The sequence below is a fragment of the Triticum aestivum genome, chromosome 6D, assembly GCF_018294505.1.
Source record: "Triticum aestivum cultivar Chinese Spring chromosome 6D, IWGSC CS RefSeq v2.1, whole genome shotgun sequence".
Lineage (NCBI taxonomy): Eukaryota > Viridiplantae > Streptophyta > Magnoliopsida > Poales > Poaceae > Triticum > Triticum aestivum.
Genome location: NC_057811.1, coordinates 419,552,578 through 419,624,666, shown reverse-complemented (window position 1 = coordinate 419,624,666; position 72,089 = coordinate 419,552,578). Strand labels below are relative to the sequence as shown.

Sequence of the window (72,089 nt, the reverse complement as noted above, 5' to 3'; positions counted from 1 at the left end):
GCGCCGGCAGCCAAAGACGACGAGGCCGTCTCTTTCCGCGAGCAGTGATAGTTTTTCTTTATGTTGTTGTTTTTATGGATCTTTTGCTGTGTAAAAACATATATTTGTTATGCAAGTCGCCTGACTTGGGTTAGTCTACCATTTCAGGCGGTTGGATGAATATCCTACGTCTCCTAACCCTTCTTTCCTTCTTCCTCACCTCTTCTTCTTCCCCAACAGACCACCGCACGGGCCGTACGGATACTCCCCAACATGCGGTTGGATAAACATACTCTATGAACGAAAATTATGTGTCAGCGATAGGATGGCTGAGTTTGGTTTGTTCACCTGCGATAACACATGTCAGTGAGGGTGCGTTCCCTTGGTTGGGTTTGCGGCGTGCAGGAGCGACTGTGTGAGGGTGCGGTGTGACCGCGGCGTGCAGGAGCGACCGTGTGAGGGTGCGGTGCGACCGCGGCGTGCAGGAGCGACCGTGTGAGGGTGCGGTGCGACCGCGACAGCCGTGCGCAAGTGTACCTCCTTCTCATTTTGAAAACTTTAGGCAAGCTTGGCAAAAATGTGTGGCGAAGTTTGGCAATGCAAGGCCTAGACCCAAACAGGATAAGTACGTACGTACTAGGAGTACTAGTGTTAAAAAAGAAAGGCGGGGTTTTCCTTCGCGGAATTTAATCGATCCAAATCCTCGTTTCACGTGTCAATTAATGCGTATTTTTTTCTCCAAAGACCAAAGAGCTAACCATCTCACTCCTCATCGCTTGATTAATGTAGCGCCATGCAAACCAACCTTCTCACTTCCGCATGCATGCAGGGGATATTAATGTCCTTGGTTGCTAACCCCATCAATTTTGCCTCGATTAGTGTTAGTGGCCCTTTGCAAATTGTAATTTTGATATACTGGCCTTGTGTACAAAAAAATGGAGGTAGTAACTATATTTGACTTCCTTCCCCATTGCGGTGACGTCGACGATATCTTTTTTTTGGTGGTTTGGCGAAGTGCGTTCGACGGAGAACACCATTGAGGGAGACCACGGTAAGTCGTTCGCAAGTGCCGCCTGCAAGCCGAGACAACCGCCTTATTTGCATCCAGGAAGTCCTTTACTAGTACTACTAGGAGTACTAGTGCGGTGAGATGGTTTCTCGAAGAAGACGATGGAGAAGCGGAGTCAGCGAAGAGTGAAATGATGGTTGCTTCGTCCGTGCTTTTGTGATTTGACGCCTCACTGCTTTGTGATTTGTGATAGAAGGGACATGGGAGTAGACTCTGTGCTCTATACTGTACTACATGCGTCCAAGCATGGGAGAAAGAGGAGAGACGTTGCATTTTTCTATTCCTTCAATCAATCAATCAGGGAGCTTCGGTTCCATCTTTTTGGCTTTGGCAACACCGTCCACAATGGTTCCCACGATGCCAAAAGCTATTTTCACATTTGGCTACACATTGTGGATGCCCTTAACCGTACCACTTGGTTTTGCTCCTGTGTGCTATCTATACAAATCTCAATTATATTGATCTAAAAAATTATAGAATCAAGATTAGTAAAAAGGAGGTGATTTTGCCGCCCGGATGGCGGGGGAGGTTTCTTATTTGAGCAATGCTACATCCACGTAATGGTTTACGTAAAGTTACAAACTGATGTGATGTGGGACTATTTGATTGGATTAAAGGAGAGGATTAGGCCCACCCCACCTGAAAATCAGGGGGGCATATATAGATTAGATGGAAAGTATATGTAGCAGCTACGTAGCCCTTTGTAAGTCTAGGATTAGGCTTCTTATTTTCGGAGGACGTTGTCCTGGCGGTTTGCTAACATGCAATCCCATGTGTCAGTGCTTTACCAAGCCGATCCGCGTCCCACATGAGGCAGAACAACGGCAGAAGCAACACGTGAATAAGTTGAAGAAGATGAGGGAGAAGCGGATTCAGCAACGAGTGAAATGATGTGATGGTTGCTTCGTCCCTCCAACTTAACTGCGGGAAAGGTGCAGCTTTGTGATTTGACGCCTCATTGCTCATTACTACGCCAGCGCCATGACTGGGGTGCTTCACCCCGGCTGCTCTGCACTGTATTCCGGTATGGCACGTGGACCCGGTAGCTTGATGTCCCACATGTCGACGAAAGGGACTAGAAGATTTATGAAAGCGAGCGCTCTACTCTTACGATGGAGGAGTAGACGACACGACGACCCAGTGAACTGTCACTTGTAGTACTGTATAGTACTATAGTTTTGCTGTTTCGCACGATCCATCGATACAAACCCGATTAAACAGGAAAGGGCGGGATTTTTCCCGCGCGGTAGATGATACTGGCCATACATTTCAAAGGCAATTTTAATGTATGCAAACTGAATAATTATAAGTAACAATATGATATCTAGTAAAACTAAAAACACATATGATTTATTGTGTTAGAGTGTAGTAGTAGTGCTGTATTGCATAGTTGTTAGATGTAACATGCGAGAACGTGTAGAGATGTAGTTTTGGAGGGCCTACAGAGAGAAAAGCGTAATATGGTCACCGAACTTCAGAATAAGCTGATTACGGTCACTATATACGTTTTGCGGTGATTATACGGTCACTTGCTCACAGTTCAGCATCGGATTGCACTCTGTTGACCGGCCAAATAGTCTGCGTGGCGCCATGTTGACTAGTTAAATTGACCACGTTCCTTGTGGGTCCCACCTGTCAGTTCGCATAGGCAAAAGGTCAGATAAACACAAATTTACGCAGGCGTGACAAGGCTCCAACCCGTGCGCGGGAATCACCTGGTTGTGTATGTGTCTGTCAGGGCCTGATGTGTGCGCATGCACGTGTAGGTTGAGCACTTGAGCGTGAGAGTGTGTGTTGGTCGTGTGGTGTACTGGTGTGTGCATGCATGCGTGTGTGTGTGCGTGTGAGTGTTGCGTGCGTGCGTGTGAGTGTTGCGTGCGTGCGTGGCTGCGTGTGTACGTGTGAGTGTTGCGTGCGTGCGTGGGTGCATGTGTTTGTGTGAGTGTTGCGTGGATGCAGTTCGTGTGCATGCGTGCGTGTGTGTATAATCACCACACCAGCTCCTGTGTGTTAAAACAGACGGCTCAGCATACCAATACAAGGCCACCTTGTCCGCTGTGCCCGCGGTCATGACTTCGAACCACCGTCCAAATATTTTTTTGTCGTTTGTTTTCATTCTTACTAGCAAGATGCCCGTGCGTTGCACGTAACATCAAGATGCATTTGTATGACTTGTTTATCTTGTGAGAGAAAAGGATGAACGAGGGAAGGCCTTATTTGCAAATGTGGAGAGGTGTGTGGGTACCTTTTTGCAAAATTGCCATAGTTTCTTTCCTATCCGTCAGATATAAATCGGACGGCCTATATTGCAGGATGGCAGGCACACCATCATCACCAACTCTGTTTTTTATAAGAGTGTATTTTATGTATTTTATAAGAGTGTAGATGTAGAGTAGATACAAGTCGACAGGTGGGCACGATGGTAGTGAGATAATGTGATGCAACACTAGAGGTGCCACGTGGAGCGTTTAACTGGTCAACTAGTCATGTCATGAGCAAATACAGAGTTGTACGGTGAGCCCGTGACTGTATAATAACCACTAAACGTAAATGGTGACCATAATGAGTGGATTCTGAAGTCCAATGTACGTATCGTGCTTTCGCTTCAAATACAATGATCGTCATTGCATATATCGCGAGAGAAAGATGAAACATGCGTGAATTTTCTGGGGGCTTACTTTTAGAGGACCTGGAGATAGTTTTGTGTGCATACGTGAAAGGGGCGTACAGGGGGGTATGCGATGGAGAGAGAGATGCTCTTCGTTTCTCTTTATTATGACTAACTTTGTATATAGTATAAAAATATACAAATTCACAGTGCGGAATAAATATCATTGTGGGCACCATGCAATGCAAATTAGCGTTCGTACTCCTCCATATAACTTTGTAATGTTGTATATATGTAGAAACTCTAAAATAATTTTTTGGCCACACTTTATTCAAAAGGAATGTTGTATGCGAAATAAACGTGAAGAGAGGGCTTTTTAGATCAATGGGGTACGTGATGTAACATGTGTGAATGTGTAGTTGATGCATTTGGCGGGGCCTAGAGAGGTATGTGTGTGTATTACGTATTCGAGAGAGGCATGGATAGAGGGGCCGACGGGGGGGCGTGGGAGAGATAGCACGAGAAATGAGAGTGGTCTAGAGAGAGAGACGAATATGACGTCACGACAAGAGATTCCATTCCCTTGAGTGTGTATATGCAAGGGGGGAGGGAATAGAGGCACCAGGAGAAATTTTCTGTGTGTGTGGTGTTTGTGTTGGTATGTGTGGGTGTGAGAAGATAATGAGACGTGGGGGCAGAGGGTGTGTCACCGCGTGAGGTCCGGTGGGTCGAGGTGAGGCCCTTCGTTCGGTTCCGTCCTGCGCCACATTGGTCGGCCCGTGACGCATTTAGGAAGACCCATGGATGACTAGTCGTACAAGACAAAGATAGCAGAATTGTGAAGGACTCTGTGTCCACTGACAAAGCCGGCTAGGATTTGTAACCCTAGGTTCTCGGACTAAGGTAACCCCTTTATCTCTGATATTACTATTCATCCAACCTAACTTTAAGGGGCATCCTACAGAATGCTCTGCTAGAATCGTACTCGTCGATTAGGAAGAGAGGTGTGAGACAATGCGTGAGAGACAGGCGTAAAGATAATGTGCGTACATGAGACACGTAGGCAGGTCCATGTATATAGAAAGGGTCGATGAGGATTGTGCGTGTGTATGTTTGCGAGAGGAAGAGTGCTTGTGATAAAGGTTAGTGAAAACAGTTGTAAATGGTTACGAGAGGGAGGGAGGGTTATATCTAGAGCATGTGTGCGAGAAAGACACCTCGGGAGAGAGTGTGTGAGCATGTGTGAGAGACCACCGATGGAGAGTGAAACTACACGTAAAAGACTGCTCTACACATTGATTAAAGATATAAATTGTATCCAAATATTAGGATGGGATCATGATATTTGCAATTCGCGTAAGGAGCGGTCATTGATCCATCAGACATCTAGATTCTATCGAATTTGAGCATGTCTATGTTATTATTCGACACAATTGATCCACATAGTTAGTATTTTGAACTCCAGACAATGCATCGCTTTAGCAATCGAATATAAACGTGAGTATAGTTCATGTTGTGTGTGTAAAGCACATTATACATACGAAAGTTACACAATGGACATTATAAATAGCTACCTATGAACTAGCATACATTTGAATTCAACTTAAGGTGGTTTAAAAAATCGAATTCAACATGAAGTCCATTCAATTATTTGAATTTGCATTTGTAAACCATACCTAAATTATGGGGGCACCAATCTTTGCTCTGATTTTGTACATAACAGCATATGTAGTCGTGTACAAAATAGATTCAAATTTAGCTCCTCCATTCCAAAATAATCGTAGTTATAGGATTTTCAAGTGTCAAAATTTCAAAAAGAAGCGGATAATTTAATGAGGTTTTCAAACATACAAGGTCAAATATAACGTTGTCTATTTAGGTCAATCCTCATAGTTCAAGAGTACTCTAAACGTGAATGCTTGTGTTCCAAAATTTCGAACGAAGCGCCAAAAGAGCCTCTACTCGCCCGAAACCGCGTGAGACCAATGTTTGGTAGTACAAGGAAATTACTTTTCTAATAACTCCGACCCGTGAAACCTACCGGCCCGACGTCCAAAGGTCTAAACCGGGGTAGGTTTGTAGCTTCATCTAGACGCCACGCAACCGCATCCGAAAAACATTCATACACAATGGCCGCCTAAGCACACATGCGCGCGGCCGAAATCGCTCCCGCCCACTATTTGGGACACCTGGGATTACCATCCTACCCCCGACCCGCAGTAGGTCCAAAATTTAAGAGGGGGCAAAGTTTGTACTTTCCCCAAATTTCAAACAAGCGCGTCCCATCTTCTGTTCAAAAAAGCCAAAAACAAGCGCGTCCCAGACCGAAACATGGTTCCCCCCCACCCGTCCGATTCCCCATTCGTACTCTGTGGGCGCCAAAACTACCTCTCCACCAGCCGCGAAACCCCGATGTCCTCCGTCCGCCACCCCATCCCACCCATCAACTACCGCCCTCCTCCATCACGCCGGAGCCGATACCCCGACGTCGTCGTCCACCGCAACCTCAACCGCAACGCCCTCCACGGCTAGTAGTTGAAGCCGAGGCCGAGCCGTCCGTACCCGAGCCAGTTCAACCACGCCGTCCTGCGCCTCACCGCTGCCGCTCCAACTTCGCCACCCTCCACCGCACCGGAGCTGTTCCTGCTACACCGTCCTTCGCCGCCTCGGATCTGCTTCCCCTCCGCCGACATACGGCCACGGCAACACAGTCAACAATTTGGCCATGGGTTCGTCCAAGCCTGCACCCTCCAGAACATCGGTTTCCCCGGTAAAAAGAAGAAGATCGGCGCGACATGTGGAGGTGACCACACCGGCAACCGAAAAAGGTACTCCTCTTCCCTTATTCGTGCAAATCTTACGTCTCTGCTTGCACGGTATTCATCCCACAGAAGACACTAGTTGACCGCTTCTTCTTGATACTAGATGTTCCTAGTAACTCGCGATGCACAAGGTTTCTCCTCATATACTATTTCACCTTAGCTAGAGGTCCGTCGCCCCCCTGAATTTCAATTTCTGGCCAGTTGATTCCCAATTAACGGAAGCATTCCCCGGCGTAACAGGCGCTAGTACGCCTATTACGCCGGGGAAGCAGCGCCTTGGTGTTTATCTTAGGGGCGTGTGCGGCCTAGAGCTACTGGCGCCCGATCTGGAGGTCGGCCGGGATTAAAGGGATGGCCTGGGGGCGCTGCCAAGCACGGCGGTGGTGTGAGGTCGATGGGAAGGCAGGGCGGCGGAGGCAGGGGTCTGGGCCGGTGGTCGCTGGCGGTTCGAGAAAGATCGTCAACAGTGACTGGCGGGAGGTAGACGAAGGCCATCTGCCCATTCCTTATAGATCGGACGGTTCATTAAAAAATCGACTGACCTATTTATTTTCAGTCGACTGTTATCTTAGATATGACCACATGTGGTGGTGTGCTGGAGGAGTACCTGCATTTCCTGTGCTCATATATTACAAAATCATACGGAGTAGAATCCAATTTTGTTTGCCATGCAATGTTGTAGAGCTATCATATGTCTCATGTCATTTATTTTTCAACCACCTGCTATCTGCTACTTTTACAGTGCACTAGTTCTGCACACACTTCACCCTTACTCTCACTATTGTGTTTTTATGCAAGGGTATTTCAGACTCTGCTGCCATGAGAGAAGCCAAAAAGAAAAGAGAGAAGTCGCTCCAGCTTCGTATGCGGGTAGGCAAGACACGTTACAGCACTATAAAGGGTGCAGTGTCAGCAGATGGAGACAGTAAACGTAGCTCTAGAGTTGATGACCTCGCTCGCAATGAACCACCATCCCAGGTGCTTGCTTTAACTTCGCAGTGTCATATGTGGTTGCATGTTCCATATGGTGTCTAGCTTGTATTCGAAAGGCCGAAGTCGGTAAGATAAGGAAAGATATTTTTTTACATGAACCACCATCCCGTGAGCACCAGAAGACAAATAGCTAGTCAGGGCACTGGCCGAGCCAGTGACAAGCCCAGCAAAGATAGGCATCACCTGGAAGCCAACTAAAAAGCCGCGATGGTGGCGAAGCAGCCCGCCTCCCACCAGGCTCTCAGGTCCTAGATGATCATGCTCACCACTCCAGCCGGATGTCTAGCTTGTATTGCTTCCAATTTGGTTAAATTGCATCTGCTTAGCTTACACATTATACCTTTGAATATGACATACCTTTCTGTTTTTGGTACATACTAGTACATCTGTGTATTAACCATGTTCTTACATCAAACTAATGTTCTTGTGTATCCCTCATCAATCACTTATGACGAGGCAGGCAGGCAAGGGGACTACTCCTCATTTAAAGAATGCAGCGTCAGCCTCCCGACATGATTCTCAAGAAACAGAAATGCTAGATGAAGATAGTGAACGTAGCTCTGTAGTTGATTACAGCATTTCCCCTACACTAGCATCGCAGGTGCTTGCTCTAACTTGGCAGCGTGATATGTGGTTGCATGTTGCATATGGTGTCTAGATTGTAATTCTTCCAATCTGGTTAAACTGCATGTGCTAGTCTGCTTAGCTTATACATTATACCTGTTAATGTGACATGCCTTCCTGTATTTAGTACATAGTACATCTGTCTATTAAGCATGTCCTTACATAAAACTATTGTTTTTTTGTATCCCGCATCAATCAACATGACGAGACACCTTTAGTATATGCAGTGCGATATTAGTTGCATCTTTCATATGATTTATAGCATGCGCTGCTTCTAATTTGTTGAAATTCCATTTATGATGGGACGCTTTTAACTTGGCAGAGTCATATTGGTTGCATCTTTCATGTGGTGTCTAGCTTGCATTGCTTCTTATTTGCTGGAATGGTTTCTGCTTAGTTTACACAAATAGTTGTGAACATGCCATGTCGTCCTGTTTTTCGTACATATTCCATCCTGGTATCATGTGTTTGCCTTACATCAAAGTAGTGATTGTCAGTATCATGCATGAATGAGTTCTGAAGAGAGAATTTTATTGCTTTTTCTTGTCGGTTTTACTTGACAATTCAAAATCAATAAAGCGGAAGGAAGTTAGCAAGGCAGCGGATAAAGGTGCTCCTTCCGAACAGAGGGCCTCTACAGTTTCTACTCCTCCACACCCCCAAGATGATTTCCAAGACAACACATGCATAGACACTCAACAAAGCTGTGTTTATGATGAGCACGTCTCCCCTAGTGCAGCATCACCGGTGCTCCCTCTAACTTGGCACTGTTATATGTGGTTGCATGTTATGTGTGATGTCTAGCTTGTATTGCTTCTAATTTTGTTGAATTCCATCTGCTTACTTTACACATTATACTTGAATAAGACACGTGTTCCTGTTTCTAGAACATACAATATCTGTCTATCACACCATGTTCTTACATCAAATTACTACTGTTGTGTAACCTGCAACAATCACTTATCATAAGACACGTTTGACTTCGGAGTGTGATATAGGTTACATCTCACATTCTTTTCTAGCTTGTACTACTAATTTGTTGAAATGGCACTTATGACGAGACAGTTTTAACTTGGTAGAGTGATATTCGTTGCATCTTTCATATGGTGTCTAGCTTTCATTGCTTCTAATTTGTTGAAATGCCTTCTCCTTAGTTTACACATCATAAGTTGTGAATATGCAATGCTGTGAATATGCAATGGCACTAATGATGAGAGACCTCTAACATGGTAGTGTGATGTTGTTTGCATCTTGCATATGATTTATTTCTTGTACTGCTTCACATTTGTTTAAACGCCATTTATGATGAGACACTGTTAACTTGGCAGAGCGATATTTGTAGCATCTTTCATATGGTGTCTACCTTCCATTGCATTGCTTCTAATTTGGTGAAATGGCTTCTTCTTAGTTTACACATCATAGTTCTGGTTATCTCTTCCGTCCTGTTTTTCATACATATTACATCCTCCTATCATGTGGTTGTCCAACATCAAAGTTCAGTTCGTCTGCATCACGCATCAATTTGTTCTGAGAACTAAATTGTTATTCGTTTTTCTTGTCGGCTTGACTTAACATGGCACAGAGAAAGAGGAAGAAACACAGAATGGCAGGGAATGAGAAGCGGATGAATCCTGCAGATTCTGCTGGTACTGATGGTGCAATAGAAGGTGAAAGTCCAGCGGAAAATTCTACAAACACGGCATACCATGCTACACGAGTTGCAAAAAAAGCCAAACAGAAACAAATAGCTGCCACCAAACAAGCAGAGATAGCCCTAGTTCTTGCAACACCTACCATAGTACTACCAGCTGCACGACTTACTCGTGCGTCAACTGAGCTAGCAGCACGTTCCCAAGCTCCCTTGCCACCTGACACTACTTCCCAAGCACTCTTGACACAAGACCAGTTGGCAATATCAGATGAACCTTGTGAGCTTCAACAGCAAGAAGGTAGTTGCTGGAGTCAAGTTACAGTTGCATGCTTCTTTATATGTAGTCTCACAGTTTGATGTACACTAACACTTCCTATGTTCGTTGTTGGACTAGCACCTAGGCGCAAGAGGAAACAAACATCAGGGATAATGCTCGATAGGTTAACTAAATCTAGAGGAGGAAGAATGGAGATCCGTTTTGAGGCAGGTTTAAAAAGGCCACGTGATGCTACAGAGTCAGCCAAGTTAGTATCAGAGGTAGCGGTTGCCGTTAGGTGTCATGTACGTATCCTCCCAACATGGATTCAGTACAGGAATGAAAAAGACGAAACCCAGTTCAACACCTTCCTCGACCATTTATCTGTAAGTATGGTTATGTACGGAAACTAGTAATATCATCTTGCTCTGTCCCATACTTTCTAGGTTGCTGATAATGAGACTCCCATAATTTTCAACAGATGAGGTTCAAGTTGGATAGCCAAGATGATGCAACCAGACAAGCTTGCACCCATGTTTTCAAGTCTGCTCTGCGACAGTATCGGTATAACTTGAGGAAAACTCACTTTGAAGGCAAGGCTAACAGTGAACTTTCCCAAACATCTCCAGTGGAAAATATATCGGATGAAGACTGGAGGGGCCTTGTTAAACACTGGTCTGATCCGAAGTATCAGGTACATTATATATATGTGATCAGATCACATGTCGAAGTCCTATTTACGCATGTGCCACACAAATATATCTTATTGTAGGTGAACTGTTCAAAGAACAAGGCCAACCGTATGAAAGTGAAATTCTAACAGATGACAAGATCTCGTAGCTATATTGCACACTGCGAGGCTCTTGTAATTAGCTGCTATTTCACTCTTTTCGCTGTACCATATTATCAGATATATATTGACTTGTTCGAAATGCAGAGGAAAGCCCGCAAGGACCAAAAAGTACCTGAACCAAATGTTGTGGAAATCTTCAAGGATTGTCACACCAGCAAGAAGAAGGGCATGACTACACCAGTCAAAGCCGCTGTTGTAAGTCCTTAATCCTCATGCCTTTTAACTACTACTTACTCTGACTTGTGCCTTGAACTGCATGGTTTGCAGCCAATGTCTATTACTCTTTTCAATTTTATACACAATTGTCTTAGCGTATCATTGCACCTTACAAGGTTTAAAAGAGAGGAGTGATGTTCCTTTGATCTTGACCCGTAATCTAGTTCCGTGCCGGACTTGCCCACACAACGTTACAATTGCCTGTTTGTCGGTTCTCAGTTGTTTTGTGATATGAATGATGTCATACTATGCTTACTGTATTATAAACTTCGTCTCTTTATCCTTAGCCCTCAATACAATGTGAAGAAATAGACAATACATTAGCGATGGTACATGGTCATATGTTTGGAACCTGGTTTTATTATGTATTTTGCAATAAAATACAACTAATATTTTACATGGGTTCACCAGAATAAGTTATGTATATAGACCAAAGCTATTTTGTTTGGTTTTGCTGCCTCCTTAATATCTTCTGTTCTGGTACTACTAATGTAAAACCTCAACTTTTCAGCGAGCTATGGAAAAAATGGTGGAACCGCCACCTTCTAAAGGTGGCGAGGCAACTATAACCGCAATGTGAGCTCTTGCTGCAGTGGGTCAGTACTTGTCCACTAACAGTGCCAAAAGCACGTTCCTGCGTAATACTGGGTTGGTTGTTAAGGCAATATCATCCAAACTGCCTCATGATCAAGATATGCAAGCTCAAAGCAATGTTGTATGTGCGCTCCAGACACAAGTCCATTCCCTAACAGAGACCCTTTGTGAAACAAGGAGAAACATTGCTCAATGTCGTCAAGATATGCATGGTTTTGAAACCAGACTATCAGAAATTTGCTATGTTGTTCAGGAGCCTAGGGGAAATGAAGGCGAGGGTTATGGTGCTCCATCGGACAATACAACATGAAAACGTAACAGTCAGGTCAAATGAACTGAGCTTCTGAACTTCTGGTGGTGCATTTATCTGCTAGACTATTAAGTTTTATGCCAACCTTCCTTTTGTTATATAGTTGTAATTTGTTTTGGCGTGATACAAAATTTATTCTTAATGTGCAGCCACCGGCTGAAGAAAACAACAAGCCATTTTTGTATAGTGTAGGGTGTTCCCTATATTTGCACTGGTGGCGATCTTTGATGCCGAGTGGATGTAATCTGTGCAATCGCCTTAATAGCCTAGCGTTAGTTTCGGCCTTATTTATTTCCTAGTCATCTTTTTCCCTGGTTTGCTAGTGGCCGCAACTACCATGGGCCATATACGGGTCGTAGGATCCATGGGTCTCCTACGGGCCGTCGATAAATGGGCCTGTAATCGGTGGGCCTAGGGCCGTCGGATAAATGGGTCTACATGGGCCGTAATCGGGCGTAATTGGTATCGGCCCAGCACGGTAACAGGCCGTAGGACAACAAAGGCTTAATTCTATCACAGGCATAACGGGTCGTTAATGGGCCAGAATATAGGACGGGCTGGAAACGGCGCAACGGGTTAACAGGCCAGAAACGGGCCGACTCTTGCCATGGGCCGAATTTGGCCCATTAGGGGAACAGGCCAGTAACGGGCCGACTCTTGCCATGGGCCGAATTTGGCCCATTAGGGGAACAGGCCAGTAACGGGCCGACTCTTGCCATGGGCCGAATTTGGCCCATTAGGGGAACAGGCCAGTAACGGGCCGGAAGTAATCGAGGGCCGAAAAGGAGCCCAAGAATGTATGGGCCGTCAATAGGCCGAAAGCTAACACGGGCTGGAAACGGCCCATGTAAATCACGGGCCGTTAACGGGTATAAAGAAAATTACTGTTCATTATGGGCTAGAGTCACCGTGGGCCTGTAAAGGGCCAAAAGATACGAAGGCCTCATATGGGCCGAAAGACGTCGTGGGCCATACATGGGCCGAAAGTGAAATGGGCTGGTGTTATATTCGACGGCCCACATGACGTTGTTGGGCCGATTTCCTTTAGGGCCTAACGGGACGTGCGTTAACGGGCCGTAAAATGGGCTATTTGCGAAGAGAACGTTAACAGGCTTTTCATGGGCCAGCCCGTTAACTTTTGACCAAGTCAAACGGGTCGGCTTTGTAAGGTAAATGGGCCAGTGGTGGGCCGTGGCACGTGTCGACATATCATAGGCGCCTATCTGACCCACTGACGAGCTGACACGTGTTTCGTCCGGCCAATAAGAATTTTACACGTGGAAATTTCCCATTGGTCGGGGGTGTTAACGGGTTATCGGATCCAAAACCCGACCCGATAGCTTAACGGCGTTCCGTTATGGTGGATGCCACGTGTCGGTCACCCTTGACGAAAGCACTTCTGTGACGCGTGATTTATCGTCATGGAAGTGGACACTTCCGTGATGATAATTTTGGTAATGTCATGGAACACTTCTACGACAGCACAGGTATGACTATCTTGATTCTATCATAAAATTGTCATGGATGTACATGCATGACAAAAAACGCGACCTACTGTGACAAACACGTATCATCACGGAAGTGTACTTTTTTGTAGTGTAGGTATTGCCATATTTGGTATGCAATCCATAAGTGGCTCTCATAATAGTTTCATAAGGCAATTTAATTTTCTTCCTAGGAAAGTGTTCCATGCCTTTCCTTAACGGAAATTGGAATCTAATATTTCCTTCTTTCATGTCAATAATTGCACCAATCATTCTAAGGAAAGGTCTACCAAGAATAATAGGACATGTAGGATTGCAATCTATATCAAGAATAATGAAATCTACGGGCACATAATTCCTATTTGCAACAATAAGAACATCATTAATCCTTCCCATAGGTTTCTTAATGGTGGAATCCGCAAGATGCAAATTTAAAGAACAATCATCAAATTCACGGAAACCTAGCACATCACACAAGGTTTTTGGAATCATGGAAACACTAGCACCCAAATCACACAAAGCATAGCATTCATAATCTTTAATCTTAATTTTAATAGTAGGTTCCCACTCATCATAAAGTTTTATAGGCACTTAGAGATAAAAGCACCTTTGCACTTATTCTATGAATCAATACTATTTTTAGGCAAAGAAGAGAACCAAGTTTTAGCAGGATCGCTAAGCGAAAACGGAAATAGCTTCAACTTAACAATATCATTATCCACATCTTTCTTCTTTTGCATATCACACAAATCAACAAAGTTGTTTAGATGGGTAGCGGCATCTTCACTAGGAATGCCAGAAAATTGATATTTCATAACAAGATTCAACAAAGCGGTATTAATTTCACAAGATTCAGCATCGGTAGTAGGAGCAATCGGAGTGCTAATAAAATCATTGTTTTTGGTATTGGAAAAGTCATACAATTTAGTATTATCTTGAGCCATCGTGACAAACAATCAATCCAACGCACGAGCACACAAGAAGCAAGCGGAAAGAGACGAACGGAAGAGGGGCGAAGAAAAGGCAAAGGTTTTCGAAAATCGTTTTAGAAGTGGGGGAGAGGAAAACGAGAGGCGAATGGCATATAATGTAATGCGAGGGAGAAGAGTTTATGATGGGTACTTGGTATGTCTTGACTTGGCGTAGATCTCCCCGGCAACGGCGCCAGAAATCCTTCTTGCTACCTCTTGAGCATGCGTTGGTTTTCCCTCGAAGAGGAAAGGGTGATGTAGCAAAGTAGCGTAAGTATTTCCCTCAGTTTTTAAGAACCAAGGTATCAATCCAGTAGGAGACAACGCACAAGTCACCTAGTACCTGCACAAACAATTAAGAACCTTGCAACCAACACGATAAAGGCGTTGTCAATCCCTTCACGGTCACTCGAAAAGTGAGATCTAATAAAGATAGCAAAGTAAATATTTTGGTATTTTTGTTGTATAGATTGGAAAGTAAAGATTGCAAAATAGTAAACGAGATGCGATGTAAATAAAAGAGATGCAATATAATAAGAAAGAGACCCGGGGGCCATAGGTTTGCCTAGTGGCTTCTCTCAAGATAGCATATATTACGGTGGGTGAACAAATTACTGCCGAGCAATTGATAGAAAAGCGCATAGTTATGAGAATATCTAAGGCAATGATCATGAATATAGGCATCACGTCTGTGTCAAGTAGATCAAAGCGATTCTGCATCTACTACTATTACTCCACACATCGACCGCTATCCAGCGTGCATCCAGAGTATTAAGTTCATAAGAACAGAGTAACGCATTAAGCAAGATGACATGATGTAGAGGGATAAACTCAAGCAATATGATATAAACCCCATTTTTTTATCCTCGATGGCAACAATACAATACGTGCCTTGCTGCCCCTACTGTCACCGGGAAAGGACACCGCAAGATTGAACCCAAAGCTAAGCACTTCTCCCATTGCAAGAAAGATCAATCTAGTAGGCCAAACTAAACCGATAATTCAAAGAGACTTGCAAAGATATCAAATCATGCATATAAGAATTCAGAGAAGAACCAAATAATATTCATAGATAATCTTGTTCATAAATCCACAATTCATCGGATCTCGGCAAACACACCGCAAATGAGTATTACATCAAATAGATCTCCAAGAACATCGAGGAGAACTTTGTATTGAGAATCAAAGAGAGAGAAGAAGCCATCTAGCTAATAACTATGGACCTGAAGGTTTGTGGTAAACTACTCACGCTTCATCGAAGAGGCAATGGTGTTTAGGGGTGGGCATAAAAACCGACGAATCGAAGACCGAACCGATGCCAAAACCGAAAAAAGCGAATTTTCGGTTTTTCTCACTACTACAGTAAAATTCGGTTTTTACTTGTGCTAACCAAATTTAATTTGGCTGGTTCGGTTTTATACCGATAACCGAAGTAAGTTGGTCGAACACGCAAATCCCAGCTCCTAGTTCGCTATGGACCTTGCCACGTACTGAGAGGGCCAGTCAAATCCTAGCGTGACCGCATGCGAGTCAGAGAGGGCCTTGTCTCCTGGGTCGGCCACGTACGGGCAACTTTCCAAAGCCCACTCTTGTGCAGAATAGCTTCTCCCAGTCCGCACTACTGCACTAGTACATCACTTCATTTGGATTTGTCCCACCTCGCCTAGCTATAGAGATGAGGCAGGGAGCTCAGCTACTTAAGAAGGCAGGGTGCAAGTGCTAAAGTGCACGCAGCAGCGGGTGAGAAACACTCGAGCTATATTTTCGGTGGAAACTGAAAACCGAACCGAATGGTCGGTTAACCGAAATTTCGGTTTTTAAATTTTTGGTGCTCTTTTCGGTTAGCAATCTGACTAACTGATTTTGACAAAAAACCAAACAGTAGTAACCGAACTTTCGGTTTCTACCGAATGCCCAGGCCTAATGGAGAAGCCCTCCGTGATCGATTCCCCCTCCGGCAGATCGCTAGAAAAGGCCCCAAGATGGGATCTCATAGGTACAGAAGGTTGCGGCGGAGGAAAAGTTGTTTCGTGGCTCCCCCTGATGTTTCTAGGGTATAAGAGTATATATAGGCGAAAGAAGTACGTCGGTGGAGCTACGAGGGGCCCACGAGGGTGGGGGCGCGCCTACCCCCTGGGCGTGCCCTCCTGCCTCGTAGCTTCCTCGTGGAGTTCCAGACTTCGACTCCAAGTCTTCTGGATTGCTTTCGGTCCAAGAAAGATCATCGCGAAGGTTTCATTCCGTTTGGACTCCGTTTGGTATTCCTTTTCTGCAAAACTCTAAAATATGCACAAAAAAAGCAAAAACTGGCACTGGGCCTCCGGTTAATAGGTTAGTCCCAAAAATAATATAAAATAGCATATTAAAGTCCATTAAACATCCAAAACAGATAATATAATAGCATGGAACAATCAAAAATTATAAATACATTGGAGACGTATCACCCGGCTCTATGTCGTTCCCTTCCTAGGCCTCGCCGTCGTCCACCGCCCTGGTGCTCTCGGCGCGGTGTGGTCAACGTGGTCAAGGAACGACTTCCATCGGAAGAGTACTGTACGTGGAGAGGCAGACAGCTAGGTCCACGGCAGCCGCAAGGAAGTGCCTCCTTATTACGCGCAAAATAATTATTCCTCCACCTGACAGCAGGGACCCACCGGATGAGCCATCGTATTTCGCGAAAAAACATTTCCCCCCGACTGCTGGGACCCACCATCTACATCTTCGCACGCAAGGAAGTGCGTCCATATTATGGGGAAAAAAGATTCGCCCCCTGACTGCTGGGACCCACCAGCTACATCTTCGCACGCAAGGAAGTGCCTGACAGTCGGGACCCACCTGGTCGAAGCGTACGTAGCGTTGTCATTCTGGTCGCGAACGTGTACGTACATACTGGTCGATCGGTGGCTTTGCAACGATGAACCGTGGCCGAGTAAGTAGCGGCACATGTCATAGTAGAGCCCCCCACGTAGCAGTTTAGGATGTCCCGTTTAAACTGTGTACACGTACATACAGCTACACGCCAAAAAATACGGCCACGTACATACATACGGGCGGGGTCTCGAACGCCTACTCGCGCATACGTACGGCCAGGGCTCATGTACATGGCTGGGTCGGAACGGAGAAACTGCGTCGTCGTCATGTTCATGGGGAGCCAACCGGCTGGGTCGGAACGGAATGTGTCGTCGTGTTCATCGGGAGCAAACCGGCTTGGACGGAACAGCCGATGGAAACGAGGCGTGGCGTACCGCAGAACTGAGGAAATGGCCTTATGTTCGACCGGCCAGGGTCAAAACGGGATCCTGTTCATCAGGAGGGGTCTGGCGTACCGCAAAACGGAGGAAACGGACTTCTCTTTGACCTCCTATGGTTGAAACGGGGTCCTGTTGATCGGGAGGGGTGTGGCGTACCGCAAAACGGAGGAAACGGACTTGTGTTGGAGCGTTACGGTCGAAACGGGGGTCCTGTTCATCGGAAGGGGTGTGGCGTACCGCAAAATGGGACTCCACGGGATACTATTCATCTCCACCGTCGACCTCCTCCAGCCTCCACAGGCTATTGTTCATCCACCGTCGACCTCCTCCAGCCTCCACCTGCGACTGTTCATCCACGGGCTCATGTTCATCCGGCCTCCACCGCGCGCTCCTCCACCAGCTACTGTTCAACTAGCCCTCTCCACGGGGTCCTGTTCAACCACCCCTCCACGGGCTACTGTTCATCCAACCCTCCACCGGCTACTGTTCAACCAGCCCTCCACGGGGTCCTGTTCATCCACCCCCAACCGGCTCGATCGGGGTCCTGTTCATCCAGCGGCAACGACCTCTACTACCACAGGGTCCTGTTCATCCAACCCCCCACCGGGAACTGTTCATCCAAATCCCCCAACAACGCTCACTGTTCATCAAGAGGCAGCAGGTTCGATCGGCTTCAGTTAGCAGCAGTAGCGAAGGAATCGCTCGATCGGGTTCAGTTAACAGCCATCGATCGATCGCTCGGGTTCAGTAACGCGTAGCCTGCAGTGCAATCGCTTGGGTTCAGTAGGAGAACGCCTCGCTCGGGATCAGTTAGAGCCTAACGCCTCGCACCCACGCGTGTACGTGTACGAGAGAAACGCGCATCGCTCGCCCCCCGACCACCCACCGTAACCGGGAACTCCCCGATATTTTCCTCGCCCTCGCTTCTACCACGGTTTTTTCGTCATGGACGGCCCAAAGAATGTCATGTAGCTGCGTCTCCGGTCTGCCCAGGATGAAAAGCCTATTTTCTATCATGATTTTTTGTCATAGAAGTAGGAGCCCACCACATCTATTATGGTACCGGGTTTTGTCACAATTATCGTCATAGAAGTGTCACAAGCATGACAGAAAAAAATCGTTCCGTCCAAAATGTCACGGATGTGTCTTTTTTTGTAGTGCAATAACAGACCGCATTATGGGCCGTAAACGGGCTAGATTTGGAATCGTCCGTTCATGGGCCGACCATAATGGGCCATCGTTAATCGGCCGTATTTGATGACGCTATGAAAACGTCCCAACAAATTAACGGGCCGCAAACGGGCCGATTGTAACCACGGGCTAAATTTGGCCCACAAGTAGAAAAGGTCAGTAAAGGGCCATAAGTAACCGAATGCTGGAAATGAGCCCAAGAATAAATGGGCCCTGAGAAGGCCGAAAGATAACACGGGTTGGAAATGGCCCAATGGAATAATGGGCTGTTAACGGGTATAAAGCGGTACACTATTCATTACGGGCCAGATTCACCACGGGCCGTTAATGGGCCAAGAGTTACAAAGGGCCTCATATGGGCTGAAAGACAACATGGGCCATACATGGTGAAAGAACATGCGGTGCCCCCATGTTTGGTTTTGGTAATTGATGACAATCTCTATGGACTAATGGTTGCCTTGAGTTATATTTGAAGGTTTTGTCCATAGGCTTTTCTTGGAGTACATTTGTTGGTTTCAAGGAGAGTTTGTGATGACCAAGGTGCTATTCAAGGAATTACCTAAAGATTGGTCTTGTGAGAGGTTGATCAAGACTAAGTAAAAGAGTGAATCAAGTTGATCAACACACAAAGCGTAGAAGATGTACCGAGAGGGATCAAGCGATCCCATGGTATGGTAAGCATTGTCAATTACGCTTTGTGTACTAACCCATGATCTTCGTGAGAGTTCTTTGTGGGGTTAGGTTGCGGTGTGCAAGTTCAAGGAAGCATAACGAAGAGATCAAATGCTTGAAGCTTGTCGTCCATTGTGGTGACAATGGACTTGTGAAGATGTGCGAAAGAGTGGCTCACCCATAGTGGAGTATGGGGGAGCAATCAACTAGTCTTCATCGAGCCAACGCATTCAAGAAAGGTGGTCCAACTTGAGGGAGTCAAGATCGTCTTCATCTAGCTCAAGTGGACCATGTGCAAGGCAAAGGTTTGCCCTTGATAGGTTTTCTATTTTACCGTTCTCATGATGGTAGTTGGGAGACTGGGTTATAGGATCGATTGTCGTACTATCAAGGGGGGCTCTCGATGAGTAGCTTGATCGTATCATTCGTAGAGAGCTCAAACCATTGCATCCTTGCATCATCTTTCTTGGTTCTTGTTTGCTTCTCTTTGTGAGTTTTGGAGCTTCTGGTCATCTTGTTGACAAGCTCGAGTTCATCGAAAACGGAGTTCACTTGCATCTTCTATGATGTTTTCGATGTTGGAGGTTATGCCGGTTCTTCTCTGTTAGAGGTTTCACTCGCTGTTTTGACGCCACTCGTTGTCTTGTATCCAACAAGCTTGAGTTTGCTCAATTCGGAGCTCATTTGTAGAAGTTATGGCAGTTCTGGTTTTATTGGATTCATCTGTTGTCTTTAGCTGCGTTTTGATAGCATCCTATGTTTTCCTTGTCTATGCAAATATTGCTCTTGTTTGCCGAACTAGGGGGTGCGGTAGTACTACTCGTTAGAGCGGTAGTACCGCAGGACCTTGCGGTAGTACCGCCCGCTGGTGCGGTAGTACCGCAAGGACCCACGGTAGTACCGCTTCTACTAAGCGGTAGTACCGTGGTCCCTGCTTAGTTCCGCAGGTACGCGGCAGTAAGGGGCGGATGTAATTGTTTACATCCGCGCCTCACGCGGTAGTACCGCGGCTGGCTTACGATACTACCGCGTCGGGTTTTTGCATCGACTCCAACTCTGCGGAAGTAGCCATGGATGTAATTTTTTATATCCGTGCCTTCCCCTCCCTGGACAGCCTCTGCCTTGCGGTAGAACCGCAAGGGGGAGCGGTAGTACCGCGCCAGCAGTACTACCGCCCTCTGCCTTAGTGCATGTGTGGCTGTTCTGGTCTCTGCTGCATGGGCGGTAGTACCGCGGGGCTCTGCGGTAGTACCGCATGCCCCTGCGGTAGTACCGCGCCTCAGGTGCGGTAGTACCGCGCTGCGCAGGCTGAGTTGGTGGACAACGGTTGGATTTTCCCCCTCCTATAAAAGGGGGGCTTCTTCCCCAATGAACCTCATCTCTTTAGCTCGTGTTCTTCCCCCATTGTTGACCTTCTTCGAGCTTGCTAACTCTCAATCCCTCCATGGAGTCTTGCTAGTTTTTGAGGGAAAAGAGAGAGGAGATCTAGATCCACATTTCCACCAATCACTTTCTCCTCTATGTGAGGGGAGCCCTAAAATGACATCCCTAAAATGACATCCAGTCCTTTGTTTTCTAACAGATAAGATTAGCTTGAAACTATAGTCCTTCGAACTCAATGATCATTCCTTGGCAGTAACTCTGAGCGATCTGCTTATTTCCGGGGGACTTGATGATCATAGATTTTTCCAAGGGAAGCATCGGAAAACCATGTTGCAAAACAAAATTCTTCGAAATGAACAAATGGGAAGCTCCAGAATCAAACAAAACTGTGGCAGGTACTGTGTTGACAGGGAACGTACCGAGCATGATGTCTGGGGCATTCTGCGCTTCTTCTCTGGTCACATGGTTCAGGTGACCCTTCCTGTGGTTGTTGTTGGGATTGAAATTGTTGTGCTTTGGGGCTGGATTATTCCCACCATTGTTCGGCTTGTGGGCCGAGTTCCTTGGTTTTGGGACTGTTTAGCATAGTGCCCTTCTTCACCACAAGCATAGCATGTGACCCCTGGACGGTACGTGAAGTCCTTGTCCCTGGAATGAAACTGTTTGGTTGGCCGTAGATCAGTAGTCGTGGATTTCCTTGCTTCGGTCCTCTGAACATCAGTCTTGCTTCGGTTGTTGCGAGCAAGAGTCGTCTTATCCCTCTTTCGCTTGCGGATATCTTCCAGACTACGGCGCTCATTCTCCAAGGTAATGGCCTTGTCAACCAGAGTTTTAAAATCCGGGAAAGTGTGTACAACCAGTTGGCATCTTAGTGCCGGTGCCAGACCGTCCAAGAATTTTTCCATCCTCTTGTTCTCTGTCATGTGCTCGTCGTAGGCATAACAAGATAGCTGGGTAAACTGACCGTTGTATTCTGTCACTGACATGCCTCTTTGCTTGAGGTCATCAAATTCTCTCTTCTTGATTTTTATGATGCTCCTGGGGATGTGTGCCACACGAAAGCCTTCCTTGAACTCTTCCCAGGTGATGTTGTGTTCACTGGGATGCATGTGTAGGAAGTTTTCCCACCATGCTGCAGCTGCTCCAGTAAGGTAGTGTGGTGCATAAAGACCTTCTCATGATCTAAACACTGAGCAATAATCAGCTTCCTTTCGATGTCACGAAGCCAATCATCGGCTTCCAGCGGCCTATCGGTGTGAGCAAACGTTGGAGGGCGTGTCTTCTGCAATTCAGACAGCTTGGAGTGTGGTTGATAGGGCTCACAGTGGTTTCCCATATTTATGTATCTCTATTAGATCTCACCTTTGCAAGTGACCGTGAAGGGATAGACAACCCCCTTATCTCATTGGGTGCAAGTGTTTGATTGTTTGTGTAGGTACATCTATTGGGGACTTGCGCGTTTCTCCTACTAGATTGATACCTTGGTTCTTAACTAAGGGAAATACTTATCTCTACTGTGCTGCATCACCCTTTCCTCTTCAAGGGAAAAACCAACACAAGCTCAAGAAGTAGCAGGAAGAATTTCTCGCACCGTTGCCGGGGAGATCTACGTCAAGCCTACCAAGTATCCATCATAAAACTCTCATCTCTTGCATTACATTATTTGCCATTTGCCTCTCGTTTTCCTCTCCCCCCTTCTAAAACGATTTTCGAAAATATTTGCCTTTTTATTCGCCCTTCTTCCGTTCGTCTTTTCATTTGCTTTTTGTTTGCTCGTGTGTTAGATTGCCTGCTTTGTCACGACGACTCAAGATAATACCAAAAACCAAATTGTGTGACTTTTTCAATACTATTAATAATGATTTTATTAGTACTCCGATTGCTCCCGCCACTAGTGCGGAATCTTATGAAATTAATGACGCTTTGCTGAATCTAGTTATGAAAGATCAACCGGCCTTCCTAGCGAAGATGCCGCATCCCATCTAAATAGTTTTGTTGAGTTGTGTGATATGCAAAAGAAGAAAGATGTGGATAATGATATTGTTAAATTGAAGCTATTTCCGTTTTCACTAAGAGATCGTGCTAAAACTTGGGTTTCATCTTTGCCTAAAAATAGTATTGATTCATGGAATAAGTGTAAAGATGCTTTTATTTCCAAGTATTTTCCTCCCGCTAAGATCATCTCCCTTAGGAACGATATTATGAATTTTAAGCAACTTGATCATGAACATGTTGCACAATCTTTGGAGAGGATGAAATTGATGATACAAAATTGCCCTACTCATGGTTTAAATTTGTGGATGATCATACAAAAATTTATGCCGGATTAAATTTTGCTTCTAGAAATCTTTTAGATTCGTCCGCGGGAGGTACTTTTATGGAAATTAATTTAGGAGAAGCTACTAAACTCCTAGATAATATTATGGTTAATTATTCTCAATGGCACACCGAAAGATCTTCTACTAGTAAAAAAGTGCATGCGATTGAAAAAATTAATGTTTTGAGTGGAAAGATGGACGAGCTTATGAAATTGTTGCTAGTAAGAGTGCACCTATTGATCCTAATGATATGCCTTTGTCCACTTTGATTGAGAATAATAATGAATCTATGGATGTGAATTTTGTTGGTAGGAACAATTTTGGTAATAACGCGTATAGAGGTAATTTCAATCCTAGGCCATTTCCTAGTAATTCTTCTAATAATTATTGTAATTCCTACAACAGTTCTTATGGAAATTATAATAATATGCCCTATGATCTTGAGATTAGTATTAAATAATTTATGAGTTTGCAAAAGAATTTCAATGCTTTGGTTGAAGAAAAATTGCTTAAGATTGATGATTTGGCTAGGAACATGGATAGAATTTGTCACGACCGGTTTTTCAATAAAAATATTTATTGAGAGACCAATCCCTTTTACGGACCAGTAAAGAAGAATTTCTTTTCACTGGTAGACAATATCTTGGTCACAGAAGAAAATACCAGGAGTACTGAATATAATACAAGGTTGAGCGGGGACTGCCCAACAATTTATTACATGCACGCCATTAAAACATAATGGCGGATAGGGTGTCATAACTACTAACTCACGGTAGAAGTGGTGGTGGAATAGTCACCGCGATGTGGGTGATATGACTCCTGAAAACTAACAACTCTTCGAGCGTCGAAGTGAGGCTCGAGGAGACTTATTGCGGGTGGCGGAAGCGTATATAATACAAGTGACCAATATCCAGGATCGCACGGGACTGACTGGGATTCCTCTAGGCGTCGGACTCACTATCAAACTCTTCATCCATGAGATCGCCTTCGTCAACATCTGACCAAATCAACAAGCCAGGTGAGTACTATGAAAGTACTCGCAAGACAGTTCGGACTTAAGATATAACAAATGTAAACATGATGCATATGAACAGATTAACAAGAGCATTCAGACATAGAGATAAAAATGCATGGGAAATAAAAGAGAAGTCGGGCGGTAGTCCTCCCGAAATCCCAAAGTAAATACTGAGGGCCAAGCGACTGTCTGAATGACTCCTCGAGAGGAAAATGCGAGAATAAAAATGCCGCAGTCGGGCGTCAAGGCGACACCACATAAAGGGCTTATAATAGAAAATAAATGACAGTGCGTGCCACAGTCGGACGTCTGAGCGACATCACATAAAGGGCTTATATTGAAAGAAAAAGGCAAGCATGCCACAGTCGGACGTCTGAGCGACATCACATAAAGGGCTTATATTGAACGTAAAAGACAAACATGCCACAGTCCGACGTCTGAGCGACATCACATAAAGGGCTTATATTGAACGTAAAAGACAAACATGCCACAGTCGGACGTCTGAGCGACATCACATAAAGGGCTTATATTTCATAACTTGATAATTTAGTAGTTCATGACTTTAATACCACAACAAATATTTAGATATGAGATAAACAACAGGGTTAGTCCATCCACAGGAATAACGTTCAACCAAATTTACCGCTCAAGCTTATTTACCGGGGAAGAGTATACCACGAGGATTTGACATAGACATGGATACACTGATCACGTTACTTGACCATGGATACGATGACTCGGAAGGATTTGACTCTGCAGAGTTTGTACTTTAACCACAGCCAACGGATTTCAGTAGTCACGGGGACTAGTTCTGTTTACGGTGTTTTGGAAGAAACACATCTAACCAGTACACACCCATTCAACATTCCGAAGCCAGGAATCACCCTCGGCAACGTTCAAGAAAAACCTTGAGACGGGGAGGCTACAACCTCGCGTAGCATGGGATCAAATTTATATACGCGCGCTCTAAGGGGTGCCCCCCTCTCGGTCCCAACCGGAAACACCCATGCCCCCTGACCGGATGACTGGCTTTAATCCAGGGCCATGGAACCCTCATCCCGGCCCCTCTATTTGGTGTGTACACGGAAAGAGGTTACCAACTTACTAAACCGCATTCTGGCAGAAAACATGTGGTAGCACGGAAGGGGGAAGAACGATAACGTGACTCCGTCCACGTTAACGTCGGAATTTATCGGATGACGTAAGGCTGGCATGCCACAACAATACCACCTTACTGCCCTTCATGTCACCACATGACTAGGCCATCTCTCCTCAGAGATCATAGTAACTTCGGAACACACGGGTAGTTGCCTTACATGCAACGAGATACTCACCGATGCTCATATGTCATGCGCAACCATTCAAGCAAACATGCAAAACACCTATCATATCAAAGGTTCAAACATGCTTGCCTGGTTCGGAGAAGTCGGAGTCTAGCTCGGCGAAGTTCACGGCTCCGTCACCTCTTCCGGAACCTACGGTATAGCGAAAATGCATACTAACGTGAAAACCAACGCGTGCATAAAAGTTGTCTCAAAATTTTTCCAAATAAATCCCATAAAAAACTAGAGAAAAATATAAGACTGTCAGAAAAAGAATCACTCAAAAATCACTTTTTATTAAAAAGTTATAAGGGTTTTTGTCCAGGGACTAATCTGTGATGAAACAGAAAATATCTAGGGACTTAACTGAGAAAGCAGAAAACGGTTCGGAGAAAAACGCGCCAGCCCACGGAGAAAACGTACTTGCCCGAAGGCGCCAACAGAAAACGCTTCGGGGAGAGAAAGAAGAGAGGCCGACGTGGGGGTCCCACATGTCAGGTTCAAATCCTCGCCGGCGCCCGAAGGCTGCGGTGGTCGCCGGCGTCGAACCACGGCGAGTCAGGGAGATCGGAGTGTACCAAGAGGTTCAGCGTGTCCTTCCGCGTCGGTGGGTGGTGGACTTGGTCGTCGGAGAGCACCACGTCGACGGTGACACTTTCTCCGGCGGACGGCGGCTCGGGCGATGGTGGAGAACTCCGGTGGGTGCTGCAAACTCCGAATTGAAGCGCGGGTCAGGAGCGTGGATGCATAGGGAAGCTACTGGCAAGAGATGAGAGGCAGAGGTGCACGCACGGGAGCGAATCGAGCTGGATCCCGTGGCGGGTCGCGGCGGCCGGAGTTGAGGAAGGAGACTCCCTCGGGGCTCTTCCAGTGGCTAGGCGGGGTCTTGGTGGAGTGCAGAGGTGGTGTGAGTTCGAGTTGGAGCTCGGGGCCTCTATTTATAGGCGATTCGAGGGGGTGGCCGTGAACAGGAAATCTCCGGCGAGCGATTACGGCGAGGCAGTGGATGGTCAGTGGGTTTAGGAGGTTAGGCAGCATCAGTGAGAGTTACTGGTCCCGTTCCACTGCTAAACCTGGTCTGGCTTGGCGTAACGGTAACGGTCTTCGACGGGGCGGCCGTACGGGCACGACGGCGGCAGAGAGCGCGCTCCGCGCCTAGCGGTTCACGACGAGGGTGGCAGCGTGCACGGGGGAGTGGAAGACCACGCGGCGGCCTCCGGTGGCTTGGGCGGCGCTGGACAGCACCGTCTGCGCTGCGCCTCTCTCTGGCGGCCGCAAAGCTGCCGCTGGCGTCGGTCACGGGGCGGCGCACCTCCTCCTGCTCGTCGCCGATGCCCGCAACCTTCCAGGCGCTCGTGCGGTGCAGAGGACAAGGGGGAGGGGACAGGGAGCACGGCGACGTCGGGGCACTGGCGAGATCGACAACAGACACTGAAGAAACGACAGTAGTTTCAGACACTGTTAACTGAACTTGACTGAACATTATAGGAACAGTGTCCAGCAGGTGTTCGATGAAATGATTTGGCAAGAAGAAATTTTTTCCTGGAGCTGGGACTTGGTGAGGTGACCTCTCAATGCACCCAGAGGCTGCCTGATTTTTCTCAGATTTTTAGGAGACGGATTTGAATGAATTTCATCAAATTTGGCAAAGCTGGTCCAAACTTGCAGCAAGTGTAGTTTGAAAATTTTGAACTGAAGACCAGTGGATCTTCATGGATCTTGGTTGAGGGTTCAAAGGACTAGCTAGGGAAATTGGTTTGGGGACAAAAATCAAAACAGAAAGGGTAGCTCCTTTGTAAATCTCCAAGAGCTAGAATAGAAGGCAGAAATTGTTTTTGATAAGAAATAAATGGAAATAATTATATGGAGAGGTTCAACTTGCTGGATTTGAAGTACATCATGATCCAAAGGTGGGGAAAGGCTTATGAGTGGGGATTTACACTTAGGTGATGGCAAAGAGAGATTTTTGAAAGTGGAAAAGGATCATTCCAAAAGCCATAGGGCTTTTCAAAGGAATTTTCAAAAGACATTTTTTTCCAAGTGAAAAGCATTTTGGTTTGAGTCCAAATAAAAAGGGAAAACCTCCAAGACCAAAAAATTCAAGTCTTGGGTAAATCCAAATAAAACTCTTGCCATAAAGAAATTTTTTGAGAGGGTGGGTTCTTTAGAAGAGAATTTAAATCACCTCCCTCAAGTCAAATAATTTTTTTGAAAAAGCCAAATAAAATTTTGGGTGTCACAGAATTTCTCTTGAGATTGATTCTTTGAAAATTAGATCTATTCCACCAAAGCATGATATTAATGAGTCTCTAAAAGCTATGAGAATTTCCATTGATGAGTGCAAAGAGAGAACCGCTAAGATGCGTGCTAAACGAGATTGGTTTGTAAAAGCGTGTTCTTCTAGTTTTTGTGAAAATAATGATGAAGATCTTAAAGTGATTGATGTGACTCCTATTGAATCTTTGTTTTCCAATATAAGTCTTGATAAAGATGGGACTGGAGATGATTCAACTTTAGTTAAAAGGCGTCCCAATGATTCGGAGTTTATAGATCTTGATGCAAAAATTGATAAAAGTGGGATTGGAGAGGTCAAGACTTTAAATAGCAATGAACCCACTCTTTTGGATTTCAGGGAATTTAATTATGATAGTTGTTCTTTAATAGGTTGTATTTCCTTGTTGCAATCCATGTTGAATTCTCCTCATGCTTATAATCAAACTAAAGCTTTTACTAAACATATAGTTGATGCTATGATGAAATCTTTTGAAGAAAAGCTTGAATTGGAAGTTTCTATCCCTAGAAAACTTTATGATGAGTGGGAACCTACTATTAAGATTAAGATTAAAGATTATGAGTGCCATGCTTTGCATGATTTGGGTGCTAGCGTTTCCACGATTCCACAAACTTTATGTGATGTGTTAGGTTTTCGTGAATTTGATGATTGTTCTGTAAATTTGCATCTTGCGTATTCCACTATTAAGAAACCTATGGGAAGGATTAATGATGTTCTAATTGTTGCAAATAGGAATTATGTTCCTGTAGATTTCATTGTTCTTGATATAGACTGCAATCCTACATGTCCTATTATTCTTGGTAGACCTTTCCTTAGAACGATTGGTGCAATTATCGATATGAAAGAAGGAAACATTAGATTTCAATTTCTGTTAAGGAATGGCATGGAACACTTTCCTAGAAAGAAAATTAAGTTTCCATATGAATCTATTATGGGAGCTACTTATGGATTGCATACCAGAGATGACAATACCTAGATCTATGTTTTATGCCTAGCTAAGGGCGTTAAACAATAGCGCTTGTTGGGAGGCAACCCAATTTTATTTTTATTCTTGCTTTTTTGGTTCTATTTTTCAATGAATAATTCATCTAGCCTCTGGTTATATGTGTTTTTGTGTTTTAATTAGTGTTTGTGCCAAGTAAGACCTTTGGGATGGCTTACGGTAATAGTTGATTTGATCTTGCTGAAAAACAGAAACTTTTGCACCTAGAAAAATAATTTTCATAATTCATAGAAGTGTGCTTTTGATCTGAATTTTTTACACGAGATTGATATACAAATTTCCCAGTTTGTCCTAATTTTTCAGAATTTTGGACTTACATAAGTATACAAAGTTCTCTGATTACTACAGACTGTTCTGTTTTTGACACATTCTGTTTTCTATGTGTTGTTTGCTTATTTTGATGAATCTATGGGAAGTATCGGGGGTATGAACCATGGAGAAGTTGGAATACAGTAGATATTACACCAATATAAATAAAGGATGAGTTTACAACAGTACCATAAAGTGGTGATTTATTTTCTTATACTAACAGATCTCATGAGATTTTCTGTTGAGTTTTGTGTTGTGAAGTTTTCAAGTTTTGGGTAAAGATTTGATGGACTATGGAATAAGGAGTGGCAAGAGCCTAAGCTTGTGGATGCCCAAGGCACCCCAAGGTAATATTCAAGGACAACCAAGAGCCTAAGCTTGGGGATGCCCCGGAAGGCATCCCCTCTTTCATCTTCGTCTATCGGTAACTTTACTTGAGGCTATATTTTTATTCACCACATGATATGTGTTTTCCTTGGAGCGTCTTGTATGATATGAGTCTTTGCTTTTAGTTTGCCACAATCATCCTTGTTGTACACACCTTTTGAGAGGGACACGCATGAATCGTGATTTATTAGAATATTCTATGGGCTTCACTTATATCTTTTGAGCTAGGCAATTTTGCTCTAGTGCTTCACTTATATCTTTTTAGAGCACGACGGTGGCTTTATTTTATAGAAATTATTGAACTCTCATGCTTCACTTATACTATTTTGAGAGTATCTTTAAACAACATGGTAATTTGCATAGGTTATGAATTTAGTCCTAATATGATAGGCATCCAAGAGGGATATAATAAAAACTATCATATAAAGTGCATTGTATGAGAAGTTTGATTCCTTATGATTGTTTTGAGATATGAAGATGGTGATATTAGAGTCATGGTAGTTAGTAATTGTGGATTGGTAAGAATACTTGTGTTAAAGTTTGTGATTCCCGTAGCATGCATGTATGGTGAACCGTTATGTAACGAAGTTGGAGCATGATTTATTTATTGATTGTCATCCTTTCTGTGGAGGTCGGGATCGCGCGATGGTTAACTCCTACCAACCCTTCCCCTAGGAGCATGCGCGTAGTACTTTATTTTGATGACTAATAGATTTTTGCAATAAGTATGTGAGTTCTTTATGACTAATGTTTAGTCCATGGATTAAACGCACTCTCACCCTTCCACCATTGCTAGCCTATCTAGTACCGCACAACTTTCGCCGGTGCATTACACCCACCATATACCTTCCTCAAAACAACCACCATACCTACCTATTATGGCATTTCCATAGCCATTCCAAGATATATTGCCATGTAACTTTCCACCGTTCCGTTTTATTATGACACGCTTCATCATTGTCATATTGCTTTGCATGATCATGTAGTTGACATAGTATATGTGGCAAAGCCACCGTAATTTTTTCATACATGTAGCTCTTGAGTCATTGCACATCCCGGTACACCGTCGCAGGCATTCATATAGAGTCATATTTTGTTCTAGTATCGAGTTGTAATTCTTGAGTTGTAAGTAAATAAAAGTGTGATGGTCTTCATTACTAGAGCATTGTCCCATGTGAGGAAATCAAAATAAAAGAGGCCAAAGAAGCCCAAATAAAAAAAGAGGCCAAAGAAGCCAATCAAATAAAATGAGAGAAAAGAGAGAAGGGGCAATGTTACTATCCTTTCTCCACACTTGTGCTTCAAAGTAGCACCATGATCTTCCTGATAGAGAGTCTCCTATTTTGTCACTTTCATATACTAGTGGGAATTTTTCATTATAGAACTGGGCTTGTATATTCCAACGATATGTTTCCTCAAATGCCCTAGGTCTTCATGAGCAAGCAAGTTGGATGCACCCACTTAGTTTTTTTAGCTTTCATACACTTATAGCTCTAGTGCATCCGTTGCATGGCAATCCCTACTCACTCACATTGATATCTATTGATGGGCATCTCCATAGCCCGTTGATACGCCTAGTTGATGTGAGACTATCTCCTTCTTTTTGTCTTCTCCACAACCACCATATTCTATTCCACTTACAGTGCTATGTCTATGGCTCACGCTCATGTATTGCGTGAAAGTTGAAAAAGTTTGAGAATACTAAAGTATGAAACAATTGCTTGGCTAAAACCGGGGTTGTACATGATTTGAATACTTTGTGTGATGAAGATGGAGCATAGCCAGACTGTATGATTTTGTAGGGATAGCTTCCTTTAGCCATAGTATTTTGAGAAGACATGATTGCTTTATTAGTATGCTTGAAGTATTATTGTTTTTATGTCAATATTAAACTTTTGTTCTGAATCTTATGGACCTGAATATTCATGCCACAATAAAGAAAATTACATGGATAAATATGTTAGGTAGCGTTCCAAATCAAAAATTCTGTTTTTATCATTTACCTACTCAAGGACAAGCAGGAATTAAGCTTGGGGATGCTTGATACGTCTCCAACGTATCTATAATTTTTGATTGTTCCATGCTATTATATTATCTTATTTGGATGTTTTATATGCATTAATGTGCTATTTATATTATTTTTGGGACTAACCTATTAACCTAGAGCCCAGTGCTAGTTTCTGTTTTTTCCTTGTTTTTGAGCTTCGCAGAAAGGAATACTAAACAGAGTCCAAACGGAATAAAACTTCACGATGATTTTTCTTGTACCAAAAGACACCCAAGAGACTTGGAGTTCAAGTCATAAGAGCCACGAGGCGGCGGCAAGGATGGAAGGTGCGCCCTAGGGGGTGGGCGCGCCCCCCTACCTTGTGGGCCCCTCGGTGACTCCCTGACCTAGATCTTCCTCCTATATATTCACATATATTCCAAAACCCTCAGAAGCATCCGCTAAAACACTTTTCCATCGCCGCAACCTTCTGTTCCCATGAGATCCCATCTTGGGGCCTTTTCCGGCATCCTGCCGGAGGGGGATTCGATCACGGAGGGCATCTACATCGACTCTATTGCCCTTTCGATGAAGCGTGAGTAGTTTACCTCAGACCTACGGGTCCATAGCTAGTAGCTAGATGGCTTCTTCTCTCTCTTTGATCCTCAATACCATGTTCTCCTCGATGTTCTTGGAGATCTATCCGATGCAATCTTCTTTTGCGGTGTGTTTGTCGAGATCCGATGAATTGTGGATTTATGATCAACTTATCTATGAATATTATTTGAATATTCTCTGAATTCTTATATGCATGATTTGGTATCTTTGTATTTCTCTTCGAATTATCGGTTTGGTTTGGCCAACTAGATTGCGTTTTCTTGAAATGGGAGAGGTGCTTAGCTTTGGGTTCAATCTTGTGTGATTCCACCCAGTGACAAAGTAGGGGTAGCGAGACACGAATTGCATTGTTGCCATCGAGGATAAAAAGATGGGGTTTTCATCATATTGCTTGAGTTAATTCTTCTACATCATGTCATCTTACTTAAGGCGTTACTCCGTTCTTTATGAACTTAATACTCTAGATGCATGCTGGATAGCGGTCGATGTGTGGAGTAATAGTAGTAGATGCAGGCAGGAGTCGGTCTACTTGACACGGATGTGATGCCTATATTGCATAATCATTGCCTTGGATATCGTCATAACATTGCGCTTTTCTATCAATTGCTCGACAGTAATTTGTTCACCCACCATATTATTTGCCTTCATGAGAGAAGCCTCTGGTGAAATCTATGGCCCTCGGGTCTATTTTCCATCATATTAGTTTCCGATCTACTATTTTGCAATCTTTTATTTTTAGATCTATAAACCAAAAAACTCAAAAATATTTCATCTTTTGTTTAGTTTTATCTATCTCTACCAGATCTCACCTTTGCAAGTGACCATGAAGGGATTGACAACCCCTTTATCGCGTTGGGTGCAAGTGTTTGATTGTTTGTGTAGGTACGTCTATTGGGGACTTGTGCGTTTCTCCTACTGGATTGATACCTTGGTTCTTAACTGAGGGAATTACTTATCTCTACTGTGCTGCATCACCCTTTCCTCTTCAAGGGAAAAACCAACGCAAGCTCAAGCAGTAGCAGAGGCCGGATATACTTTCGGGATGGAGATTGAGAGGGGACCGTCATGAGCTGTTATGCCGGGGCTCTCTGGTGGCGGCACAGGTCCTAGCCCGATGTCCTCGGAAGAGATCGGTTCTAGAGTCGAGCCCTATGAGCCAGGCAGGTCCTTGATCCGGTCGGGCGTCCAGCCTGACAGGACGAGTTCGCCGCGGGAATCCTGGTGTACTCGAGGCCGCCAAAGGTCACAATCCGACCTGGGGCGTAGCTTTTGACGGAGGCCAGATGGCCAGTTGGATCGGCGTAGAAGATCATGCTGCCAAACATAAAAAGTTGACCGGGGGCGTAAACGCTCCCGCAATCATTGCAGCAGTTGATCTGCAGATGAGCCATCGATCCTTCTGTTGATCCCACAATGGAACTCTCAATGACAACACCAGTGTCCGTGTGAAAACCGACAAACCTCGAGGTAGGGGGTCCCGAGTTGTGGATCTCGGAGAGATGGTAACACAAACAGGGAGACAATGTTTTACCCAGGACTGGGCCCTCTTCATAGAGGTAAGACCCTACGTCATGCTCTTGTTTATATTGATATAGATGTATCGAGTACAGAGTTGATCTACCTCGAGATCGTGAGATGTGGTCTAACTCTAGGGCTAGGTGAATGAAGTTGCGTTGATGTCCCCTCTATGGGCTAGACCCTACAGCTTATATACACGCCAGGTAGGGTATCTAGGGTTACAAGGTCGGTATCTAGGCGCAGGGCGGCAGGAGAAGCCTTGGAGTATATGACAAGTCTTCGGTAGATGTAGTCTTGACCATGCGCCCTGTGTACAGCCTCCGGAGTCCCTCTTGAGAATGAATGAGGGCCCATCGGCCTAATCCGAGGAACATGGGCCGACTAGGTTAGTACCCCCTAGTCGGGGACACCATCAACTGTTATTATATTTGAGTCCTGGTAGTTTGGTATCTTGTTTTTGACAGACAAGAACCTAGCCCAAAACTGTTTGATTGATTCGAAGATCAGTTTCATCGGCCGCTTCTAGCCGGCCACTATCTGAGTCGCTTTCCAAAAAGTACCTCGGCCCTTCGTCCCTGAAAGAGGGTTCGGCAGGGGCCGGAGAGGAGTCATGGGTGGCCTCAAGCTCGTGAAGGAGGAAAGGCGTTTCCGTGGCAGAAGTTCCGGGCATGGGAATCATGCCCGTGAGTTTGGAGTCGTTAATCGATGATATCGATCCTTCCGTCGATCTCACAGCAGAACTCTCAATGAAGGCATTAGTGTCGGCGTGAAAACCGACAGACCTCGGGGTAGGGGGTCCCGAGCTGTGGATCTCAAACAGATGGTAACAGGAACAGGGAGACGATGTTTACCCAGGTTCGAGCCCTCTTGATGGAGGTAAACCCTACGTCCTGCTCTTGTTTATATTGATGGAGACGTATCAAGTACAGAGTTAATCTACCTCGAGATTGTAAGACGTGTTTAACTCTAGGTCTAAATGAATGAGATTGCATTGATGTCCCCCCACGGGCTAATCCCTTTGGCTTATATATACGCCAGGTAAGGTATCTAGGGTTACAAGGTCGGTATCTTGGTGTGGAGGCGACAGGAGAAGTCTTGGAGTATACGACAAGTCTTCGGTAGATGCAGTCTCGATCATGCCTCAAGCGTGCAGCATCCAGAGTCCATCTTGAGAAGAACGAGGGCTCATCAGCCCAACCAGAGGAGGATGAGCCGACTAGGTTAGTACCCCATAGTCTAGGACACCGTCACTCGGTCATGGATGGAATTACCTTTAGATAGTTGATCTCAATGGCAGTGAATATGGGATTGAAAATGAAATTAATAGATGTTGTCACTACTTACCTATATGGTAACTGGGATTCGAACATATACTTGAAGGTACCCAAAGGTATCCCTGTTTCGAACCATGATATAGCAAACCGGGGTCTATACATTGTTCAGCTAAAAAAGGCCGTATATGGACTTAAACAGTCTGGTAGGATGTGGTATAATTGCCTAAGTGATTTCCTTTGTCAGAAGGGCTACACGAGCAATGAAAATTGTCCATGTGTTTTTATAGAAAGATCCCAAGATGGATTGTGTATAATCTTGGTGTACGTGGACGATTTAACATAATCATTACACCTGGGATATTTAGGAAGTGAGTTCCTACTTGATGTCGGAATTCGAGAATAAGGTTTTGGGTAAAACCAAGTTATGTCTAGGTCTGCAACTTGAATATTTCCCAGACGGGATTCTAGTGCACCAGTCGACCTACACCCAGAAGGTGTTGGAAAGATTTGAATTTGACAAAGCATATCCCTCTAAGAGCCCGATGACTGGGATATCTTTATAGCAAGACTAGGACCCATTCAGGCCTAAGGAAGAGGGAGGGGATTCTGGGACCGGAATTTCCTTGCATGAGTGCAGTTGGAGCACTTGTGTACCTCGCAAATTGTACGCAATCGGACATTGCGTTCGTCGTCAATTTGCTCGCTAGGTACAATTATGAGCCTACCAACATACATTGGAAAGGCATCAAGCACATCTTTCGTCACCTGCAAGGGTCCAAAGATCTTATCATGTTTTATAGAAGGAATCAAGACCTATTACTTACAGGCTATGTTGAAGTTGGGTGCCTCTTGGACCCGCATAGTTCTAAGTCATCAACCGAATATATTTCCTTTTGTGGTGGACTGCGGTTCCTAGAAACCGTCCAAGCAAAGTCTTGTATCGACTTCCACTAACCACTCAGAAATCATGACACTATACGAAGCATCACAAGAGTGTGTATGGCTTCGGCGGATGATCGACCACATTCAGCCGGTGTGTGGGCTGAACACCGTACAACCCCATACCATTATATCTATGAAGATAATGCTGATTGCGTTGCAAGGTTCAAATGGGTTATGGGAAGAGCAACCCCACAAAGCATATCAATCATAAGTTCTTCTATGTACAAGACTTGCAAAAATGAACGAAGTGAGAATCTTGCATACTAAGTCATGTGACAATCTTGTTGATTTGTTCACTAAATCATTACCGACACCATCCTTCAAGAAATATGTTCGTGGAATCGATATGATGAAACGTAGGGAGATGCAAGGCTCATGGGGAGAAACTTCACAAACTCGTCGTTAAAATCTCAGTCCTGATGATCGAGTACTCAACTTGTCGGTTGAGTGGATTGTACTCTTTTTCCCTTGATTGAGTTTTCCAAATGTTTCTTGCACAAGGTTTTTGACGAGGCAATTTGTGCAATACAACAATGTATGTTGTGCGCTCTTTCTCCATATTTTTCCCACTGAGTTTTTTGGAGTCTTGAGACATGGATATTCAGATAATTACTCGAGAGGGAGTGTTGGGAAACCTGGGCCTTAGATAGATGGAACAACTCATTGGCCCATTATGGACCAAGCCCCTCTACTTAACGTTAAAGTTGGCACTTATCCCCCACCCATATAGTAGTTATATAAAGAGGAGAGCATCCCATTGCACGTACAATGTTTTTTTACGAAAACGATCTAGATATATTATCAAAGTTTAGCAGAAGTACAAAGCATCTCGAACATAATAAAAATTACATTGAGATTCCAAGACCCCCAAACAACCACTACTGCCGCTAGAACGAGCCGCTGACAAGCCGTTATCGCCGCTCCCCTAAGGGAGCCGACTTGACCTTGTCGATGATAGCCGACAAGTCTTCGTGCACGTGCCCATAAGGACCAGCACCCTAGACTAGACTCGCAGTCATCGCCGATGAACCCGTGCATATATCTGAAGCATGTGACAGCAAATCTCGCCACAAGACGAGAAGCTCTAACCCTACCGTCCCAAAGAGACGGCAGGAATCTACGCCGGAGCTCCGTTGACTATGTCCACATAGACGTACTCGAGGAGGATCGGAACCCAGAAGACAAACTTGAAGAAGTAGTGCCACTATCCACCTGAGCACCGCACGTGTGAGAACTAAATAGCCCTAACCTAAACTACTAAACGGAGCGGAGGCACCGGGATTCCCGGTGCCGCCACCGGCCGCCGGAGCGACAGGTAGAGGGGAGGCGAATCCAGAGACTCGCCGGTGAAGTTGGAGAGAAGAGTTTGCCCTACCCACATAGGGTTAGGGAAGGAAAACAAGAAGAAGTCCGACGCTAATATTATCACCCGCCCGCTTCTCCCATTGCACGTACAGTTGATGCTGATTAATAAAGAAAGACTCCCCTCTACATCTATGAGTCAATTTTTTTAGATCTGTGAATAATCAACCGCGACGCTCGCTTCCGCTCCGCAACCTTGAACACCTTCATACCTAACCAAACGGCCCGGCCCGGCCCGGCCCAGCGTAATCGTGCCTGGCCCGGCACGGCCCGCCAGGGCACGTTTATTATATGGGCCATGCCGTGCCGGCCCACGTGCTACGCCTCCAGGCCCAGGCACGGTCTAATTAGTAAACGGGCCGGTACGTTGGCCCGTTTAGCACGCTGAGCTGTATATTTTCAGCCTGTTGGGCTGATTTTTAGGCCTATTGGGCTATATTTTAGGTATACATATATAAAAAGATTCTGAAAATTATATGTAAAAAATAAACAGGCCATGCCGTGCTGGCCCGCGTGCCCAGGCTTCAGGCCCAGGCACGGCCCAAGGCGTGCCGCATGCCGGACACGGCCGTTTAGCCCGTGCCTGCCTGGCCCATGGTGCACCGTGCCGGCGTGCTCACGGGCTGGAAAAAAAAGAAACAATGGGCCGACCGGTGAACTGCCGACTGTCCGGCAGCCGGCCAACCGAGACTTGCCGCAACCGTATGAGCATCATGGGCAATGCAACACGTCGGCACCGCTTCCCCCGCTAACAAGTCAAAACAGTGGCCCACCCGCAGCGACCGCTGCAGGCAGGTCAGAGAGCGTGAGCCAGCCGCACCGAGCAACGCATGCGCCGAACGTAAATAAACAGTCAGAAATGCCCCTGCTCCCCCGTCCCCTCCCACTCCACCCAGCAGCGCAAGCCCGCATCCCAATCCCCCCATCCCATCTCTCCTCGACCTCGCGCGCCGTCTCTGCCGCGATCCCTCCCTCCTCACTCCGCCCCAAATCGCCGTTTTTTTCTCCCTTCCCCCCACACCCCCCACCCCGCCTCGGATCGCGCCCGAACCCTTCGCCCCGCCCCGCCCCTCCGACCCCACCACCCAAACCCCCAATTCTCGCGCCGGCCCTGCGCGCAATCGGACCCGATTCCGGCTCGAATTCGAGGCCTGCCGTCTCCGGCGTGCGTCTCTTCCTCCACAGGCGCGGTTTCGGTGCGGGCTCGGGCGGCCCGGACGGAGCCCCCGCGGATCTAGGGTTTCGGAGCCAGCTAGGGTTTACCGCCGGCGGAGTCGATCCGGTGATGGTGCGGCGCGGCGCCGGCGGCCGGCGAGGAGGGGTCGATGCGGGGCCATGCGCGGCGGTGAGCGGCTTCTCGTCCGGCACATGTGGCCGGCAGCTCGCGTAGAGGCAGCAGCCCCAGCATCGGCGCACGGACCTTCTCCTCCTCCTACTCCTTCTGGCTCGTGTGCCCTTCCACCGCCGACAGCCTCCCACCCACCGGTGCCGGCGACTCCCCCAGCCACGCCGCGGAAGCAGCAGCAGCAGCAGGTCGTCCGTTCTCCCCGGCCGGTGTCACCTGGCTTCTTCGTAAAGGTGCCTCATCTGATGGGAATAATACGCTTTGGAATTTGCCAGTATCGTAATTGTTGTTCTGCTTCTGCTTGAATTTTTTTTCATCTATATGCTGTAACTGGAGATTGCTTTGCTCGCTTAAGGAAACCATGTGTTGGTATCTGTTGAATTGGATGCACCTGACTGGTTCGCCCAAAAGCTCAATGGGAAGTCGATCAATATATTTCAATACTCTCCCTCTCAGATTGTAGGCCATAACTATTTTAACCATAGTGCATCCACGAGACTTCTTGTCTCGGATACTTAGTGAACTGAATTCACCAACCATTTCACCCAAAGGTTCAAGCTGAGGGCGGAAGGTGGTCAATATAATTCAGCAATATCGTATTTGTTGTTCTGCATCTGCTTGAAAATTATCATCTGTATACTGTAACTAGACTGCTGCCTCTTGGACCTAGGGAATTAGAGATAGTGGTCTCCAGCATGTAAGGAAATCATGTGCTGTCTAAACTTGAGTTGCATCTATTTGAATGGCATGCACTGAATATTTCACCCAGAAGTTTGAGCTGAGGGGAAAGCTGTCAATATATTTTAACACTCCCATCAGGTCTAGGCTCTTTTATACCTTAACTTGGGACCTATGTGGCGTGCAGGTCTTGATCTTGAGACCTTTTGTCTCTGATGCTGTATTGAATTGCACGCACTGGCCAGTTCACCCAAAAGCTCAAGCTGATTGGAAAGCTCGTTATTTGAACAGTGTGCTAGCACGAGGTGCTAACATACTAAGAGCTGCGTTGGCGTGCATGTTAGAACTTACTTTGAGCATATAATTTTCTGTTGGTATAGGAAGTGATAAAATGCTGTTTAAGGCATTTTACAAACATTACGTTGGTTACTGGTGTGGATATACGGGTTTCATGGTAAGCCATGCCTTGCTTATGCTGAATTGCCACAAAGATGTGGTTTACCTGCTGTTTGCACATCTTTAATTATTGTTTGTTTTGCTGATGCACTACATACTAGGAAATTCCTAAACAGTTGCTGATTATTGAGCTTATATTTCAAAGTAGGAAAAAAAGAAGAAAAAAAGGAGACCAGACCTAAAACGTGGGTATATTGAAACTCCTTCTGCTGTTTACCCTGGCTGTTGTGCTCTGTGTTGCATTATAAGTTTATAATTTTCCTTTTGAGAAGAAAGTTATTCTAGGTTTGTATATGCTGGTTATTGTTGCAGATCGACAAGTCTGGCAAAAAAGAACTCATTTTACTTGGTGGCCGTCTTCCAACTGTTTGTTGGGTCCATCACTTAATGCTCATTAGCTTCGTCTGAATTACAATAAATGTTATTACACCTCACTTATGAGGAAATAATCTAAATCATGGTGTTGCTGTGGTCTATTGTGAAATATCAACCAGAAAATATAACGGAGGTCGTAATGGTGTGATTAGATCTTGGACATGGTCTATGCTTTCTGATCTCGCTAAAGGATATTTTGGCTGTTCTACAGATTTACACCAAGAAGATAACTTGGTTAGGTAGAGATTTTGTGGTTTAGCAGCTTGGATATGCCAAATTGCTGTTTTTTTTCCGAGATATTCTTATTTGGCCCTTTCCTAAACTGTTCTTCCTGATTTGGCCCAAAAAAATCATTTCCTACCTAATTTGTCACTGGGTTCTCTATATGACATTTTCGTCCATTTTGTCCACTAGCAATGTTAAGTGAGAAGTGAAAAGACATTTTTGCCCCTCATGTAGATAGCTCAAGTAAATGTGCAGTTCTCTGATTATCCTAAACTCATTAGGCAAATAGCGGGCTGCCCACCTGCTAGCCCTACACAACGTAGTTTGAACTCCGGTGAACGCGCGGGCACGGCGGTGATGATTTGGGAGCGTGCGGGAGCGGCAAAAACTAAGGAGGGGTCGTGCGAGGTCGGGGAGCTTGGCAGCCCGAGAACAAGCTAGTGGCGAGTGACGACAACTGTGGTGGGAATCAACTATAGAGGGAGAGGCTAGGCAGTGCAAAAGCAGCCGGCGGAGCTGCGTCTTGTAGGGGTGAAGGCTCGAGGATGCGAGGCTCAGAGGGGGCGGCGCCGACAACTTTGGAGGAGCACCAGGCAAGGAGATCATGGTGTGGCGGCGCTCCACCGGAAGCGGAGAAGATGAATGTAGCGATGGCGGTAGAGGGCTTCCCAGGTCTATGCGAAGCTAGATGACAAGGTTTGTAGGTTGGCCACGTAAGCGACAGACGATGGCGGAGATAGCGTGCTCTGGGCATCGAGTCTCAGGCCACCCAGGCTTGATTCCTTCGGTTATCATTGTCAAAACAACTAGGCGGTCTCAACGGGCAATGTTTTGCGGCGAGGGAAGGGCCGTCAGGAGGTGTAGGATGACGTTGAAGGCTCTGGAGGAGCCCTTGGGTCCTTGGGCTGGTTGTCCGGACTGGCTAGGAGTGCATGTGGTGGCTGAGAAACTCCTCCCACCCTGGCCATCGAGAAGCCGTCGGTTGCTTCACTGTTGGCTAGCCATCAAATCAGTGTCCCGTCCCATGTTTGCGTGCGCTGATGTGTTTTGCCGTGTAGTGCTAGTCCAGATCGATCAGCCTAGCTGGTGGTAATTAGTGCAGTCCTAGTCTAGATCAATCAATCTAGTTGGCGGTAAATAGTTTTATACATACGTAAGCTAGCCTCCTAGAAAATACATCCACCTGCTTTCTTCTGATGACTCATTCGTTGCTTCGTGTACTTGCACATATTTCCGTACACTTGCGCGTACTTGGGCCAACAACATCGGCCAACAAGGTCGCCAGACAGCGGGGCGAGCAGCGGCAGTCGGGACCTATGTTAACATCTCTCCTACATTTTTTTTACTTCTTGGTTCCTATTTTATATTGGGCCAAACAGTTTTTTGTCGTTTTTTCAACATGAGGGGCAAAAACGGCCAACAAGGTCGCCAGATGGGCGAGCAGCGGCAGTCGGGACCTATGCTAATATCTCTCCTGCATTTTTTCTTTTTGGTTTCTATTTTATATTGGTCCAAACAGTTTCTTGTCGTTTTTTCAACACGAGGGGCAAAAACGGCCAACAAGGTCGCCAGACAGCGGGGCGAGCAGCGACAATCAGGACCTATGTTAACATCTCATGCATCTTTTTTTCCTTTTTGGTTCCTATTTTATATTGGTCCAAACAGTTCTTTGTCGTTTTTATCATGAGGGTCAAAAGCGTCTTTTCATGGCACACTTAACACCATTAATGTGGTAAATGAGCGGAAATGTCATATAAGGAACAAAATTTACGCCTATATCAAATTGGGGAACAATATTTTTTGGGGGCCAAATAAGAATCTCTCTTTCTTAACAATGAAGCTCGATTATGCTTCTTCACCCAATGATTTTGAAGTATTAGAGTATGCTCATGTGCTTGCAGTTCTGTTGGTAACATGAAGAATATTTTGTTCCTCAAGAAAATAATAATAGTTTAATTATTTCAGGACGGACGGGAGATTCGAGTTGGCGACTGTGCTCTTTTTCGTGCTATTGATGTTCCTCCTTTCGTTGGATTGATACGTTGGATTGAGAAGCAGGAAGAAAGCAATCCCAAGTTACGTGTAAGTTGGCTATATAGACCTGCTGACGTCAGGCTCAACAAGGGGATACAACTGAACGCTGCCCCAAACGAGGTCTTCTACTCTTTCCACCAAGACGAGACATCTTCTGTTTCACTGCTCCATCCTTGTAAAGTTGCCTTTTTACGTAAAGGTGCTGAGCTGTCATCTGGGATTTCTTCATTTGTATGTCGGCGTGTGTATGATATTGACAACAAGTGTTTATGGTGGCTTACCGACAGAGATTATATTAATGTAAGTTCTACAGTTACCTTCGTTTATTCTGTCTATTATATTGTCTGTTAATGTGTGCAACTTTTGGCCAGGAACGGCAGGAAGAAGTAAATCGGCTCCTAGACAGAACGAGGCTAGAAATGCATGGTGCAGTGCGGTCAGGTGGGCTCTCACCAAAACGGCCAAATGTTCTGTCAGCTTCCCAGCAATTGAAGGCTTGTTCAGACGGTGCTCAAAATTGTGGCCCATCTAAAGGGAAGAAGAGGGACAGAGGTGAGCAAGGAATTGAACCAGCTAAGCGAGATAGTGATTGTCCTCCTAAGGTTGATGACAGTGAACCTGGAAATGTTAAGGGGGACAATATGAAGTCTGAAATTGCAGAGATGACAGAAAAGGATGGACTTCCTCATGCTGAAGCTGTCGACAAGCTAGTTCAATTCATGCAACTTGATCAAATTGAGCGGAAAATGGACCTTGCCGGCCGAGTAAGGCTTGCTGATATTATTGCAGCCACAGAAAGTCCTGATTGCCTTAGCAGATTTATGCAACTAAGGGGCCTTCCGGTCTTGAATGATTGGCTTCAAGAAACTCACAAAGGGAAGTCTGGTGAAGGGGGTAGTCCTAAAGAAACTGATAAGCCTACTGAAGAACTTATCCTGGCCCTGCTTCGTGCACTAGCGAAATTGCCTATCAGTCTGATTGCCTTACAAAGCTGCAGTATTGGGAAATCTGTCAATCATCTGCGCAGCTATAAAAATCCGGAGATACAGAGGAAGGCTAGGTATCTTGTTGATAGCTGGAAGAAGCGTGTTGACGCTGAAATGAAGTCGACTGATGCAAAACCTGTAGTGTCAGGTCAAGCTGTTTCCTGGTCAGGAAAAGTGGGGTTCCCGGAAATTTCTAGTGCTGGAAACGGACGAAGTGGCTCAAGTGAGCCCAGTCCGAAAAGTGCAGGGTTTCATCTTTCTTCACCAAAGGCTTTGAGTGCTACATCTGGTGCTGCTGATGCTGTTGCAAAGTCAAATCCTTTCACATCTGGCTCTTCAAAATTACAACACATGCAACCAGCAAATGCTGCAGCCAACTTAAAGGACTCACCATGCAAATCAGCTGCTGGGACTTGTGGCCCTGATTTTCCTACAGTGAAAGAGGAGAAAAGTTGCAGTTCAAGCCACTCATTGAATAACAGTCAGTCATGCTCTAGTGATCCTGGAAAAACAGTTGGTTCTTTGAAGGAGGATGCACGGAGCTCAACTGCTGTTTCAGCGAGTGCCAGTAAAATTTCTGCACGTGGCCATCGAAGGGCAAACAATGGACTTCTTGGTTCTGGATTCCAGAAGGAAGCTGCTTTGGGAAGGTCCAGCCAAGGTGATCGTTCTTTATTGCAGGAAAGATCGTCACAGTCTGCCTTGGCATGTGAGAAAGGAGCTGACACACCTCTGATCAACAATCAAAGATTGATTGTTCGGTTTCCAAAACCAAGTTGTAGCCCTGCTAGGAGCACAAGTGGGGGCTCTTGTGAGGAGCCATCAGTTTCAGGGAGTAGAGCTTCATCTCCTGTTCACGCAGATAAGCATGAACAGAATGATCGTAGGGTGAAAATGAAGGTTGAAAATTCTCGGGCTCATTTAGGTTCTGATGCTAATGCTGAGCCTGAGCGAAGCAATGATACTAAAAGAATTGCAGGTTCCGAGGAAGGTGATAAATCACCTTGTGGTATGCTGGATGGTGACTGTAGCAGGACTGCTGAAGAATCTGCTAAGGATACATGTGCATCACGACTTGCATGCTCGGCAAATATGGATGAAAAAGACGTCTGCTTAGGTGAAACCAGAGTGCGGAACTCGTTCAGCCCTTTGAATGCTTTGATTGAAATCAAATACTCCGAAGGTAGTCATTCCATGCAAGCTGGAGATGATACAGCAATGAATCTTCTTGCTAGTGTTGCTGGAGAAGTATCTAAATCTGAATTGATGTCATCTGCTTCACCGACGAATTCGTCTGCAAACAAACATGGCTATGGAGGCCAGAATATTCAGAAGCTAAAAGTAGAGTGTGATGCAGGCCCATCACAGCACCTGGATCCATCAGATGATGTTGAGAAAGTCATCTCTGAGAAGGAAGACAAAAATGATGAGGAACGACACTCGAGGAATTCTGGAACTTACTTATCATCCCATGACAACAAGGGAACATCATCTACTAGCCCGCCTCTACCTGGAATAGATTCTAATGCTGTTGAATCTTCAGTTGATTTACTTGGTGGTGGTGATCAGAAGCCAAATGCCAGACAGCCAGCTGATATTAAGATTGATGCAAAGTTCAATATCAGCATTGCTGACGCCGACACGGCATCAGGCAGTCAATGTAGTTTGGTTGCTCCAAATAGAACATTACACCCCTCTGAGGAATCGTCTTTATGTGGTGCTGATAAACAAGGTCAAGGTTTATTGAAATCATCAGATCAGACACATCTTCATGGTCTACCAGATCACCTCGAAACCATCAGATCTACTGACAACAGTGGCAATGGTAAATTGGATTCAAAGACTTCATTCTCATCTTTGGCTGTGGATATAAAAAATGCTGATGGTCTAGTGGTTTGCAATGAAGTGCTGAAAGAGCATGAGAAAAAAGAACAGCCTGCCTCCACTTCAGCTGGTGTCACCAAACCAGATGTATCAGTAGTGCCACTTGGTGCAGCGAATGGGATATCTGTGATTAAAGAATCAAAAGACTGTTCCAGTGAATCAAGTAGTCAAGCAAAACATCGCACTATCATGTCTCAGGATACCGAGCATACTGCAAGGCACAGTTCAAAAAAACCGAGTGATGAAGTGGGTGGGAAAGAGGACATTGTCTCATCAGATGAGGGTTCTTCTATGGCTAACACCAACTCAAATGGTACAGCTAAGCTTGACTTTGATTTGAATGAACTTGGGGACGAGGGGAATCACTCTGAGCCAGCTAGCTCTACTGTTGTATGTTCTTCTGCAATTAATTTACCTGGTCTTTCTCCATTCGTCTCACCTATTTTAAGTGGTCTGCCGGCCCAAATAACAGTCGCTGCTCCAGCTAAAGGACCTTTTGTCCCTCCCGAGAACCTACTAAGAGTGAAGCCTGAGGCTGGGTGGAAAGGTGCAGCAGCTACAAGTGCATTTCGTCCTGCGGAGCCACGGAAGACTTTAGGGATGTTTCTAACTACACCTGGTAGTGCAGTGTCTGATGCTGCCGGGAGGCAATCTCGCCAAGCATTTGACATTGATCTAAATGTAGCAGATGACCAAGTTCTAGAGGAAGATATCTCACAGAGTTCTGCCCGGACAATTGGTTCTGAATCTGGCAACCCTAGAAGTCGCAGTGGCCCTGTACGAAGTGCTGGCTTTGAACTTGACTTGAATATGGCCGGCGAAGTTGCAGAGAATAACCAATTTATCTCAAATGCTTCACACAGAGTTGAAGTCACATTGTTGCCATCAAGACCGTTGTCAGAAGGTTTACCTAATACTGACACAAGTAGCTCGAGGAACTTCTTTGATCTCAATAACGGACCAAGCCTTGATGAAGCCAGTACAGAATCTGCACAAAGGACCCTATCATCTAAAGGTGCTAGCAGCATACCATTCCTACCTCAAGTTGCTGGCCTTAGAATGAACAATACTGAAATTAGTAACATGTCACCATGGTATGCTTCTGCCAACCCAGGTGGTCCCGTAGCTATGCAGTCGTTTTTTCCTCCTAGAGAACAGTCTTACCCAATTGAAACAGCACCTGGAACCCAGAGGATCATTGCGCCTACTGCAGACGGCGGTCAATTTGGAAGTGGTTCAGGCAGGCCTCCAGTTATTTCCACATCGCCAGCCATGGTCTTCCACCCTCCTGCATATCAATATGCAGGATTTCCTTTTGCTCCCGGTGTTCACCTTCAAACAGCAGGGTTTCCAATTGGATCGGTGCCATATGGCAATTCTGCACCTCCAGGAGTTACATATTTTCCAACCATTGCTCCATCATTTGCTGGGTCAACAGGCGCATTACCTGCCCAGCATGCAAGGCAGTATGCAATAAACCTTCCTGAAGGTAGCAGCAGTGATGGACATGACAGTAACTGGAAATGGAGAAGACAGGGGCTTGATCTTAATTCTGGCCCTGGAAGTATAGATATAGAAGGGAAAGACGAGCGAGTACCTCTATCGCTTAGGCAAAATTTGATCACACCGCCACAAGCGTTTGTGGAGGAGCAAGCAAGAATGTTACAAATGGCGGGTGTAGGAATAAAGAGGAAGGAACCTGAAGGCAGTTGGGATGCCGAAAGAGCATCATCATACAAACAACTATCATGGCAATAAGAACTTCAAGGAGTTCTCCTTTCAGCGACTTCAGAGTCTGGTGAGCTTGTATGTACCACAGTTCTGACTTCTAGTCAAATTCAGTCTCTCTCGCAGCTCCTTTTAATTTTCTTGTTAAGCTGATTAATTAATGGTGCTTTTATTTGCAGGGGCGACTGAATGGGGTGTTGTATTGCACCCGTTTGGGCGTGGTGAGATATACAAGTCACATGGATTCATCTCCTTGATGATTTGAATTGCGAGAGGAACAAACCTTTGCTGTAATTGCTGTACATGTTAGTCATATCCATACTTACCTGGAACAGTTTTGCTCAGCTTCAGCAGTTGCCTTGCTAGAGTTTCTGTACCTGCCAGGCTTGCTTCTATTTTACCCAGGAGGGTATGGCTTTGGAGATGGAACGGTGATTTGTCCTCGGCATCTTCAAGCATCTGAAACCGCTGTAATTAGTTTCGGTCAGTTTGTTTATGTTTTTCTTTGATAAAGTGTTTTCACATTGCTGAGGACATCAGCTGCTTAACATATGATTTAGATGTGACATGTATTCCTGCTGGGAAGCGTTATAACCGTAGATGAGGAAGAAATAATTCGCCTTGATTGACGTTGTCTTCTGCATCAAGCTTGCCTGTTGGTTTCCGTGTGCTTTCGGCCATGCAAATTTTCGTATGTGCTGTGTTATTCCAGGTATAGTTTCATAATTCGTTGATTGTTCTTGCTCCATCCTGGTCGTGGTTGGGGGTAGTTTGCACGGTGCATGTTGTGGATATGCCTCTTGATGTATCCATGAATTTGCAGCTATCACTGTGTTAATCAAGATAAAATATACTTATTTGAGATCTTGTAGAATGTAAGATTAGAAATTGAATTATTGCATTTATAGAATTTACAATAATGTGATGGGTGAATGATTTGAATTCTAAATTTTTAACCCTTGAAATATCTCTACTTACTCATAAAAATGGCCCAGTTGGTGATGTTGGTGTGTCTTTCATCCATTCTTTCTGACCATCTGATCTGCATACAAAGCATGTGAGACTTTTTGTCGGCTGTTGGGTGCGACATACGTCAAAGGATGGCTTATCATGGTGGGAGCGAGTAGAACGTCGCCGGTGCCTGGAAGCGGGATGAGGCGTAGACACGTACGCCGGCGAACTTACCCAGGTTCGGGGCTCTTCGTGGAGATAACACCCCTAGTCCTGCTCTGCGGGATCTCCGCATGTTCACTAAGGCACTAGTGGTACAATGGTGCTCCTTGCGCTGTTTGCTAGAGGTGGAAGAAGGCAGGCACGCTCTCTCCTCCTCTAGGTATGAGTCTAGTTCTAACAGGTTGGAACCCTTTGCGTGGGTGCCCTGGGGGGTTTATATAGGCCTACCCCCTAGGGGTACATTGGTAATCTGTCGGGTGTAGGACCCGGCTGTCAGTGTCTCTGGCCGTCGGCTTCTTCGCCGGCTGCTGGGGCCCGCTGCCTGGTGGGCCCCGCCGACTGGTCTGGTACGGAGCCGACAGGCCGCTTTCGCCGCTCACGGGTCTTGCCGGCTGCTGATCACTGTAACCATGATGCTAATGACGCAGACTTGGTCGGGGGAGCGTGGCTACAGTCCCGCCGCCTGGCGGGCGATTACTGTAGCCACACCGCGTCTCATCTGGTTGATGGCGCACGGGGCCCGAGGGAGGGATAAGCCGCCTGCTGGAAGCCGGCTTCCCTCAAGTCCGGCTGCCCTGGCTTCCTCCGTCTTCAGGGCTCTCACTGCCTGGTAGGGCCCGCCGCCTGCAAGCCGTACCGACAGGCCGTCGTGGGAACAAGGCTCCGCCTGTCAGGAGTGACGTTTAGGGGGGAGAGGCAACAGTGCCGCGTCGTGCGGAGATCTCCGCCTGTACGGGGCACTGTGGCCACGCCTGGCCCTGGATTCGGGGGGATGGGCTACGCGTAGCCATACCCTGTCTTGTCTCCTTGATGAGGGCGCAAACTTTGAGGGCGCCACGGGCCGACTGCTAGGGGCCGGCCTCTCTGGAGGCCGCCCACTAGGACTCGGCCTGTTGTGATGCCGTCTTCTGGAACTCGGCCGCCTTCTAACAGTCGATCGTTCGGCCAATCGGCCGCCAGAAGGCGGGGATCCATCTTGACGTCTTGAGGGCGCAGCCGGTCTCGATGTCTTGAAAGGTTTGGGGGCTCGGGTTAGGCTACCCGTGGCCTATTACTCTGACAGTAGTCCCCGAAGCTGGTGAAGGGCCATGGTTGAGGAGCCGGGAGCCTCAACAGTTTCGTTCTTCGGGTGCTCCGAAGGAAGCTCCATCCGACTTCTGGGGAGCCGGTCGGCAGGAGTCGGGTACGTCTAGCCAGATCCTTCTGGAATTTCGAATGCATCGGCGGGAACCAGGTGGCGTGCTTGCTAAGCTTCTCGGCCCGCCGCCCGTCGTGGGCGTGCCACATGGCGCCAGCCAGCCGGGTCGGCCTGCCAGCCCACGCGCGTGACGGGACGCGACCGCAGGCCGGGCCCACCACCACCGGGCCTCGGCTTGCGAGCGGATCCGCTGCGGCCGAGGCAGGCGGTTGGGTTTCCCCGCGGAATTACTGCGCACAGTAACCCGTGCGGTAAAGGCGGGAGCGTAGGGTCGTGGGCACATTTAATCCCACGATCCCACGCGCACCCCCTCGGCTTCGTAGCCCGTAGGCTATAAGTAGGGAGAGGAGAGGGAGCGGCGAAGCACGCGCGCCCCTCCACCCCACTCTCCCTTCTTCTTCCTCTCGCCGCAGCGCCCCGAGCCCCGCCGAAGCGTTGCCGCAGTTCGTCTCCGTCGAGTCCGTCCGTCAACCTCTCGCCCCCATGGCGCGCTCCGGAGCTTGGGACGGCTTCACGGTCCACGAAGACCACATCGACTTCCTCCGCCAGACGCGGCGGCTGCCCAGCAAGGACTACGTGAGGGTTCGCCTCGCGCCGGAGGGGGAGATCTCGCCGGTGCCGGAGGAGGGCGAGCGGGTCGTCTTCCGCTCACACTGCTTGCGCAGCCTTGGCCTGCGGCGAGTGGCTTCTTCCGGGCCTTCCTTGAATTCTACAATCTCCAGCCGCACCACCTCACCCCGAACACGGTGGTGCTGCTGTCCGCCTTCGTCACTCTGTGCGAAGGCTTCCTCGGTGTCCTTCCCACTATCGAGCTTTGGGGGGAGTTTTTCTACACCAAGCTCGGCACCGTCGTTGCGGGCGTGCCGGCTCAGTGCGGCGCCTGCATCGCGGTGCGGAGGCCGGGAGGCGACAATCCATTTCCTCCCATCACGCTGATCCAGTCGGTGAAGATGTGGCAGCAGTCGTACTTCTACGTGAAGAGCATCTTCGCGGAGGGTGACTGGGTCAACCTGCCGGCTTACGCTGCCGGCCCGCCAGCCGGGAGGCGGCCCAACTGGTCGTACCGGGCCAAGACACTGTCGCCTTCTGGAGCCGCCGCCATCGCGCGGCTCCGGGTGTTGGTACAGTCGGAGGGCCTGACCGGGCCCGACTTGCTGTCCGCCTTCGTGGCGCGCCGGGTGCTCCCGCTTTAGGGCCGCCCTCACATGATCTGTCAAATGAGCGGGCATCGGGACCCAAGCCGGCTGTGCACCAAGGAGATGCCTCACGCAGCGGTAGCTCATATGGTGAACTACCTTGCGAACTGCAAGCTCACGGAAGAGTGGCGATTCAGCAAGGAGCCGTATTCTCGCGCCAACCCCCCGCCTATGGTAAATTACCTTTCCTTCTCTCTCTTCTTTTTGCCGAGTTCCGTTTGTCCAACCTGACCAACCGGCTCTTCGAGCAGAGCTCCCTCCTCCAGCCGGCAGCCGGCGCCGCGGGGCCGGAGCGTCAATTTCTCCCTGACTGGGCGGAGAGTGATGTGGATGACCCCGACTTGGGGGCGGCGGCCTTGGAGGACGACGCCGAGGGAGGGGGCGGCGCAGCAGGCGGCTCAGGGCTCGGAGCCGGCCTCGAGGACTGGCCAGACGACGACGCGGGGGAAGTCGTCCCGCGCCGCCAGCCGAGGTCTGACCAGCTGGACGCGAGCTCGTTTGACGCGCCGGCAGCCCGAGGTGGTGCGAAAAAGCGCAGGGCCGCGCCGAGCCTGTTTGGCATCCGGCTAAAGAAGCCCAAGGGCTCGGCCGTGGCGACCAAGCGGGATGAAGCGGCCGCGAAAGCCATCCGCTTCCGCAAGGCGGTGAAGGAGCCGCAGCTGGTTTCCGAGTAAGTACTGTCTTCCTCTCGTACTTTCTCCTTCCTTGTTGATCTTGTCTGAGTTTCTTCGCTTCGCTCCGCTTGATCTAGGGCCCCGCTCTCTCTTGAGAAGTCGGCCGCCGCCTCCATCGTGGGGTCGGCGGAGACTTCCACCACCACCCGGTGGATCGATCCGGCCGCCAACCTACGGGAGGCGACGGAGCGGAACGCGCGGGAGTCGTGCGAGGAGCAGGAAGCCGCCCGCCTGGAGAAGGCGGAGGCAGACAGGGCAGGGGCCGCCGCTTTGAAGAGGCTAGCGGAGGCCGAGGCCGCCACCGCGGCGAAGAAGCAGGCCGAGGTAGCCGCACGCCGTCAGTCGGCGATGTTTGTCACCCCGTGAACTTTGCGCCGCCACCACCGGAGTTCATGGCGCAGACTAGGGAAGCCAGCGGCGACCACCCTATCATGGAGAGGGACAGCGGCGACGTCGCCATGCCGGACGTAATCGTGCCCCCGCCGCCACCTTCTGAGGAGGCACGAGACAAGCAGCCGGCCGACCCGCCGGCGCCACCAGCCGGAAACGAGATGGTGACGGGCCCGAATCCCGGGGTCCGCACACCCTTACGCCGCCGGCTCGCGAAGGCGGCCTCGGCGCCACGCCCGCTGGAGACCAGCGCCGCAAGCTCCTCGATCCCGGACACCGAGGCGACCAGCGCCGCGCCTACTGGGTGGGTGCGGGGAGGCGGGACGGGCCCTCTAAACAAGGCGATCCTGGACGTTCAAGCCAAACTCCGCGCCTAGGCCGACGCTCTCAAGCACTGCAACAAGGCGTTCCTGGAATCGCGAGAGGCCATCCGGGTACGCTTCTTACTTCTTCGTTTTTAATTCTTGTATTGCTTCATGGGGGCGCGCCAGTGCACCCACTGGGTGTAGTCCCCGAGTTTCGGGCCGGCTGCTGAGCAGGCGGCTCGGAACTTTAATTAGCAAGCTCCGAGTACTAATGTCTTTGCTGCAGGACTATCATAACCTCTGTGCGACCGCCTTCAACTCCAAAGTCCAGGAGTTGGATCAATGTGTCGTTGACTTGTCGGAGAGCCGGAGTAAGTCTTCTTCTTTCTCTGCGGGGGCGCGCTGGCGCACCCGCGGGCTGTAGCCCCCGAGATTCGGGCCGACTGATGAGCAGTCGGGCCGGATCTTTTGGGGAACGTAGTAATTTCAAAAAATTTCCTACGCACACGCAAGATCATGGTGATGCATAGCAACGAGAGGGGAGAGTGTTGTCCACGTACCCTCGTAGACCGACACCGGAAGCGTTATCACAACGCGGTTGATGTAGTCGTACGTCTTCACGATCCGACCGATCAAGTACCGAACGCACGGCACCTCCGAGTTCTACACACGTTCAGCTCGATGACGTCCCTCGAACTCCGATCCAGCCGAGTGTTGAGGGAGAGTTTCGTCAGCACGACGGCGTGGTGACGATGATGATGTTCTACCGACGCAGGGCTTCGCCTAAGCTCCGCAATGATATTATCGAGGTGTAATTTGGTGGAGGGGGGCACCGCACACGGCTAAAAGATCTCAAGGATCAATTGTTGTGTCTCTGGGGTGCCCCCCTGCCCCCGTATATAAAGGAGCAAGGGAGGAGGAGGCCGGCCCTAGGAGGGGGCGCACCAAGTGTGGAGTCCTACTAGGACTCCCTAGTCCTAGTAGGATTCCACCTCCCATATGGAATAGGAAAAGAGGAAGGGAAAAAGAGAAGGAAGGAAGGGGGCGCCCCCCTTCCCTAGTCCAATTCGGACCAGACCAAGGGGAGGGGTGCGGCCACCCTTGAGGCCCTTTTTCTTCTTTCCCGTATGGCCCAATAAGGCCCAATACGTATTCCCGTAACTCTCCGGTACTCCGAAAAATACCCGAATCACTCGGAACCTTTCCGAAGTCCGAATATAGTCGTCCAATATATCGATCTTTACGTCTCGACCATTTCGAGACTCCTCGTCATGTCCCCGATCTCATCCGGGACTCCGAACTCCTTCGGTACATCAACATACATAAACTCATAATAAAACTGTCATCGTAACTTTAAGCGTGCGGACCCTACGGGTTCGAGAACTATGTAGACATGACCGAGACACGTCTCCGGTCAATAACCAATAGCGGGACCTGGATGCCCATATTGGCTCCCACATATTCTACGAAGATCTTTATCGGTCAGACCGCATAACAACATACGTTGTTCCCTTTGTCATCAGTATGTTACTTGCCCGAGATTCGATCGTCGGTATCTCGATACCTAGTTCAATCTCGTTACCGGCAAGTCTCTTTACTCGTTCCGTAACACATCATCCCGCAACTAACTTATTAGTCACAATGCTTGCAAGGCTTATAGTGATGTGCATTACCGAGTGGGCCCAGAGATACCTCTCCGACAATCGGAGTGACAAATCCTAATCTCGAAATACGCCAACCCAACAAGTACCTTTGGAGACACCTGTAGAGCACCTTTATAATCACCCATTTACGTTGTGACGTTTGGTAGCACACAAAGTGTTCCTCCGGTAAACGGGAGTTGCATAATCTCATAGTCAGAGGAACATGTATAAGTCATGAAGAAAGCAATAGCAACATACTAAACGATCGGGTGCTAAGCTAACGGAATGGGTCAAGTCAATCACGTCATTCTCCTAATGAGGTGATCTCGTTAATCAAATGACAACTTATGTCTATGGCTAGGAAACATAACCATCTTTGATTAACGAGCTAGTCAAGTAGAGGCATACTAGTGACACTCTGTTTGTCTATGTATTCACACATGTATTATGTTTCCGGTTAATACAATTCTAGCATGAATAATAAACATTTATCATGATATAAGGAAATAAATAATAACTTTATTATTGCCTCTAGGGCATATTTCCTTCAGTCTCCCACTTGCACTAGAGTCAATAATCTAGTTCACATCGCCATGTGATTTAACATGAATAGTTCACATCACCATGTGATTAACACCCATGGTTCACATCGTCATGTGACCATCACCCAAAGGGTTTACTAGAGTCAGTAATCTAGTTCACATCGCTATGTGATTAACACCCAAAGAGTACTAAGGTGTGATCATGTTTTGCTTGTGAGATAATTTTAGTCAACGGGTCTGTCACATTCAGATCCGTAAGTATTTTGCAAATTTCTATGTCTACAATGCTCTGCATGGAGCTACTCTAGCTAATTGCTCCCACTTTCAATATGTATCTAGACCGAGACTTAGAGTCATCTAGATTAGTGTCAAAACTTGCATCGACGTAACCTTTTACGACGAGCCTTTTGTCACTTCCATAATCGAGAAACATATCCTTATTCCAGTAAGGATAATTTTGACCGCTGTCCAGTGATCTACTCCTAGATCACTATTGTACTCCCTTGCCAAAATCAGTGTAGGGTATACAATAGATCTGGTACACAGCATGGCATACTTTATAGAACCTATGGCCAAGGCATAGGGAATGACTTTCATTCTCTTTCTATCTTTTGCCGTGGTCGGGCTTTGAGTCTTTACTCAATTTCACACCTTGTAACACAGGCAAGAACTCTTTTCTTTGACTGTTCTATTTTGAACTACTTCAAAATCTTGTTAAGGTATGTACTCATTGAAAAACTTATCAAGCGTCTTCATCTATCTCTATAGATCTTGATGCTCAATATGTAAGCAGCTTCACCGAGGTCTATCTTTGAAAAACTCCTTTCAAACACTCCTTTATGCTTTGCAGAATAATTCTACATTATTTCCGATCAACAATATGTCATTCACATATACTTATCAGAAATGCTGTAGTGCTCCCACTCACTTTCTTGTAAATACAGGCTTCACCGCAAGTCTGTATACAACTATATGCTTTGATCAACTTATCAAAGCGTATATTCCAACTCCGAGATGCTTGCACCAGTCCATTGATGGATCGCTGGAGCTTGCATATTTTGTTAGCACCTTTAGGATTGACAAAACCTTCTGGTTGTATCATATACAACTCTTCTTTAATAAATCCATCAAGGAATGCAGTTTTGTTTATCCCTTTGCCAGATTTCATAAAATGCGGCAATTGCTAACATGATTCGGACAGACTTAAGCATAGATACGAGTGAGAAACTCTCATCGTAGTCAACATCTTGAACTTGTCGAAAACCTTTTTGCGACAATTCTAGCTTTGTAGATAGTGATACTACTATCAGCGTCCGTCTTCCTCTTGACAATCCATTTATTCTCAATTGCTTGCCGATCATCGGGCAAGTCAACCAAAGTCCACACTTTGTTCTCATACATGGATCTCATCTCAGATTTCATGGCCTCAAGCCATTTTGCGGAATCTGGGCTCACCATCGCTTCTTCATAGTTCGTAGGTTCGTCATGGTCTAGTAACATAACCTCCAGAACAGGATTACCGTACCACTCTGGTGCGGATCTTACTCTGGTTTACCTACGAGGTTTGGTAGTAACTTGATCTGAAGTTACATGATCATCATCATTAACTTCCTCACTAATTGGTGTAGAAGTCACAGGAACAGATTTCTGTGATCCAATAAGGGAGCAGGTACAGTTACCTCATCAAGTTCTACTTTCCTCCCACTCACATCTTTCGAGAGAAACTCCTTCTCTAGAAAGGATCCATACTTAGCAACGAATGTCTTGCCTTCGGATCTGTGATAGAAGGTGTACCCAACTGTCTCCTTTGGGTATCCTATGAAGACACATTTCTCCGATTTGGGTTTGAGCTTATCAGGATGAAATTTTTTCACATAAGCATCGCAACCCCAAAATTTTAAGAAACGACAACTTTGGTTTCTTGCCAAACCACAGTTCATAAGGCGTCGTCTCAACGGATTTTGATGGTGCCCTATTTAACGTGAATGTAGCTGTCTCTAATGCATAACCCAAAACGATAGTGGTAAATTGGTAAGAGACATCATAGATTGCACTATATCCAATAAAGTACGGTTATGACGTTCGGACACACCATTACACTGTGGTGTTCCAGGTGGCGTGAGTAGTGAAACTATTTCACATTGTTTTAACTGAAGGCCAAACTCGTAACTCAAATATTTTACCTCTGCGATCATATCGTAGAAACTTTTATTTTCTTGTTACGATGATTCTCCACTTCACTCTGAAATTCTTTGAACTTTTCAAATGTTTCAGACTTTGTGTTTCATCAAGTAGATATACCCATATCTGCTCAAATCATCTGTGAAGGTCAGAAAATAATGATACCTGCTACGAGCCTCAATATTCATCGGACCACATACATCTGTATGTATGATTTCCAACAAATCTGTTGCTCTCTCCATAGTTCCGGAGAACGGCGTTTTAGTCATCTTGCCCATGAGGCACGGTTCGCAAGCATCAAGTGATTCATAATCAAGTGATTCCAAAATCCCATCAGTATGGAGTTTCTTCATGCGCTTTACACCAATATGACCTAAACGGCAGTACCACAAATAAGTTGCACTATCATTATTAACTTTGCATCTTTTGGCTTCAATATTATGAATATGTGTATCACTACGATCGAGATCCAACAAACCATTTTCGTTGGTGTGTATGACCATAAAGGTTTTATTCATGTAAACAGAACAACAATTGTTCTCTAACTTAAATGAATAACCGTATTGCAATAAACATGATCAGATCATATTCATGCTCAACGCAAACACCAAATAACACTTATTTAGTTTCAACACTAATCCCGAAAGTACAGGGAGTGTGCGATGATGATCATATCAATCTTGGAACTACTTCCAACACACATCGTCACCTCGCCTTTTACTAGTCTCTGTTTATTCTGCAACTCCCGTTTTCGAGTTACTACTCTTTAGCAACTGAACCAGTATCAATTACCGAGGGGTTGCTATAAACACTAGTAAAGTACACATCAATAATCTGTATATCAAATATACCTTTGTTCACTTTTACTAGTCTCTGTTTATTCTGCAACTCCCGTTTCGAGTTACTACTCTTAGCAACTGAACCAGTATCAATTACCGAGGGATTGCTATAAACACTAGTAAAGTACACATCAATAATCTGTATATCAAATATACCTTTGTTCACTTTGCCATCCTTCTTATCCACCAAATAGTTGGGGTAGTTCCGCTTCCAGTGACCAGTCCCTTTGCAGTAGAAGCACTTAGTCTCAGGCTTAGGACCAGACTTAGGCTTCTTCACTTGAGCAGCAACTTGCTTGCCGTTCTTTTTGAAGTTCCCCTTTTTCCCTTTGCCCTTTTCTTGAAACTAGCGGTCTCGTCAACCATCAACACTTGAAGTGGTCTCGTCAACCATCAACACTTGATGTTTTTCTTGATTTCTACCTTCGTCGATTTCAGCATCACGAAGAGCTCGGGAATTACTTTCGTCATCCCTTGCATACCATAGTTCATCACGAAGTTCTACTAACTTGGTGATGGTGACTAGAGAATTCTGTCAATCACTATTTTATCTGGAAGATAAACTCCCACTTGATTCAAGCGATTGTAGTACCCAGACAATCTGAGCACATGCTCACTAGTTGAGCGATTCTCCTCCATCTTTTTGCTATAGAACTTGTTGGAGATTTCATATCTCTCAACTCGGGTATTTGCTTGAAATATTAACTTCAACTCCTGGAACATCTCATATGGTCCATGACGTTCAAAACGTCTTTGAAGTCCCGATTCTAAGCCGTTAAGCATGGTGCACTAAACTATCAAGTAGTCATCATATTGAGCTAGCCAAACGTTCATAACGTCTGCATCTGCTCCTGCAATAGGTCTGTCACCTAGCGGTGCATCAAGGACATAATTTTTCTGTGCAGCAATGAGGATAATCCTCAGATCACGGATCCAATCCGCATCTTTGCTACTAACATCTTTCAACATAATTTTTCTCTAGGAACAAAAAATAAACACAGGGAAGCAACAACGCGAGCTATTGATCTACAACATAATTTGCAAAATACTATCAGGACTAAGTTCATGATAAATTTAAGTTCAATTAATCATATTACTTAAGAACTCCCACTTAGATAGACATCTCTCTAATCATCTAAGTGATTACGTGATCCAAAGCAACTAAACCATGTCCGATTAACACGTGAGATGGAGTAGTTTCAATGGTGAACATCACTATGTTGATCATATCTACTATATGATTCACGCTCGACCTTTCGGTCTCTGTGTTCCGAGGCCATATCTGTATATGCTAGGCTCGTCAAGTTTAACCTGAGTATTCCGCGTGTGCAACTGTTTTGCACCCGTTGTATTTGAACGTAGAGCCTATCACACCCGATTAACACGTGGTGTCTCAGCACGAAGAACTTTTGCAACGGTGCATACTCAGGGAGAACACTTTTATCTTGAAATTTTAGTGAGAGATCATCTTATAATGCTACCGTCAATCAAAGCAAGATAAGATGCATAAAGGATTAACATCACATGCAATCAATATAAGTGATATGATATGGCCATCATCATCTTGTGCTTGTGATCTCCATCTCCGAAGCACCGTGCTTGTGATCTCCATCTCCGAAGCACCGTCATGATCACCATCGTCACCGGCGCGACACCTTGATCTCCATCGTAGCATCGTTGTCGTCTCGCCAACTTATTGCTTTTACGACTATCGCTACCGCTTAGTGATAAAGTAAAACTATTACATGGCGATTGCATCTCATACAATAAAGCGACAACCATATGGCTCCTGCCAGTTGCCGATAACTCGGTTACAAAACATGATCATCTCATACAACACATTATATCACATCATGTCTTGACCATATCACATCACAACATGCCCTGCAAAAACAAGTTAGACGTCCTCTACTTTGTTGTTGCAAGTTTTACGTGGCTGCTACGGGCTTAGCAAGAACCGTTCTTACCTACGCATCAAAACCACAACGATAGTTTGTCAAGTTGGTGCTGTTTTAACCTTCGCAAGGACCGGGCGTAGCCACACTCGGTTCAACTAAAGTGAGAGAGACAGACACCCGCCAGTCACCTTTAAGCAACGAGTGCTCCGAACGGTGAAACCAGTCTCGCGTAAGCGTACGCGTAATGTCGGTCCGGGCCGCTTCATCTCACAATACCGCTGAACCAAAGTATGACATGCTGGTAAGCAGTATGACTTATATCGCCCACAACTCACTTGTGTTCTACTCGTGCATAGCATCAACGCATAAAACCAGGCTCGGATGCCACTGTTGGGGAACGTAGTAATTTCAAAAAAATTCCTACGCACACGCAAGATCATGGTGATGCATAGCAACGAGAGGGGAGAGTGTTGTCCACGTACCCTCGTAGACCGACAGCGGAAGCGTTATCACAACGCGGTTGATGTAGTCGTACGTCTTCACGATCCGACCGATCAAGTACCGAACGCACGGCACCTCCGAGTTCTACACACGTTCAGCTCGATGACGTCCCTCGAACTCCGATCCAGCCGAGTGTTGAGGGAGAGTTTCGTCAGCACGACGGCGTGGTGACGATGATGATGTTCTACCGACGCAGGGCTTCGCCTAAGCTCCGCAATGATATTATCGAGGTGTAATTTGGTGGAGGGGGCACCGCACACGGCTAAAAGATCTCAAGGATCAATTGTTGTGTCTCTGGGGTGCCCCCCTGCCCCCGTATATAAAGGAGCAAGGGAGGAGGAGGCCGGCCCTAGGAGGGGGCGCACCAAGTGTGGAGTCCTACTAGGACTCCCTAGTCCTAGTAGGATTCCACCTCCCATATGGAATAGGAAAAGAGGAAGGGAAAAAGAGAAGGAAGGAAGGGGGCGCCCCCCTTCCCTAGTCCAATTCGGACCAGACCAAGGGGAGGGGTGCGGCCACCCTTGAGGCCCTTTTTCTTCTTTCCCGTATGGCCCAATAAGGCCCAATACGTATTCCCGTAACTCTCCGGTACTCCGAAAAATACCCGAATCACTCGGAACCTTTCCGAAGTCCGAATATAGTCGTCCAATATATCGATCTTTACGTCTCGACCATTTCGAGACTCCTCGTCATGTCCCCGATCTCATCCGGGACTCCGAACTCCTTCGGTACATCAACATACATAAACTCATAATAAAACTGTCATCGTAACTTTAAGCGTGCGGACCCTACGGGTTCGAGAACTATGTAGACATGACCGAGACACGTCTCCGGTCAATAACCAATAGCGGGACCTGGATGCCCATATTGGCTCCCACATATTCTACGAAGATCTTTATCGGTCAGACCGCATAACAACATACGTTGTTCCCTTTGTCATCAGTATGTTACTTGCCCGAGATTCGATCGTCGGTATCTCGATACCTAGTTCAATCTCGTTACCGGCAAGTCTCTTTACTCGTTCCGTAACACATCATCCCGCAACTAACTTATTAGTCACAATGCTTGCAAGGCTTATAGTGATGTGCATTACCGAGTGGGCCCAGAGATACCTCTCCGACAATCGGAGTGACAAATCCTAATCTCGAAATACGCCAACCCAACAAGTACCTTTGGAGACACCTGTAGAGCACCTTTATAATCACCCATTTACGTTGTGACGTTTGGTAGCACACAAAGTGTTCCTCCGGTAAACGGGAGTTGCATAATCTCATAGTCAGAGGAACATGTATAAGTCATGAAGAAAGCAATAGCAACATACTAAACGATCGGGTGCTAAGCTAACGGAATGGGTCAAGTCAATCACGTCATTCTCCTAATGAGGTGATCTCGTTAATCAAATGACAACTTATGTCTATGGCTAGGAAACATAACCATCTTTGATTAACGAGCTAGTCAAGTAGAGGCATACTAGTGACACTCTGTTTGTCTATGTATTCACACATGCATTATGTTTCCGGTTAATACAATTCTAGCATGAATAATAAACATTTATCATGATATAAGGAAATAAATAATAACTTTATTATTGCCTCTAGGGCATATTTCCTTCAGGATCTTCCTGGCAGTTTCATCTTTCTTCGCTGATTGTTAACATCCTTTCTTCTTCTTCTTTTGCAGAAGCCAACGCCACCCTGCAACAGCAGCTGGGAGAAGCCAACACCGTGTTGTGCGCCAAGGAGGCGGACTGCAACAAGCTGGTCGAGGAGCGTGATCGGCTGGTCACGCAGCTGGCGGAGCAGGCGGAGCTTCTCAAGAAGGCCCAGAAGGAGGCGGAAGACAAAGAGACCGGCCTCCTTGCTGAGTTCGCGGCCGAACGCTCCGCCTGGACCGACAAGGAGGCGATGCTGACTGCCAGCCTCGGCGAGGTTGAAGACATGGTCGACGGTAGGCTGCCTTCTTTACTCTTTCTTCAAACTGCCGGCCTCTGATCAAGCCGACTTCTTGTTTCTGATCTGACTCTTAGCTTTTTTGTCTGAGCAGACTTCTTCCCGGGTCACTCTGGCGCTGCCAACCAGGCTATCGAGGCCGACCGCGAAGGACGAAGGGTGGAAGGCGAGCAGATCGCTGCCGACGCCCCCCACACTTTTGGCGAGCAACTTCTCAGCATCTAGGCTCGTCTTCGGCCGGCTCATCGGATGCTGCGCCGCCTTCAGCGTGTCGCCGCCCAGGCGATCGCCGCCCTATGGCCAGACATGCCGGCTCCACGCACACCCAGCCGGACTGCCGACTGGCTAGAGGTGGAGGCCGTCCGTCTTGAGGCGTGGAAGGGATCCTCGGCCCAGGCCGGAGCGCGCCGGGCCTTGGAGTTCGTCAAGGCGTGGTACCCTGGGCTAGATCTAGCCCAGTTGACCATGTTTCGACTGGAAGCCCAGGAGGAGCTGGTGGCGGTGGAGGATGACCTTGTCAAGCGAGCGGCGGCAATCGCCGAGTACACCAACACCAGCATCTTCGTCCCGGAGCTGGCCGAGAACGGTGCCGAGGCGCCACCGGAGTGGTTTGGGCTGGACCCGGAGGATGGCGAGGACTCGGACGAGGTGATCGACTCCAGCGATGAGGGAGAAGACGAAGAGGATGAGGAAGGTGAAGAGGAGGCGCCAGAGGTCGGAGCGGACGGCCAGCCTCAATTCGACCGCGGCTCCAGCAACGAGCCGCGCCCGAGCGAGCCGGCTGCTGCTGAGGGCGACCAAGCGGAGACCGACCAGCCGGCCTCCCAACCAGCCGGCACCACCGACTCCACCATTCCGCCGACTCCGTCTGCTGCTTCCTAGGCTGCCATTTACCTTTGCTTCTTCCTACTTATCGGTCTCAACAACTTTGTTAATTTCGCACAATTCCACCCGCGGGGTGTATTTCAAACTCCCGTTGAATATCGGCCAAGGGCCTTTTGATGCGTAAATATCTTATCCGAGTTCTATCTTTCCTTGCTTTCTACTCTTTTGGCTTTTTTCCTTTGTCGCCTTCCCTTGGTTGCCGTCTTGCCAGCCGAACAGCCGCTCTGCGGACTGTGGCTGGGTCAAGTACTTAGCCACTTTCGGGAAGGCAAGTACTTAGCCAGCTAGAGTTTTCTGGCAAGTTAAGTAGAAGCCGGCCGGCCGGCTGCTCGGCAGCCGGTCGGTGAGGCGAGAAGCCGGCTTGGACTATGTGTATGCTTTAGGTCCTTAGCCATTTTTCATGCAGGCACCCTTTTCGCCTTAGCTCCTGCCGACCGAACAGTCGCTCTGCGAGCTGCGGCCTCTGGCAGGAGAAAGCTAAGGTGCCAACACATTACTTGTCCGGCTGCAAAAAGCATTTCATAGTACAAAGAGGCAAGTCCCCGGGTCGACTGGTCGAACCCGGTGCCAGACGGTCTAATGGGATAACACAAATGACAGGCGTAATACTTATCATATAGATAAAAGAGGGCAGTCCCCGAGCTCTTCTCGGTGGACCCGGAGTCTTCGTACTTAATACAAAAGTTGGCATGGTACATACTGCTTTTAACTGTAAAACCTTCGAAGGATATTCGCATTCCATGGTCGCTCCGTCTCCTTGCCGGAGTCATCTCTTTTGCGTGCTCGAGGCTTCTGAGCGTCGATGAGGTAGTAGGAGTCGTTGCCCAACACCTTGCTGATGATGAAGGTGTTGGGGATCGTAGCCGAATTTTAAAATTTCCTACGCATCACCAAGATCCATCTATGGAGTATACTAGCAACGAGGGGAAAGGAGTGCATCTACATACCCTTGTAGATCGCGAGCGGAAGCGTTCAAGTGAACGGGGTTGATGGAGTAGGACTCGCCGTGATCCAAATCACCGATGACCGAGTGCCGAACGGACGGCACCTCCGCGTTCAACACACGTACGGAGCAGCGACGTCTCCTCCTTCTTGATCCAGCAAGGGGGAAGGAGAGGTTGATGGAGATCCAGCAGCACGACGGCGTGGTGGTGGAAGTAGCGGGATCCCGGAAGGGCTTCGCCAAGCGCAAGCGGGAGGGAGAGGTGTTGCAGGGGGAGAGGGAGGCGCCAAGGGCTAGGGTACAGCAGCCCTCCCTCCCCCCTATATATAGGCCCCCTGGAGGGGGGGCGCCGGCCCTGGAACCCATCTACAAGGGGGGCGGCGGCCAGGGGGGAAACTTCCCCCCCAAGTCAAGTGGGGCGCCCCCACCCCCAGGGTTTCCAACCCTAGGCGCAGGGGGAGGCCCATGGGGGGCGCCCCAGCCCACTAAGGGCTGGTTCCCTTCCCACTTCAGCCCATGGGGCCCTCCGGGATAGGTGGCCCCACACGGTGGACCCCCGGGACCCTTCCGGTGGTCCCGGTACAATACCGATAACCCCCGAAACTTTCCCGGTGGCCGAAACTGGACTTCCTATATATAATTCTTCACCTCCGGACCATTCCGGAACTCCTCGTGACGTCCGGGATCTCATCCGGGACTCCAAACAACTTTTGGGTTTCCGCATACTAATATCTCTACAACCCTAGCGTCACCGAACCTTAAGTGTGTAGACCCTACGGGTCCGGGAGACATGCAGACATGACCGAGACGCCTCTCCGGTCAATAACCAACAGCGGGATCTGGATACCCATGTTGGCTCCCACATGTTCCACGATGATCTCATCGGATGAACCACGATGTCGAGGATTCAATCAATCCCGTATACAATTCCCTTTGTCAATCGGTACGTTACTTGCCCGAGATTCGATCGTCGGTATCCCAATACCTTGTTCAATCTCGTTACCGGCAAGTCACTTTACTCGTACCGTAATGCATGATCCCGTGGCTAACTCCTTAGTCACATTGAGCTCATTATGATGATGCATTACCGAGTGGTCCTAGAGATACCTCTCCGTCATACGGAGTGACAAATCCCAGTCTCGATCCGTGCCAACTCAACAGACACTTTCGGAGATACCCGTAGTGTACCTTTATAGTCACCCAGTTACGTTGTGACGTTTGGCACACCCAAAGCACTCCTATGGTATCCGGGAGTTGCACGATCTCATGGTCTAAGGAAAAGATACTTGACATTGGAAAAGCTCTAGCAAACGAACTACACGATCTTTTATGCTATGCTTAGGATTGGGTCTTGTCCATCACATCATTCTCCTAATGATGTGATCCTGTTATCAATGACATCCAATGTCCATAGTCAGGAAACCATGACTATCTGTTGATCAACGAGCTAGTCAACTAGAGGCTTACTAGGGACACGTTGTGGTCTATGTATTCACACATGTACTACGATTTCCGGATAACACAATTATAGCATGAACAATAGACAATTATCATGAACAAAGAAATATAATAATAACCATTTATTATTGCCTCTAGGGCATATTTCCAACAGAAGGGGCCTTCCCAAGGTGCCGAGAGCTTGTGCTGGCCGGCTGTTCGCTGGATCAGCCGGAGCACAAGGTCTCCTTCTTGGAAGGATCTTGGCTTGACCTTTCGGTTGTAGTATCGGCGCAGACTCTGCTGGTAGATGGTGGACTGGCTGAGTGCCAATAGCCGGCCTTCTTCCAGCAGATCGACGCCGTCTTGTCGTGCTTCTTCTGCCTCCTCTTCGGTGTACATGGTGACTCAAGGGGAGTCGAATTGTATGTCCGTCGGGATGACGGCTTCGGCACCGTAGACGAGGAAGAAAGGAGTGAGGCCAGTTGACTTGTTTGAGGTTGTGCGCAGACTCCAGAGGACGACCGGCAGCTCGTCGAGCCAACAGCCGGCCGAACGCTCTAGAGGCTCGACCAGTCGGGGCTTGATGCCGGACAAAATAAGGCCATTTGCTCGCTCCACTTGGCCGTTTGACTGCGGATGGGCTACAGACGCTAAGTCTAGTCGGATGCCCTGCGTCGCGCAGAAACGGGCCAAGGCGCCTTTGGCGAAGTTTGTGCCATTGTCGGTGATGATGTTGTGTGGTATGCCATACCGGATGGTGATGTCGGAGATGAAAGTCACAGCAGTCGGACCATTCAATTTCTTGATTGGTTTTGCTTCTATCCACTTGGTGAACTTGTCCACCGTGACAAGCAGATGAGTCATGCCACCTCGTGCTGTTTTGAATGGTCCCACCATGTCTAGGCCCCAGACAGCAAAGGCCAGGCAATGGGGATAGTCTTGAGTGCAGAAGCCGGCTGATGAGGCTTGGAGCGGAACTTTTGGCACCCTTTGCACTTCTGGACCAAGTCTTTGGCGTCTTCTAGAGCAGTCGGCTAGAAAAAACCATGGCGGAAAGCTTTGGCAACAAGTGCTCTTGAAGCCGCGTGGTGACCACACTCGCCTTGACGGATATCTTTGAGGATTGCTTGGCCTTGCTCCGGCTCCACGCAGCACTGGTAAACACCAGTGACGCTGCGCCTCACAAGTTCTCTGTTGACGATGGTGTATGCTGCTGCCCGGCGTTGCACTTGTCGAGCCGAGATCACGTCAGTCGGCAGCTCTTTTTTCACCAGAAAATTGAGGATGGGCTGAGCCCAGGAAGGTGCTGCAACTTCTTCGACTGCTAGGACTGCTACTTGCATGAGGGCGGTTGGGCTGGGAGGCAGTGGGTTGGAGTCGGCCGCCACTTGCTGAATTGATGAAGTCCCCGGGCCGACTGCTGCAGTCCCCGGGTCGGGCTCTGAGGTCCCAGGGCCAGGTGCGACTGTTGCAGTCCCCGGGTCGGGCTCTGAGGTCCCAGGGCCAGGTGGTCTATGTATTCACACATGTATTACGATTTCCGGATAACACAATTATAGCATGAACAATAGACAATTATCATGAACAAAGAAATATAATAATAACCATTTATTATTGCCTCTAGGGCATATTTCCAACAGTCTCCCACTTGCACTAGAGTCAATAATCTAGTTACATTGTGATGAATCAAACACCCATAGCGTTCTGGTGCTGATCATGTTTTGCTCTAGGGAGAGGTTTAGTCAACGGATCTGCTACATTCAGGTCCGTATGTACTTTACAAATATCTATGTCTCCATTTTGAACACTTTCACGAATGGATTTGAAGCGACGCTTGATATGCCTAGTCTTCCTGTGAAACCTGGGCTCCTTGGCAAGGGCAATAGCTCCAGTGTTGTCACAGAAGAGAGTCATCGGGCCCGACGCATTGGGAATCACCCCTAGGTCGGTAATGAACTCCTTCATCCAGATTGCTTCTTGCGCTGCCTCTGAGGCTGCCATGTACTCCGCTTCACACGTAAATCCCGCCACGACGCTTTGCTTGCAACTGCACCAGCTTACTGCTCCTCCATTCAAAATATACACGTATCCGGTTTGTGACTTCGAGTCATCCAGATCTGTGTCGAAGCTAGCGTCGACGTAACCCTTTACGACGAGCTCTTCGTCACCTCCATAAACGAGAAACATATCCTTAGTCCTCTTCAGGTACTTCAGGATATTCTTGACCGCTGTCCAGTGTTCCATGCCGGGATTACTTTGGTACCTTCCTACCAAACTTACGGCAAGGTTTACATCAGGTCTGGTACGCAGCATGGCATACATAATAGACCCTATGGCCGAGGCATAGGGGATGGCACTCATCTTTTCTCTATCTTCTGCCGTGGTCGGGCATTGAGCCGTGCTCAATTGCACACCTTGCAATATAGGCAAGAACCCCTTCTTGGACTGATCCATATTGAACTTCTTCAATATCTTGTCAAGGTACGTACTCTGTGAAAGACCAATGAGGCGTCTTGATCTATCTCTATAGATCTTGATGCCGAATATATAAGCAGCTTCTCCAAGGTCCTTCATTGAAAAACACTTATTCAAATAGGCCTTTATACTTTCCAAGAATTCTATATCATTTCCCATCAATAGTATGTCATCCACATATAATAAGAGAAATGCTACAGAGCTCCCACTCACTTTCTTGTAAACACAGGCTTCTCCATAAGTCTGTGTAAACCCAAACGCTTTGATCATCTCGTCAAAACGAATGTTCCAACTCCGAGATGCTTGCACCAGTCCATAGATGGAGTGCTGGAGCTTGCATACCTTGTTAGCATTCTTAGGATCGACAAAACCTTCCGGCTGCATCATATACAATTCTTCCTTAAGAAAGCCGTTAAGGAATGCCGTTTTGACGTCCATCTGCCATATCTCATAATCATAGTATGCGGCAATTGCTAACATGATTCGGACGGACTTCAGCTTCGCTACGGGTGAGAAAGTCTCATCGTAGTCAACCCCTTGAACTTGTCGATAACCCTTAGCGACAAGTCGAGCCTTATAGATGGTCACATTACCATCCGCGTCTGTCTTCTTCTTAAAGATCCATTTATTTTCTATGGCTCGCCGATCATCGGGCAAGTCAGTCAAAGTCCATACTTCGTTTTCATACATGGATCCTATCTCGGATTTCATGGCTTCTAGCCATTTGTCGGAATCCGGGCCCGCCATCGCTTCTTCATAGTTCGAAGGTTCACCGTTGTCTAACAACATGATTTCCAGGACAGGGTTGCCGTACCACTCTGGTGCGGAACGTGTCCTTGTGGACCTACGAAGTTCAGCAGTAACTTGATCCGAAGCTTCGTGATCATCATCATTAACTTCCTCCCCAGTCGGTGTAGGCACCGCAGGAACATCTTCCCGCGCTGCGCTACTTTCCGGTTCGGAAGGGGTGACTATCACCTCATCAAGTTCCACTTTCCTCCCACTTAATTCTTTTGAGAGAAACTCTTTCTCCAGAAAGGACCCATTCTTGGCAACAAAGATCTTGCCTTCGGATCTGAGGTAGAAGGTATACCCAATAGTTTCCTTAGGGTATCCTATGAAGACGCATTTTTCCGACTTGGGTTCGAGCTTTTCAGGTTGAAGTTTCTTGACATAAGCATCGCATCCCCAAACTTTTAGAAACGACAGCTTAGGTTTCTTCCCAAACCATAATTCATACGGTGTCGTCTCAACGGATTTCGACGGAGCCCTATTTAAAGTGAATGCGGCAGTCTCTAAAGCATAGCCCCAAAATGAGAGCGGTAGATCGGTAAGAGACATCATAGATCGCACCATATCCAATAGAGTGCGATTACGACGTTCGGACACACCGTTTCGCTGAGGTGTTCCAGGCGGCGTGAGTTGTGAAACGATTCCACATTTCCTTAAGTGCGTACCAAATTCGTGACTTAAATATTCTCCACCACGATCTGATCGTAAGAACTTTATTTTCCTGTCACGTTGATTCTGAACCTCACTCTGAAATTCCTTGAACTTTTCAAAGGTTTCAGACTTGTGTTTCATTAGGTAGACATACCCATATCTACTTAAGTCATCAGTGAGAGTGAGAACATAACGATATCCTTCGCGAGCCTCAACACTCATTGGACCGCACACATCGGTATGTATGATTTCCAATAAGTTGGTTGCTCGCTCCATTGTTCCGAAGAACGGAGTCTTGGTCATCTTACCCATGAGGCATGGTTCGCACGTGTCAAATGATTCGTAATCAAGAGACTCCAAAAGTCCATCTGCATGGAGCTTCTTCATGCGCTTGACACCAATGTGACCAAGGCGGCAGTGCCACAAGTATGTGGGACTATCGTTATCAACTTTACATCTTTTGGTATTCACATTATGAATATGTGTAACATCACGTTCGAGATTCATCAAGAATAAACCATTGACCAGCGGGGCATGACCATAAAACATATCTCTCATATAAATAGAACAACCATTATTCTCGGATTTAAATGAGTAGCCATCTCGAATTAAACGAGATCCAGATACAATGTTCATGCTCAAAGCTGGCACTAAATAACAATTATTGAGGTTTAAAACTAATCCCGTAGGTAGATGAAGAGGTAGCGTGCCGATGGCGATCACATCGACCTTGGAACCATTCCCGACGCGCATCGTCACCTCGTCCTTCGCCAGTCTCCGCTTATTCCGCAGTTCCTGTTTTGAGTTAAAAATATGAGCAACCGCACCGGTATCAAATACCCAGGAGCTACTACGAGCACTGGTAAGGTACACATCAATTACATGTATATCACATATACCTTTGGTGTTGCCGGCCTTCTTGTCCGCTAAGTATTTGGGGCAGTTCCGCTTCCAGTGACCACTTCCCTTGCAATAAAAGCACTCAGTCTCAGGCTTGGGTCCATTCCTTGGCTTCTTCCCGGCAACTGGCTTACCGAGCGCGGCAACTCCCTTGCCATCCTTCTTGAAGTTCTTCTTACCCTTGCCTTTCTTGAACTTAGTGGTTTTATTCACCATCAACACTTGATGTTCCTTTCTGATCTCCACCTCCGCTGATTTCAGCATTGAATATACCTCAGGAATGGTCTTTTCCATCCCCTGCATATTGAAGTTCATCACAAAGCTCTTGTAGCTCGGTGGAAGCGACTGAAGGATTCTGTCAATGACCGCGTCATCCGGGAGATTAACTCCCAGCTGAGACAAGCGGTTGTGTAACCCAGACATTCTGAGTATGTGCTCACTAACAGAACTATTTTCCTCCATTTTACAGCTGAAGAACTTGTCGGAGACTTCATATCTCTCGACCCGGGCATGAGCTTGGAAAACCATTTTCAGCTCTTCGAACATCTCATATGCTCCATGCTTCTCAAAACGCTTTTGGAGCCCCGGTTCTAAGCTGTAAAGCATGCCGCACTGAACGAGGGAGTAATCATCAGCACGTGATTGCCAAGCGTTCATAACGTCTTGGTTCTCTGGGATGGGTGCTTCACCTAGCGGTGCTTCTAGGACATAATCTTTCTTGGCAGCTATGAGGATGATCCTCAGGTTCCGGACCCAGTCCGTATAGTTGCTGCCATCATCTTTCAGATTGGTTTTCTCTAGGAACGCGTTGAAGTTGAGGACAACGTGGGCCATTTGATCTACAAGACATATTGTAAAGATTTTAGACTAAGTTCATGATAATTAAGTTCATATAATCAAATTATTCAATGAACTCCCACTCAGATAGACATCCCTCTAGTCATCTAAGTGAAACATGATCCGAGTTAACTAGGCCGTGTCCGATCATCACGTGAGACGGACTAGTCAAGATCGGTGAACATCTCCATGTTGATCGTATCTTCTATACGACTCATGCTCGACCTTTCGGTCTTCCGTGTTCCGATGCCATGTATGTACATGCTAGGCTCGTCAAGTCAACCTAAGTGTATTGCGTGTGTTCCGAGGCCATGTCTGTACATGCTAGGCTCGCAACACCCATTGTATGCGAACGTTAGAATCTATCACACCCGATCATCACGTGGTGCTTCGAAACAACGAACCTTCGCAACGGTGCACAGTTAGGGGGGGAACACTTTCTTGAAATTATTATAAGGGATCATCTTACTTACTACCGTCGTTCTAAGCAAATAAGATGCAAAACATGATAAACATCACATGCAATTAAATAGTGACATGATATGGCCAATATCATTTTGCTCCTTTGATCTCCATCTTCGGGACACCATGATCATCTTCGTCACCGGCATGACACCATGATCTCCATCATCATGATCTCCATCATTTTGTCTTCATGAAGTTGTCACGCCAACGATTACTTCTACTTCTATGGCTAACGCGTTTAGCAATAAAGTAAAGTAATTTACATGGCGTTATTCAGAGACACGCAGGTCATACAAAAAATAAAGACAACTCCTATGGCTCCTGCCGGTTGTCATACTCATCGACATGCAAGTCATGATTCCTATTACAAGAATATGATCAATCTCATACATCACATATATCATTCATCACATCTTCTGGCCATATCACATCACAAGGCACATGCTGCAAAAACAAGTTAGACGTCCTCTAATTGTTGTTGCAAGTTTTTACGTGGCTTCTATAGGTTTCTAGCAAGAACGTTTCTTACCTACGTAAACCACAACGTGATATGCCAATTTCTATTTACCCTTCATAAGGACCCTTTTCATCGAATCCGTTCCGACTAAAGTGGGAGAGACAGACACCCGCTAGCCACCTTATGCAACTAGTGCATGTCAGTCGGTGGAACCTGTCTCACGTAAGCGTACGTGTAAGGTCGGTCCGGGCCGCTTCATCCCACAATACCGCCGAAACAAGATAAGACTAGTAGTGGCAAGAAAAATTGACAACATCTACGCCCACAACTGCTTTGTGTTCTACTCGTGCATAGTAACTACACATAGGCCTGGCTCATGATGCCACTGTTGGGGATCGTAGCAGAATTTTCAAATTTCCTACGCATCACCAAGATCCATCTATGGAGTATACTAGCAACGAGGGGAAAGGAGTGCATCTACATACCCTTGTAGATCGCGAGCGGAAGCGTTCAAGTGAACGGGGTTGATGGAGTCGTACTCGCCGTGATCCAAATCACCGATGACCGAGTGCCGAACGGACGGCACCTCCGCGTTCAACACACGTACGGAGCAGCGACGTCTCCTCCTTCTTGATCCAGCAAGGGGGAAGGAGAGGTTGATGGAGATCCAGCAGCACGACGGCGTGGTGGTGGAAGTAGCGGGATCCCGGAAGGGCTTCGCCAAGCGCAAGCGGGAGGGAGAGGTGTTGCAGGGGGAGAGGGAGGCGCC

The 72,089-nt window shown here is 47.0% G+C and overlaps 1 protein-coding gene across 3 annotated transcripts; it reads left to right on the top strand.

The window, feature by feature from the left end:
- The first annotated feature begins 38,238 nt into the window (after nucleotides 1-38,238).
- On the top strand, nucleotides 38,239-47,611 carry LOC123145513 (endochitinase A). 3 transcript variants are annotated; one of them, XM_044564940.1, is made up of 4 exons: nucleotides 38,239-38,853; nucleotides 42,320-42,688; nucleotides 42,760-47,056; nucleotides 47,166-47,611. In XM_044564940.1, the coding sequence occupies exons 1-3, from the start codon at nucleotides 38,611-38,613 to the stop codon at nucleotides 47,014-47,016; spliced, it is 4,869 nt and encodes a 1,622-aa protein (XP_044420875.1). In that variant the 5' UTR covers nucleotides 38,239-38,610; the 3' UTR covers nucleotides 47,017-47,056; nucleotides 47,166-47,611. The 3 variants fall into 3 exon arrangements, with proteins under 3 accessions (XP_044420875.1, XP_044420874.1, XP_044420876.1); XM_044564939.1 differs by having other exon boundaries at nucleotides 38,241-38,853; nucleotides 42,760-47,064; XM_044564941.1 differs by lacking the exon at nucleotides 38,239-38,853 and having other exon boundaries at nucleotides 42,320-42,508; nucleotides 42,588-42,688; nucleotides 42,760-47,064.
- Nucleotides 47,612-72,089: the final 24,478 nt, after the last annotated feature.

Bases quoted from the DNA above. Each gene is read 5' to 3' on its own strand.
- LOC123145513 (XM_044564940.1), top strand. From the start codon at position 38,611: ATGCGCGGCGGTGAGCGGCTTCTCGTCCGGCACATGTGGCCGGCAGCT. The intron at 38,854-42,319 runs GTGCCTCATCTG...TAATTATTTCAG, and splicing joins CACCTGGCTTCTTCGTAAAG to GACGGACGGGAGATTCGAGT. The intron at 42,689-42,759 runs GTAAGTTCTACA...ACTTTTGGCCAG, and splicing joins CCGACAGAGATTATATTAAT to GAACGGCAGGAAGAAGTAAA.